Source organism: Vicia villosa, linkage group LG1, assembly GCF_029867415.1.
Source record: "Vicia villosa cultivar HV-30 ecotype Madison, WI linkage group LG1, Vvil1.0, whole genome shotgun sequence".
NCBI lineage: Eukaryota > Viridiplantae > Streptophyta > Magnoliopsida > Fabales > Fabaceae > Vicia > Vicia villosa.
The window spans coordinates 45,886,912-45,959,000 of record NC_081180.1 but is presented as its reverse complement, the minus strand read 5'-3'; the positions used below and the strand labels follow the sequence as shown (position 1 = coordinate 45,959,000).

The 72,089-nt window shown below is 36.5% G+C and overlaps 5 protein-coding genes and 1 long non-coding RNA gene across 6 annotated transcripts; 1 reads left to right on the top strand and 5 right to left on the bottom strand.

Moving 5' to 3' along the window:
- Window positions 1-3,092: 3,092 nt before the first annotated feature.
- LOC131636490 (plant intracellular Ras-group-related LRR protein 1-like) lies at window positions 3,093-5,887 on the bottom strand. Its single transcript, XM_058907108.1, has 3 exons — window positions 5,086-5,887; window positions 4,459-4,625; window positions 3,093-4,340 (listed from the first exon to the last, which is right to left on the bottom strand). The coding sequence occupies exons 1-3, from the start codon at window positions 5,818-5,820 to the stop codon at window positions 3,680-3,682; spliced, it is 1,563 nt and encodes a 520-aa protein (XP_058763091.1). The 5' UTR covers window positions 5,821-5,887; the 3' UTR covers window positions 3,093-3,679.
- Window positions 5,888-29,327: 23,440 nt separating this feature from the next.
- On the bottom strand, window positions 29,328-30,235 carry LOC131605361 (protein PAL OF QUIRKY-like). Its single transcript, XM_058877729.1, has 2 exons — window positions 30,006-30,235; window positions 29,328-29,880 (listed from the first exon to the last, which is right to left on the bottom strand). The coding sequence occupies exons 1-2, from the start codon at window positions 30,145-30,147 to the stop codon at window positions 29,441-29,443; spliced, it is 582 nt and encodes a 193-aa protein (XP_058733712.1). The 5' UTR covers window positions 30,148-30,235; the 3' UTR covers window positions 29,328-29,440.
- A 1,683-nt stretch (window positions 30,236-31,918) lies between these two features.
- LOC131605357 (uncharacterized) lies at window positions 31,919-32,942 on the bottom strand. Its single transcript, XM_058877726.1, has 2 exons — window positions 32,696-32,942; window positions 31,919-32,560 (listed from the first exon to the last, which is right to left on the bottom strand). The coding sequence occupies exons 1-2, from the start codon at window positions 32,835-32,837 to the stop codon at window positions 32,121-32,123; spliced, it is 582 nt and encodes a 193-aa protein (XP_058733709.1). The 5' UTR covers window positions 32,838-32,942; the 3' UTR covers window positions 31,919-32,120.
- A 13,268-nt stretch (window positions 32,943-46,210) lies between these two features.
- On the bottom strand, window positions 46,211-47,252 carry LOC131605348 (protein PAL OF QUIRKY-like). Its single transcript, XM_058877721.1, has 2 exons — window positions 46,991-47,252; window positions 46,211-46,893 (listed from the first exon to the last, which is right to left on the bottom strand). Exons 1-2 carry the CDS (start codon window positions 47,130-47,132, stop codon window positions 46,472-46,474), a joined length of 564 nt encoding a protein of 187 aa, XP_058733704.1. The 5' UTR covers window positions 47,133-47,252; the 3' UTR covers window positions 46,211-46,471.
- Window positions 47,253-51,615: 4,363 nt separating this feature from the next.
- On the top strand, window positions 51,616-53,448 carry LOC131626580 (uncharacterized). Its single transcript, XM_058897431.1, has 4 exons — window positions 51,616-51,654; window positions 51,735-51,881; window positions 51,960-53,168; window positions 53,248-53,448. The coding sequence occupies exons 1-4, from the start codon at window positions 51,616-51,618 to the stop codon at window positions 53,446-53,448; spliced, it is 1,596 nt and encodes a 531-aa protein (XP_058753414.1).
- Window positions 53,449-71,107: 17,659 nt separating this feature from the next.
- Window positions 71,108-71,712, bottom strand: LOC131605345 (uncharacterized). Its single transcript, XR_009284669.1, has 2 exons — window positions 71,489-71,712; window positions 71,108-71,424 (listed from the first exon to the last, which is right to left on the bottom strand). It is a non-coding gene; the product is annotated as an uncharacterized LOC131605345 (long non-coding RNA).
- Window positions 71,713-72,089: the final 377 nt, after the last annotated feature.

Here is a 72,089-nt window from a genome sequence, read left to right as displayed (position 1 = left end):
TTTTTCATCTATTATAATAAAATATTTAATTTTTATAAAATTGAAGGACGTTCCAAATAAAATATTAATTCCTTACCAAATAAGCTAAGGAAGTATTTATGTGTAATTTTTATTTATTGAAAATAATACTGAATTTTAATTTTTTGAGGCATAACATATCTTTAAAAAAATAATAATTTTTTTGAGGGGCCTAGCCCGCATTACCTTCGGCACTGACATATCTCCGGTTTTCCTCGAGACCAGAGGTCAGTGCTGCCTTCTTCCTGTATGGCAGGATGGATCCATTCAGCTACGGCTTCCATCATGTAAACCATAGCAGGCACTGATCTTTTCTGTGACTTATTTGGGTTCTTCTGACGATCTGAACATGACGACTTGGGTTCGGGCATCAACACATCACTGCTTCAATCATGGTTTTAAATTGCAGTCCACAACCGCAATTGCATCCGCAATATTGTTGATGCGGTAGCCTCCGCATCCGCATCAAGCCGCAATTACAGTGTGATTTATAATCATACGTCCGACAACACTATAATTTGCATCAAACACCTTAACCGATGTTTCTCCACCTATTTTCATTATAACTCACCATTTGAGAACCTAAAAACTCAACTTACATGTGATTTGTAATGTAAAATATTAACTTTAAGAATTTTTTTAATGTTGTTTTTCAAATATCTTTAGATCAAAATTCACGCCGCATAGGGCGTAATACGCATTGCAACAAGCGCATTGGCCGCAATTGTATCACCTGCAACCGCAATTTAAAACCATAGCTTCAATGACGCCCTTTGATCTTCTGGTGATTTTGAGATCATCGATAAAATCAACCAACTGATGTCGTTTGTTGAAAGAAAAGATAATTGATCTCTGTCTTTGAGGAATTTCGTTACAGTAAAGTAAATGTTGTTTTTCTTTCTCATTAGAAACAACTTATAAAGTAATAGATTGTCTTGGGTTGATTTTGCTCTCATCCGGACATCTATTTTGACATTTGAGCATATCATTCATATCTCATATTACTCTCTCACGCACCAGTGTTGGTGTTTAGAGACGGGATTTGCAAGTAGGATTGAGGAACTTTGGTCGGACTTGAGACCCAGATTAGTTTTACTGAAGCCCCACGGTAGGTGCCAAATGTTCTGACAAAATACATTTGGATAACCTCTCAAAAGTTAATCTAATGAGGTTGCAACAATTACGTGTTTAAGGGACTTTGGGGAGAAGGATGGAGGGCCACCATTGTTGGTGGCCTCCTAGCTTCCATTCCTTTATGTGTTATTCATGCGATTTGTCGCCCCCCACTTTTAGAATAGCTTTAAGCCCCCTTTTATAGTAAGACTTCTTCCTCCTCTTCAATAATCATGATTAATAGATTTTGTGGCCATAATAAGCATAACCGCCTATTAAATTACTTGTAACCTCCTTACTTAATGGACTTTGTAAATGATCCGTCCATTGGCTTTGTATAACAAGTTTGGCCACTCAATTGATCATAACGGCTCCCTTTTGGACAATCCTTCAAGAACCCGACCACTTGAACTAGACATGAGCTCAAAAGTCATCATATGACCATATAGAAATTATGGGATGTACAACTATAATCAAATAAGGGTACAAGAGAATCATAAAGAAATTCACAAACTAGTTCTGATAACTGCAAAATTACAAAGAAAACTAGCTTTTAAATAAGAATAAAAAAGTTGAAATAATTACCCGAATTCGCAGCTTCAGTGCGAAGCAATTATCTCTCATATCAAACTTCATTTTGAAGATCCCAACGGTTAACGAATTCAAAATCGTCGATTTAGTGAGATTGGTTGTAAAAAACAAGAATAACTTTCGCTCCTTTTTTCTCTCTTTTAAATTTTTATTTTCTTTCTATCTCCCTCAACCCTAAATTGACCATCTCCATTTAAATAAGGGAGTTAAATGTGTTAATCATATTTGGGTCTTTCTCCACATAAGAAGGGAGCCAAAACCCAACAAGAATTTCATGATACAGTCTTAGGTGGAAAATCTGATTTTTTAGAACGTATAAGAGAATTTTAGGTTTAATGCATTGTGATGACATGAGAAAAGACATTTGGAGTTATGTGTAGGCTTGTGAAACTTGTCAAAGGAACAAGTACCAAACCTTGAGCCTGGGAGGTTTGTTTTAACCTCTACCAATTCCTGATAAAACCAAGAAAGACATTTCCATTTTTATTGGAAGGTTACTTAAAGTTGCAGGCTTAGATACTATCATGGTTATAGTAGATAGATTATTTAAAATGGTCATTTTATCCCTTTGAAACATCCTTATAGAGCAAAGAATATTGCTGACGTGTTAATCTAGGACATAATGTAACTACATGTATTTCTGAGCTCCATAGTTTCTAACAGGGATAAGATATCTTTGAGCTCTTTATGGTCCGAGCTATTCAAGCGGGCAGGGACTAACTTCATGTATAGAAATGCCTATCATCCGCAAAGAAATGCTCAAACTTAGGTGGTGAATAGGTGCCTCAAAATATACCTTCAAAATGCTTGACTTGAATGAAGCCAAAATAGTGGCCTAAATGATTGATTTGGGCAGAGTTTTAGGATAACACCAATTATCATTCATCATTGAAAACCATGCCTTTTTTAGGCTTTGCATAATAGGGAATCCCAAACCTTGAAAAGGGAGATATGAACCACTCTATAGTAAAAGAAGTAAATAGACTCACAGCTGAAAAAATAACGTGTTAAAAGAAATGCAAGAGCAGTTGCGGAGGGCTCAAGACATTATGAGATTCCAAACTAACAAACACATTAGAGATGTGGACCATGTGGACTATATGGTTCCTGGCTTGCTTAGCTTTGTTACTGCATTTTTTTAATCGTGTTTAACACACTGTAATTCACAAGAAAATTACCTAGATTCTACTATTTTCTTCAATATAACAGTGTTTGTCATCAATTTCATCCATTATTCTTCTGCAATTCTCTACATGCTAAATTGAATTTTATAAAAAAACATGAAATCTTCAATTGAGAGAGAGGAAATCTATGTTTTTTTTATAGGAAAATTTTCAAAAATAGCCAATATAACCGGAAAGAAATATGTATTAATCCTAAAAGTTATGGCAAGTACTAGCATTTGGGAGAGAAGGGACTAGTATTTTACGTAGATAGTCCACCATTAAACTTCTGAACTCTGCTTGAAAATAACTGTGTATCATACATAGTATTTTTACATTAGAAACCACCACTATAGATGTTCAAATTGTTTGTATACACATTAAATATTAAAACTATAAGTCTATAAATAACCCAAGAAAAAAAGTGGAAACCACAAATCTTTTTAGTTTTAAAGGGGAAATGTGGAGCTATAAGCATCAGGATGGTTTGACTATTGGAGTAAAAAACTCACATAAAAAGAAAAAAAAATTCACACTTGTCTATAAGATGGTTTTGGATAGAACATTCTACCGAAATTGAAAGTTGATTCATATAGCCGATTCCACTTATTAGGATAACACTTAGTTGTTGTTATTGTTGTTGATATTGTAGCCTATCACATGTAAACAAAACTGTTATTATGCCAGATAGCTAAAAGGAAATTATGCTACCATCCATTCTCCTTAGGTAAATATGATATGCAGCATAGTGAGTCCTAGTCCAGAATGTTTGTTGGACTACGTACCACTTGAACTCATAGTTCCTGATTAAGAAAATTATCTCTGGGAGATCTCGGAGATCTCGCTTTCGGGGACATGGTACTTCCAATATACTCAGTTACATTTCCAGAAACATTTTTCAACCAAGAGGCACTTCGGGTTAACCAAGCACTCTGTCCTTGATCTTGCATCTCATTCGTCTTATTCCTCTCTTCCTCAGCCGCCAATAACTCAATCCACCTCTTAGCCATGTAAGACTTAATGACTTGGACACCTTCATTTACAATCTCCATAGGTGGCAATTCAAGAGGGTTCTGCTCCAAGTTTAGCTTGATTAAACTATGAAGGCGACCAAACGTATCTGGAAGTGTGTGAATTTGATTGTTGCTAAGATCCAGTTCCTTGAGGTTACTCAGATCGCCGAAAGTCTCTGGTAATTCTTGAAGGTCACTGAAGTTACTACTCAGATTGAGAATTTCAAGACTAGTCAATTTCCCGATTGCGTTAGGGAGGCCGTGGAGTTCGTTAAAGTGAGCATCTAGATGGCGCAATGACTTCATTTCACAAACAGACGAGGGAAGGGATCGTATCTTGTTTAAACTAATCAGGAGCTTCTGTAATTTCTGTAATTCGAATCCGATGTTTGTTGGCAAATATGATAGGCTATTAAAGCTTGCATCCAGCTCCACCAACGATCTGATCATTTAATGAACAAGTAAATCAATCAATTATATATAAATTCATAGTTAAGATGCATATAAAGAAAGAAATATAACGTATTTTCGAGGATTTCGTTGCATAACATATCTTTTACCTGCACTGGCTGATGGAATCAGGAAGGGATGTCAACTTATTTCCAGAGACATTGAGGATTTTCAACTTATGTAAGAAGCCAATTGAATCTGGAAGTGACTTCAAGAGATTGGTAGAGACATTAAGCTCCTCAAGATTTTGCAATCCAGATATTGTGTCAGGAATCACCTATCATATCATATGCAGCCAAAATAGATAAACTACATAAAAATTCTCCTCATGGAAATCTAGCTCAAGGAATGTAACTTGGTGCAGTAGAAATTCATATTTCTGAGTTCACTTGAGACTCACTAGAAATTTTTGCAAAAAGTTAAAGCGTGGGGATTTTACTAACGAATTCAACAAACAACCAAACGTTATTCCTTTAAGTGGGATCGGTTACATAGATTAAATGACATCGTAATGTTCGATCAAATATTATATTTTTATTTCATTCGTTAATCTCAAGATCTTTCTTAATAATTACTATTATAGTTTTTTTTTTTTGTCCTCTTCTATATTGAGTTGTTTGACAACACTGCTCTTCATTTGATCTAATCAAACTCATTATATTTAAAACACAAATTGAATTTACCCATGAATAAAAAGACAGAGAAAAATGTAACGCGGAAAATGTAAGAGCTATTACCACAAGCTGATTAGTGGAGAGATTGAGCACCACCAAGGAAGAAATCTGGCAAAAGGCCTCAGGCAAGGCTTTCAAGCGTTGTCCCTTAAGATCCACTCGCTCGACATTTTTCTCACGTGCCTCCTGCAACATCCTCTTAACATGCTCTCCACCTTCATCCTCGCCCGCATCACCGTCATTACCATTACCACCATCATCCTCCTCATAAATCTTCACAAGCCTTGTCTCCGCATCCTTCAGAAGCTTCTCATAAGCATCATGCATCTCATCTCTTTGCAACAGCGACTTATAAACACGCTTCTCCTTTTCAGCAGAGTCTCTACATTGCGTCTCTCTTTCCGTAATATGAGCCCGCCAATGTTGTTCGTCGATCTCAGGCGGCCTAGGGAGGCTCACGATCTCCTCCAATTGGCGCAATAAATGTGCCTCGAGGTCGATCAGTTTGGCCTTCGCGGTGTCGACTTCCTCGTGTGTGGGCCGGTCGCCGATGAGTTTGAGGACTGATCGGGCCTGGGAGACGTCTGAGATGGCTTGGGTCATGGAGGCCAATAATTTCGGGTCGGTGAGATTCGGCATTTGGCCTACGATTGATGAAGGAGAAGATGAATGATCTGAAGATTGTGGTTGTTCGGGATTGAATTCGGATTTGGAATCATGATGGGTTGGAGATCTGAAAGATTGGAGACGGGACATGACGTAGGAGAGAATGGGGAATGTCCCCGGGTTGGGATCCATGGCTGTGTCTGAGAATGAAATGAAACAAGAGGAAGTTACACCTGAAATTTATATAACGATCATTTAAATTTGAGATTTGGAATAAATAGTTGATTGGTTAATGGATTGTTAGGTAGTTAGTTCGTTGAGGAGTTGAGATTTTTCTATTTTTGTATTTATTATAATTATAATGGAATGAATTTTTTTAAGAGCAAAAAAAAATATTAATAATGCCCAGCCATAAGTCATGCCATAATATAAAACTATACTACAATCCAATATAAGTACCAAATATAGCACCACTAATATAAGCACCAACTGCATAACAATTTTTCCTAACATACAGAAGTATCTATTTCAACCACAAAATGACATACAACTCAATTCATGTCATGTTCAAAACTCCAAATAAACAGATAGTGGAATCACCCGGGCCACTGTGATAAATAATATGCAGCCTGCTAAATTTCATGTTATATCACAGAAATCTCAATCAAACTCGTTGCATCAAATATGAAATCAAAACTGAAACACAACTTACTGCATGCTATATTTCATATTACATCACAAAATTCTCACTTCATTCAAAGTACAGTTGGCGACACGACTACTACCGACATCACAACCCCCTTATAACGACAAACCAACATATTGCTCTCCTGCAACACCCAAAATTAACCGTCCGAAATACCGAGGCACGCTCTAGGATATGTGAACCACTGAACAATGTTATCCTCAATCCTATTTGATTCGAACCGCAACCAATTCCAAGATAAAGTTTTTGTCTCCTCAACCATTCTTGTGACGATAAATTCCTTGTTTTGAAAAATCTTTTCATTCCTAGCCTTCCAAATTGTCCACACGCAAGCGAACCATATCCCCACCATCTTTGAAGATGTCTGACTCCCTTTATACACCAGCTCTTCAAATTGTACTAAGTACCGACAACAATCATTTTGCAGTATAATGACCACTCCAAGCCAATGACATATGCTATTCCACACACCTGCGAAAACCGATCATTCAAAAAAAGTTGAGATATTGACTCTTCACTATCATACTCTCCAGCACACCGACTCACGCCTTGCTCGACTACTTCCCTTCTACCAAGGTTTTCTTTGGTTAGAATCCTATTTTGAACCATTCTGCATACCATCCCCGTCACTTTTGACGAAATTTCCTTATCCCACACCCTATGCCACGAGATTGAAGAAAGGCTTTGAGACTCTAAGATTAACCTCTTGTATGTCTCTTTCACTTAATACTCTTATGCATTTCTTTGAGATTAGCTTCCTAATGTTAATTGATTGATATCCTTCCACCAAGCTGATATAACACTACCCCTCTAAATTAAATTCTCATTTGAAATCTTGTATCAGTTGAGAAACGCCCTATACCACAAACCCGACTTTCCTATTTCAGATTTCCATACTCATTTTCCTAACAAAGCATCATTAAACACCCTCAAAATTCTAATACACAAACCGCCTTCTTCTAGAAGCCTGAACACATTCTCCTTGCTAACCCAGCTTATTTTTCTCTCACCAATCACTCACAAAAACTGTTTTAGACTAGGAATGAGAATAACATTTGTTGGTGGTTTTTGAGAGATAACATTCTCCTAGGATAACATTTGAGGATAACATTTCTTCAATCTATTGGCCAATATTGAGTTTACGAAGCTTTCTTGTTAAATAAAAATGAGACAGTAGAATAATTTGAAAAAATAAAAGAGACAATTGACCATCTTTTCCTTTCTTATTTTCCCCTTATCGTACACTTTTTTGGCCATTTCTTCTTTGAATTCAAAATTAGAAATTAGGGAATGACATTGTTGTTTCACCATTTATTAAGACTCTTATATCGAATAATATATAATTTGAACATATTTTTATAAAAGGGAAAATCTATATCTAACATGTTGGTTTAGTAGGCCAAATCGCATTTCTTAACATGGTATAAAAAGTCTTGTTTTAAGATCCAGAATCTGGTTGTTGGATGTGAAGTAATCTACATTGAAGTTTGTTTGATGTTAATTAATCTACATTGAGGTAATATGATTGAATTTATTTGAAAAAAAGAAAATAAATGAAGATATAATAAAAAAAAATAACTCTCACAATTTATTAGGTGTTGCACCCCAAAATTTGTCCTCTTAATTTGAGCTATAAGTTAATAATGACGTTTATTTCGTCATTCAAAAATTGAAGAAATATAATAAAGAGTTTTCATGGGTTTAAGAAGATACGGTGTGAAAAATGGTTTAAATAGTGGAAGCACGAGAAAATTCGCAAGTCATATTTGGAATGTGATATGAGCTAAGTTCACGCGTAGCCTTGACTGTTTCGACGATATCTACAACTTTCGTGTTCGGCTCGGAAGCCAATTCTTTGAGGAAGGTCGCCAGATTTGCAAATTATTTGAGATTTCACGGTGAAAAACAGTGCTGAATGTAGGGTTTCGGGCCTTAGAAAATTCATATCTCCCAATCCGCTCGTCGGATTCGCTTGAAAATTTAACTGGAGCTCCGTACCATCATTACCAAGATTTCATATGTTCGGACCAAAGGCCAATTATGCACGTAAAATTCCCAGAATTTTAAGGATCGTCGTATTGTTTCGGTAAAAAGTGTGTTTTCGAGTATGTCGCGCCGAGTTCGAAAATTCATAACTCCTTCGATTTTTATCGTATGAAGTCCATTCCGGCGGCATTCTCTCGGAAATTTCGTTAGTTTCGTTTCTTCGTCACACATGCTTGTTCAGATTTTGAGCCGAAGGTAGGGTTTTATCGAGTTCTTTGAGCGGTACTCACAAAATTTTGCACAGTCGTATCAGATGAATCGGCGTTTCTCGTCATTCAAACGGGCGTATTTTCTTCACCGCTTATCGGATTGAGGTGATTCTCGCGGTGACGAGTCACAAATTTGGTCATCTTCATAGTGGCATTGGTTTCGTTCCGGAATTGAGAGCCGAACCGAGTTTCCTTAAAAACGAGCCAAAATAAGACGCACCGAGGGCAATTTGGACATTTCGCGTTGACAATATATAAATATTTTGCTCTTCACAAATCAAGGGAGGACTCTCATAACTTCAATTTCACCCAAAAGATCAAAAACACTTTCTCTCAATTCTCTCTCGATTTTCTTGGATCAAAACCACAAAAACTCACAAAAACTTCATCAATTCAAGATCAAATCGCAAGAACAAATGAAGATCAAAGCAAGAGTAAAGAATCTCCTCTCTCATTGATCGTCAAATTCGAATCTCCCTCTCTCTCTCTCCCAAGGCTTGGGCGCGCCATTTCCCCCCTCACATCTCTTGGATCTCGTTCGTGTTCGCGTCGTGTTCGCGTTCGTGTTCATCCGATCTCATTCTCTTCGTTCGATCCGGTAAATTCACTACAAACCTTGCTAGATCATTGATTTTGTTGCTTAATTCGACATTGATCATGATGATTTTTGATTGTGGATGATGGATCTATGATAATTGATGATGATAATTGTTTATTGATTGAAAGATTCGTGTTGATCTTGATTATTTGATTGAATTTGAAATTTATCGTTGAATTGTTGATGATGCCACATACATGTTTCTTATGATCCAAGAAATTGCATGCTAAGTGTTCGATGATTTGAATGTGTGAAGCATTTGTGCTTACTTTTGAGTTCTAGCATATGATGATTGATTGTGGAATAATAGTTCATGATGCCTACGCTAAATTGATGCCATTTGAGGTTTGATAACGATTACTCTTGATGATATGATCACGATGCTTACGATTCAATGCTTGTGTGCTAATTGTTCGATGGAATGTTTAATTTTGCTCTTAAAGACCAATCAATTTGCTGAATAATGTGTTTGCTCTTGACTCTTAGCATTGCATGTTTGATATTTGCTTGTATGCTGAACATTCATGAAGAATAGCATCATGTTTCCTTGCGAGAAAATTCAATTGTTGGCATTCAGCACTGTTAGGTCGACCCAGGATGAGTTTAGGTCGACCTAAAACCTTCATTTTCGATCCTGGCACTGTTAGGTCGACCCAGGGTGAGTTTAGGTCGACCTAAAACCTTCATTTTCGATCCTGGCACTGTTAGGTCGACCTAGGGTGAGTTTAGGTCGACCTAAAACCTTCATTTTTGATTCTGGCACTGTTAGGTCGACCCAGGGTGAGTTTAGGTCGACCTGGAGCTGTTTCTTTCGTTTCTGGACCTGTTAGGTCGACCTAGGTCGAAGGTAGGTCGACCTATTTTTGCTTCCTTTGCTTCCTAACTTCAATCTTTCATATCTTTTGACTCGTAACTCCGATTTGCGCGTTCTTTATATCGTTGGAAAGCTTGTGAAACGTGCTATCTTGTGAGCTAATTGCCATTGATTGATTGTGGTTTATTCATCTTTGTTTTCCCCTTGACATTTTGTTGTTCATTTCATGTTTGCATTAGTTATTCATTTTCTCTTAGATTAGAATGTAATAACGCAATTCTGATTGCGATGTTTTGTTATCTCTAACTTGTGTGCTAGTGTGCAAGGCTTTTGGATAGTCACCGGTCGCCGCTTGTTACGTGAGTGTTCCGCTCTATTCGCGGGACACGATCTCATTCACTCCTTTCGTGTTCTCGTCTTGGAGACACGCTTCTATTACTTTATCTGCTTGTTTGGTTTGCTTGTTCCTCTTGCAGGTGTATTGTGATTAGGCTCGACGCGCGTGTCGACCTTTGTGTGCTTTCATGGCTAATCGGTGTGCTGACTATTTGCTTTTGCTTTGCTAGCTCGCCCGCGGGATCCTAGTTTCTTTGCTTTGCTTCGCTTTAGTTTACGGATCATCATCCGTTTGGTATTGATTCCGTTTCATTTTACTTATTCTTGCACTTTATCGCTTTCTAGCATCATCCTTTAACATGAGAAGTAGGACTTAGACATGCATCTGGCCAAGCCCTCGAAAGAGGCTCTGTTTTTGTTGGTGTGTTTATATTTGTGCTTTGCGGCAGAGAGTCATGGTGTAATAAGTCCTCTATGGCACTCCGTTAAGTCCTCATGGAAGGCACGCAGAAAGGGTTAGCAATCAACCCCCGCCTAGTCTCATCGAGTCTGTTCATTATGCGCATGCTACGCGTGGCTCGCTTTTGAACCTGCACAAGATCTTGTTATCGAGTATGTCAGGAAAAGGGTTCATGCAGCCAGACCCCCGCCTTTCTTATAGCTCGCGTCGCTCGACGTTGATGCTCGGTGTACGCACGCACCGTTTTCCTTTACGATCCGTGACGGCTTGGTTGCTGAGAGGGGTCTGCCCTCTTGTCTATGGCCCGATCATTTTCACGAGGTCTAATGCTTGGTTGACTTGGGTTGATCTGCTCCCCTTGGCTATGGCGGGACCGCTTTTCTACCATTCGGTCAGTACCGTTGGTTTTGTTTGCTGCACGAGCGGATGCTCGTTTGTGTGCTCATTGCGTGCTTCCCTTTTCCCTCGTAGGTTGATAGTTTAGCTTAGACTTGTACCATTTGTATGATAACATTAGGTAGCAAGCTTTCCCCTTAGCTTAGGTCTTCCTCATGCATTCTTTAAAACACAAACCCGACTCTTTGATTTTCTTTTCTTAAGAGCTTGTTATTTTTGCTCCATTCCCAAGCATAAGTCTCCAAAGGTCGAGCAGCGGAGTGTGAATGTAACTCGTTCACCTAAAAAACACAAAACAAACAGAAATTAGTTAGCCGAGCTACGGTACCTCTGATTCCGCAAAACGGATACGTAGGCAGCGGGGTAGGGCCCGTGCGAGTATAATTCTTTCTTTTCCCTACATTATGCATTCATTTTAGTCCAGATTAGCGCATTTTGCTTACACACCCATAGGTTTAGACATAAGCGTGGATACCATCGAGTACGATGGGCGCGAGGGGTGCTAACACCTTCCCCTCGCGAAACCGACTCCCTTACCCTTTTTCTCTGGTCGTGAGACCGTTGTTTTGTTTGGTGGTTTGCTGGCATTTCCTTCCTTTTCAGGATAAATATGTTAGTGGCGACTCTGTTAATTTTCGCGGTAGCGACAGCTGGCGACTCTGCTGGGGACGTCTCGACCTGTTGCTGGTCCAGACTCGGCGAGTCGATCCTACCGCTTGTGTGTTTATATTTGGGTGTTTTTACTGCTTTGCATATTTACCTGTTTGCATTGCATTCTATGTGCGCTTTTACTTTTCTGCATCATATTCTGGACTGTCTGGATTTCTATCTGTGGGTGGGTGTTTCAAGAGGTAAAAGACCCAATACCCAGGCTATGAGTGATACCATAGGAACTAGGACTAAAGTGGCCGTGACGGACAGAAGGCGTATGCCTGATTGATCTGATCACGTATCCACGAGCAGAGCTTGGTGGAATGAGGCAATATCGTATGATAACGCCTACATTCGATCCTCTGTTGGCTTTTTTGACCTACCTTGGCCTAGATTTACCCGTGAGTGGGGCGGGAATCAATCATTTCTTAACAGTTACATTGTTGGTGACCGCTGTTCTTGTTCGTGGGTTACCGCTGTTCTTGTTCGTGGGTTACCGTTGTTCTCGTTCGAGTGTACTATTGGTTCCTGTTCGTGGGGTACTATGGTTCTTGTTCGAGTGGTAATCTATGTTCTATTCCAGGGTGTAGGTGACTACATGTTCTAGTTCTGATGGTAACTTGTTCCGTTGGTGACTTGTGGTTTGTGTGGTGGTCTGAAGCTGCGCCGAACCTTTGAACTTGTGCCGTGTGATCTCTCGGCATCATCAGATATATCCAGTATTTGTGGCTCCCACCACTTTGCATCATTGCATATTTACTTTTCAAAAAAATGAAGTACAAAAAATAACTAGCATACATGTTCCTTCCATTTCCAAGGAATCATATCTTTAAGCCTCGTGTCGAGCTTTTCCATCTCTTGCTTGCCAAAAATCAAAATACGAGGATTCCTTGGAAATCGAATGAACATGGCATTGCATTTATATCATGCATCTCATAACATTTCATGCATAACAGGTATTCAAGACCGAGGATCTCTCATCCAGACTTGGTACTCTCACCAGACTCAGAGACTTGACTTGTTCTTATTGTGTGTTCAAAGATTAGTCATGGAACGACTTTGTGAGGTGACCAAGATGAAAGCTCAGTTGGGGTTATTTTTGAAGACATGCAAGTTATGACTCATGCTCAAGGACTCTTAGTAAGAAAAACTCAAGGAGTATTTCATGGATCTCTTCCACAACCTTGCGGTTTATGAAACTCTTCGTCAGTGGTTACCCTTTTTCTCTCATAAATTCAAGGGGTATGTTCTTATCAAAGACAAAAGAGGACCGAAAGACAAATCAATATGATTCTCATGCCTTATGCTCATTTGCTTCCATGCTTGCTTTATTTGCAACTGGTTAAGCTCCATACTGTGTGGATGTCTACAAATTTTATGCTTGATAAAGATGACACTAGGTGTGAGTTCTATTCTGGGCACCTGGTCGTGATGTTAGTATCTACAAGTCTTTGAAGTTGCTTGGGGCTCCCGCACGAGGGATAAGCAAGACATTGTCTATCTTGAGCATTGCACCATTTGCATTGCTCGAATCCCTAAAGCACTTACAAAATTCCATGTGACTTCGCCAGAATTCCCCGACTCAGAATGGGGCACCTGATAGTGCTGTATCTTCCAAGGATGTGGAAGAATTGTTGAGAATCATCAGGAAGTCTGATTACAAGGTTGTTGAGCAGTTGGGTCAGACCCAGTCAAAGATTTCCATCTTGCAACTGTTGATGTGTTCAGAAGGTCATAGGGATGTTCTCTTGAGAATCCTGAATGGTGCTTATGTCCCGCATGAAATATCTGTGAATCAGTTAGAGGCGGTAGCCAATAACATCTCCGCTGGGAATGGTTTGGGATTCACTGATCGTGATCTTCCTCCAGAAGGGAGAAACCATAACAAGGCTTTGCATATTTCGATTGAGTGTAAGGGGACGACTTTGTCCCGTGTTTTGGTTGATACTGAGTCTTCTTTGAACGTGCTTCCCAAATCTGCTCTCATGCGAATTGACTATGCTGGTGTGGAGTTAAGGCCTAGTGAGTTGGTAGTGCGCGCCTTTGATGGTTCAAAGAGGTCTGTATTCGGAGAGGTAGATCTACCAATCCAGATTGGTCCTCAGATCTTTACTACAACCTTTTATGTGATGGATGTTCAACCTGCTTACTGTTGTTTGTTGGGACGACCGTGGATTCACAAGGCTGGTGCTGTGACATCCACTCTTCATCAGAAGTTGAAGTATCCGGTTGACGGTAAAGTGGTGACAGTTTGTGGTGAAGAAGATTATATCGTGAGTCACTTGTCCTCTTTCCGATATGTAGAGATCGAGGGTGAGATACATGAGACGCCTTTCCAAGCGTTTGAGGTTGTGAACGCTGTGAGAACTCCTCCTTATGAGATGACGAAGCCAGAAACGGTTATGTCCTCTTTAAAAGATGCTCAGGTTATCGTTGAGACCGGAAAGGTGAAAGGCTGGGGGCAAGTAATTGATGTGCGTCCCAAATTTGACAAGAATGGTCTTGGTTTCAATCCTGGAAGGCAGAATGCATCGCCCAAGTCTGGTGTCCTTAGCCCGATCAAGTTCGTGAGTGGCGGTGTCATTCAAGATGGTCAGGTCCACGCCATTGTCAATGGTGAGGAGGTGGATAGTGATTGTGACTTTGATAACTGGATTCGTCCAAGTATTCCTGGGGAGACGCCTAGCAACTGGACAATTGAGGATGTCATCCAAGTTACACAAGCTCAGGAGTAAATTCCTTGTTTTTACTTTTCTTATCATGACATAATTCCTGCGCTCTGCCCAAGGCGTAGTGAATCATTTGTAGGGCCATGCAATTCGCATTTTCAAAGTTCATCATGAAATAAAAGGACGTTTTTGCATTCAAATGTTTCGCTCTTTGTCTTTCTTTTAACTTTTTCCTTTAAATGGCAATGTTTTTGCACACACTTGCACATATCTTAATAAAAATAAAACTAAAATAAAAACATCAATCATGCAGATGTTCCACTACCACGGATTCCATTGGTAACAGTTCCGCTATTGCTCATTACGATTTTGACGATCCGATCTACCAAGCCGAGGAGGAAGCTTATGAAGATTGTGATCTCCCCGATGAGTTAGCTAGATTGTTGAAACAGGAAAAGAAAGCGATTCAGCTGCATCAAGAGGTAATCGAGATGGTAAATGTTGGTACTAAAGAGCAGGTCCGAGAAGTCAAGATAGGGGCTGCGCTTGAGAATAGTGTGAAGCACAGGCTTATTGATATGTTGAAAGAGTATGCGGATATCTTTGCTTGGTCCTACGAGGATATGCCTGGTCTTGATACAGATATTGTGGTACACCGTCTACCTCTCAAGGAAGATAGTCCTCCTGTCAAACAGAAGCTTCGAAAGACTCGCCCAGATATGTCTGAGAAGATTAAGAAAGAGATAGAGAAACAGTTTGATGCTGGCTTTCTGCAAGTTGTGAATTACCCGCCATGGGTTGCGAATATTGTTCCTGTACCTAAGAAGGACGAAAAGGTCAGGATGTGTGTTGATTACAGAGATCTGAACAGGGCGAGTCCGAAAGATGATTTTCCTCTTCCCCACATTGATGTGTTGGTGGATAATACTGCTCCTTTCAAAGTGTTTTCCTTCATGGATGGCTTCTCTGGGTACAATCAGATCAAGATGGCACCAGAAGACATGGAGAAAACAACGTTTATCACACCGTGGGGAACTTTCTGCTATAAAGTCATGCCTTTTGGGTTGAAAAACGCAGGGGCAACGTATCAGCGCGCCATGGTGACTCTTTTTCATGACATGATTCACAAAGAGATTGAAGTGTATGTTGACGACATGATTGCAAAGTCTCACACTGAAGAAGAGCACTTGGTTCATTTGCAGAAATTGTTTGAAAGGCTTCGGGAATTCAGACTGAGGTTGAATCCAAACAAATGCACTTTCGGAGTGCGATCCGGAAAACTGTTGGGTTTTGTTGTTAGTGGGAAAGGTATTGAGGTCGATCCTGCCAAAATAAAAGCCATACAAGAGATGCCTGAGCCGGGAACATAAAAAGAAGTTCGTGGTTTCCTAGGGAGGCTGAACTACATTGCTAGATTCATCTCTCATCTTACGACCACTTGTGAACCAATATTCAAATTGCTAAGAAAAGATCAAACGGCCAGGTGGAATAATGATTGTCAAAAAGCATTTGAAAAAGTGAAAGAGTATCTTCAAGAACCTCCGATACTAATGCCTCCAGTTCCATGAAGGCCTTTGAATATGTACCTCACTGTTCTTGAAAATTCAATGGGATGTGTGCTGGGTCAGCATGACGAGTCTGGCCGAAAAGAGCACGCAATATACTACCTTAGCAAAAAGTTTACCGACTGTGAATCCCGATACTCACTGCTCGAGAAAACTTGCTGTGCTTTGGTGTGGGCTGCTCGCCGGCTGAGGCAGTATATGTTGGTTCACACCACCTTATTGATTTCCAAGATGGATCCTATCAAGTATGTTTTTGAGAAGCCCGCTCTTTCTGGAAGAGTAGCTAGGTGGCAAATGATCTTGACTTAATATGATATCCAGTATACTACCCAGAAAGCCATCAAAGGTAGTGTGTTGGCGGATTATCTCGCGCATCAGCCGGTCGAAGATTATGAACCGATGAAGTTTGAATTCCCCGATGAGGATGTTTTTGTACATCAGAGATTGTAACATTCCCGGACCAAAGGAAGGACCTGAACCAGGATCGCGGTGGACGCTCGTGTTCGATGGTGCCTCTAATGCACTTGGGAATGGTGTTGGAGCTGTGATTACTTCTCCACCAGGTTTTCATATTCCGTTTACAGCCAGAATCTGTTTTGATTGTACTAATAACATGGCTGAATATGAAGCTTGCATCTATGGTATCGAAGCTGCGATTGATTTGCGAATCAAGTACTTGAAAGTTTATGGGGATTCCAATCTTGTCATTAGCCAGATCAAGGGAGATTGGGAAACTCGCCATCAGAATCTGATTCCATACAGGGAGCATGTGATGAGACTCATTCCGTACTTTGATGAGATCACATTCGAGCATATTTCTAGAGAAGAGAACAATCTTGCTGATGCTCTCGCTACTTTGGCTTCCATGTTCAAAGTGAAATGGGCCAATGAGGCGCCTAACATCACCATCAACAGGTTGGATGAACCAGCATTTTGCTTTGAGGCTGATGTTGAATTGGATGGTAATCCATGGTATCATGATATCAAAAAGTTCCTCGAAACTCAAGAGTATCCTCCCGAAGCGTCGGTGACTGATAAGAAGTTTCTGAGAAGGTTTGCAGCTAAGTTTTACCTCAACGGTGGGTTTTTGTACAAGAGGCATCATGACGGTGTGTTACTCCGATGTGTTGTGAAGGAAGAAGCTTCGAAAATCATCGAAGAGATGCACGAAGGTGAGTTTGGTACCCATTCTAGTGGGCATACAATGGCTAAGAAGATCTTGAGGGCTGGTTATTATTGGTCCACTATGGAAACTGATTGTCATAACCATGTCAGAATTTGTCACAAGTGCCAGATCTATGCTGACAAAGTCCATGTGCCGCCTGTGCCTATGAATGTTTTGACTTCTCCGTGGCCTTTTGCAATGTGGGGAATTGACATGATTGGAGAGATTAAGCCTATTGCTTCCAATGGACATCGCTTCATTTTGGTTGCCATCGATTATTTCACCAAGTGGGTTGAAGCCGCATCTTATGCGAATGTAACGAAGCAGGTGATTACTCGTTTTATCAAGCACAATATAATCTGTCGTTACGGGATTCCTGAAAAGATCATTACTGATAATGGATCAAATCTCAATAACAAGTTGATGAAGGAGCTTTGTGAGTCCTTCAAGATCAAGCATCACAATTCTTCTCCGTATCGTCCAAAGATGAATGGCGCTGTCGAAGCGGCTAATAAGAATATTAAGAAGATTGTGCAGAAGATGGTAGTGACCTACCGAGATTGGCACGAGATGTTACCTTTTGCTTTGCATGGTTATCGTACCTCTGTGTGTACATCGACTGGGGCAACTCCTTTCTCGCTTGTTTATGGTATGGAAGCAGTATTACCAGTTGAAGTTGAGATTCCTTCCCTGAGGATTATGAAAGACGTCGAGCTTGACGAGTCAGAATGGGTATAAAATCGGATGGATCAGTTGAACCTCATTGATGAGAAACGCTTAGCGGCTATTGGACATGGTCAGGTGTATCAAAAGAAGATGAGAAAAGCTTTTGACAAGCGGGTGCGACCCCAAAGCTATAAACCAGGTGATCTGATGCTCAAAAGAATCATTCTTCCTCAAGGTGATCCTCGAGGCAAGTGGACTCCGACGTATGAAGGCCCCTTTGTTGTGCAGAAAGTATTCTCTGGCGGTGCCATGATGCTTGCAACGATGGATGGCGAGAACTTTCCGCATCCTGTGAACGCAGATGTAGTCAAAAAATACTTCGCATAGACCTGAAAAAAAAAAGAAAAAAAGAAAAAAAAGAAAAAAGAAAGGAAAATAAATCAGGCAAAAGAATGAAAAAGAAACAAATATACCCGCTAAGTTGAAAACCCGAAAGGGCGGCTTAGGCAAAAAAGGGACAAAAGCGAACGACTACATCTCGCATGCTACCTTGGCAATCACTCTTCATACATGCTTAGGGCTCCCGACTGAGGGATAAGCAAGACTCCGTGTTCTTGAGTTTGCACCTGACAGCTCAAATCCCTAAAGCATTCACAACATCCAATTACTTTGTTTAGGGCTCCCGACCGAGGGATAAGCAAGACTCCGTGTTCTTGAGTTTGCACCTGGCAGCTCAAATCCCTAAAGGCTCTCACAAACCCCGTCGGGTCCACAAGTTCGGTGATGTCACACCAATCCGTTGTTAGATCGGGAAGTGATCAGTCCTAATGAGTACGGTCTTCCAAAGCAAGGAGATGAGAACGTCGGAGTTATAAAAGTGATAGCGGGATCGAAACCAATGGATATCCGCTTCACATTGCCATTTCTCTTGTACTCAATAAATGCGTGGTTACCTCTTACTAGGAACTACTTCTGAAATGTGTTCGCTCTTTTACGAGCATTCTGTTCGCAATTAATAGAAACCTTTTTATCTTAAAAAGCCGTTTTCTTTACTGTTTTGTCTGCATAAAGCGTCCTGAATTTATGTTAAACTTTGCATATGAAAACTGCATTGCTTTTACAATACATGGTTAGAAATGATAAGGCCTTTTAATGTACTTCGAAGTCTTGTGTAACCAGGATGGCAGGCCAAGATGCCATGCTATATCCTGGGGCATTTTTCATTTGTTTGTCTCGCAGGTACGTCCTTGCAAGCGCTTCGCATCAGCATATTGACAGACATAGCTATGAGAGATTCTCATTCCCCAGTCGAGTGCATCCTAACGAGAGATTCTCATTCCCCAGCTGAGTATATCTGGATGAGACTTTCTTTGTTCCAAGATTCTCATATCCTCATCAAAGCACATCTTGATGCATTCTCTATGCTCTAGAATCCTTATTCCCCAGCGGAATGTCTTCTCCCTAGTTGAGTCATGGTTGGATGGTATCTGATTCCCCGACAAGTTCTTAATGTGGTTCCTTGCCTGAAACTCCTCGTTCTCCCCAGTAAAGCGTTTCTCTCCCAACAGATTGACCTGTTCTCCCCAGGAGAGTCATCTTGTTCCCCAGTGGAGTTGCCTTAACAAAAGGTTCTTATGCTAAGTTCCTTATCCCCAGCGGATCTCTCATATCCCTAAGCAGATTGCTGTGCAGAAGCGTCCATCTTCCCCACTGAATTTCTTTCCTCAGCAGAGATTCACATGCATCCTCAGCAGGATCTGTTCTCATCTAGGACTTCCCCAGCGGAATGCGTCCTACACGAGCAAGTTGGTCACTCCCCATCAGAGTTGTCTCCATGACTTGCTCTTATCTCCTCATCCCTAGTGTGTTGAGGATTTGCTTCTCCAATGAAGTTGCCCGGGTATCCCCAAGCAGAATTTATTCCCCATCCAGAGCTCGCATCCAGATTTGATCGTCTCCAGCAGATTTCTGATCCATCTTTGCCAGCTCGCAGTTTGTGACCCTTGGTCACTCATCTTGTCCTCCCCGCAGAGTTATATACTCTCTCCAGGACTGCTTCAGCAATTCAGTGCTCATCCGTTGCATTGCATTGCATTCTCTTGCATCATTTGCATTGCATTCTCTAAAGCGTATAGCGTCTTCCTTCTCGAAAACGTTATTCCATATACATTCATACATGCATCATGCATAAACCATATCATATCTGTCTCTTTCTGCAGGAAAGTTATCCAGATTCAAATGCTCCCCAGAGAGCAATATTCGCCTAATCATTGCAGGCGCTTATCCTAATGTTTTGAATCAGAAGAGGATTGTTCTACTTATTTTCTGGCGTAGCTCAGATCAATTCAAAGACATTCCTATTCCCGATGCCCCCAGATCGGTGGAAGATATTTGTTCCTATCCTGATACCCAGCTCAGTTGAAGGAACCGCCTCCGGATCTCTATAGATCTTCCGAAGGAGCAAGCCCTCTGATACATTAGATCAGTTGGAAATATCTACTCCCTGACGATTTAGTTCGTTCAGAAGAAGAAACTCGTCTGCCCAGTCTTGACGCCTAACCATCAGTTGAAGACGCTTTCTTTACCCGGCGTACACAGTTCGGAAGAGATATCTGTTCCTATCCTAATATTCAGATTCAGATTAGTTGAAGGAACCGCCTCCGGATCTCCCAAGATCTTACGAAGGAGCAAGCCACTGATATCATCAGATCAGATGGAGATGTCTACCTGATCGACTTTGTCTTTCAGATGAAGATTGTCCTACTTATTTTCTGGCATCATGTCCAGATCAGTTTAAAGGCATTCTTTCCCCGGCGTACACAGTTCGGAAGAAATATTGTTCCTATCCTGATTTCCACCTCAGTTGAAGGAACCGCCTCCGGATCCCCGTGGTCTTACGAAGGAGCTAGCCACTAATTCCCAGATTAGTAGGAATATCTACCTGATGATTTAATTGCATCAGAAGAGATGTTTGCCCAGATTCCCAGATCAGAGATACCTATTACCCGTTGATGCCCAGATCAACCGGCGTATCTCCTTCGATTCCCAGATCGATTTAAGACATCTATCCTGATGCAAGTTCGGAGACATTTGCTACGTCTGATACTCAGATCAGTCGAGATGTTCCTTCTCTTGATACCCAGATCATTTGAAGTGTTTCCCCTGCCTGTGGGTGCCAGTTCCTTCTTATCGCAAGTTGGAACATATTTATTATCCAGATCAATTGAAGTTTTTTCTCCTCGTCTGCGGGGTGGTACATTCCTTCTTGTTATAAGATGGAATCTTCTATTGATCAAGAGCGCAAATTTTCGAGTTCATTCTGGTATTCAATCTCCTTCCCCCTCAACGGTTCGAAACTTTCGTTTCTCACTCGTCAGGTTCAAGAAGTTTGAATAGGGGCAGCTGTTGCACCCCAAAATTTTCCCTCTTAATTTGAGTTATAAGTTAATAATGACGTTTATTTCGTCATTCAAAAATTGAAGAAATATAATAAAGAATTTTCATGGGTTTAAGAAGATACGGTGTGAAAAATGGTTTAAATAGTGGAAGCACGAGAAAATTCGCAAGTCATATTTTGAATGTGATATGAGCTAAGTTCCCGCTCAGCCTTGACTGTTTCGACGATATATACAACTTTCGTGTTCGGCTCGGAAGCCAATTCTTTGAGGAAGGTCGCCAGATTTGCAAATTATTTGAGATTTCACAGTGAAAAACAGTGCTGAATGTAGGGTTTCGGGCCTCAGAAAATTCATATCTCCCAATCCGCTAGTCGGATTCGCTTGAAAATTTAACTGGAGCTCCGTACCATCATTACCAAGATTTCATATGTTCGGACCGAAGGCCAATTATGCACGGAAAATTCCCAGAATTTTAAGGATCGCCGTATTGTTTCGGTAAAAAGTCTGTTTTCGAGTATGTCGCGCCGAGTTCGAAAATTCATAACTCCTTCGATTTTTATCGTATGAAGTCCATTCCGGCGGCATTCTCTCGGAAATTTCGTTAGTTTCTTTTCTTCGTCACACATGCTTGTTCAGATTTTGAGCCGAAGGTAGGGTTTTATCGAGTTCTTTGAGCGGTACTCACAAAATTTTGCACAGTCGTATCAGATGAATCAGCGTTTCTCGTCATTCAAACGTGCGTATTTTCTTCACCGCTTATCGGATTGAGGTGATTCTCGCGGTGACGAGTCACACATTTGGTCATCTTCATAGTGGCATTGGTTTCGTTCCGGAATTGAGAGCCGAACCAAGTTTCCTTAAAAACGAGCCAAAATAAGACGCACCGAGGGCAATTTGGACATTTCGCGTTGACAATATATAAACATTTTTCTCTTCACAAATCAAGGGAGGACTCTCATAACTTCAATTTCACCCAAAAGATCAAAAACACTTTCTCTCAATTCTCTCTCGATTTTCTTGGATCAAAACCACAAAAACTCACAAAAACTTCATCAATTCAAGATCAAATCGCAAGAACAAATGAAGATCAAAGCAAGAGTAAAGAATCTCCTCTCTCATTGATTGTCAAATTCGAATCTCCCTCTCTCTCTCTCTCCCAAGGCTTGGGCGCGCCATTTCCCCCCTCACATCTCTTGGATCTCGTTCGTGTTCGCGTCGTGTTCGCGTTCGTGTTCATCCGATCTCATTCTCTTCGTTCGATCCGGTAAATTCACTACAAACCTTGCTAGATCATTGATTTTGTTGCTTAATTCGACATTGATCATGATGATTTTTGATTGTGGATGATGGATCTATGATAATTGATGATGATAATTGTTTATTGATTGAAAGATTCGTGTTGATCTTGATTATTTGATTGAATTTGAAATTTATCGTTGAATTGTTGATGATGCCACATACATGTTTCTTATGATCCAAGAAATTGCATGCTAAGTGTTCGATGATTTGAATGTGTGAAGCATTTGTGCTTACTTTTGAGTTCTAGCATATGATGATTGATTGTGGAATAATGGTTCATGATGCCTACGCTAAATTGATGCCATTTGAGGTTTGATAACGATTACTCTTGATGATATGATCACGATGCTTACGATTCAATGCTTGTGTGCTAATTGTTCGATGGAATGTTTAATTTTGCTCTTAAAGACCAATCAATTTGCTGAATAATGTGTTTGCTCTTGACTCTTAGCATTGCATGTTTGATATTTGCTTGTATGCTGAACATTCATGAAGAATGGCATCATGTTTCCTTGCGAGAAAATTCAATTGTTGGCATTCGGCACTGTTAGGTCGACCCAGGATGAGTTTAGGTCGACCTAAAACCTTCATTTTTGATCCTGGCACTGTTAGGTCGACCCAGGATGAGTTTAGGTCGACCTAAAACCTTCATTTTCGATCCTGGCACTGTTAGGTCGACCTAGGGTGAGTTTAGGTCGACCTAAAACCTTCATTTTTGATTCTGGCACTGTTAGGTCGACCCAGGGTGAGTTTAGGTCGACCTGGAGCTGTTTCTTTCGTTTCTGGACCTGTTAGGTCGACCTAGGTCGAAGGTAGGTCGACCTATTTTTGCTTCATTTGCTTCCTAACTTCAATCTTTCATATCTTTTGACTCGTAACTCCGATTTGCGCGTTCTTTATATCGTTGGAAAGCTTGTGAAACGTGCTATCTTGTGAGCTAATTGCCATTGATTGATTGTGGTTTATTCATCTTTGTTTTCCCCTTGACATTTTGTTGTTCATTTCATGTTTGCATTAGTTATTCATTTTCTCTTAGATTAGAATGTAATAACACAATTCTGATTGCGATGTTTTGTTATCTCTAACTTGTGTGCTAGTGTGCAAGGCTTTTGGATAGTCACCGGTCGCCGCTTGTTACGTGAGTGTTCCGCTCTATTCGCGGGACACGATCTCATTCACTCCTTTCGTGTTCTCGTCTTGGAGACACGCTTCTATTACTTTATCTGCTTGTTTGGTTTGCTTGTTCCTCTTGCAGGTGTATTGTGATTAGGCTCGACGCGCGTGTCGACCTTTGTGTGCTTTCATGGCTAATCGGTGTGCTGACTATTTGCTTTTGCTTTGCTAGCTCGCTCGCGGGATCCTAGTTTCTTCGCTTTGCTTCGCTTTAGTTTACGGATCATCATCCGTTTGGTATTGATTCCGTTTCATTTTAATTATTCTTGCACTTTATCGCTTTCTAGCATCATCCTTTAACATGAGAAGTAGGACTTAGACATGCATCTGGCCAAGCCCTCGAAAGAGGCTCTGTTTTTGTTGGTGTGTTTATATTTGTGCTTTGCGGCAGGGAGTCACGGTGTAATAAGTCCTCTATGGCACTCCGTTAAGTCCTCATGGAAGACACGCGGAAAGGGTTAGCAATCAACCCCCGCCTAGTCTCATTGAGTCCGTTCATTATGCGCATGCTACGCGTGGCTCGCTTTTGAACCTGCACAAGATCTTGTTATCGAGTATGTCAGGAAAAGGGTTCATGCAGCCGGACCCCCGCCTTTCTTATAGCTCGCGTCGCTCGACGTTGATGCTCGGTGTACGCACGCACCGTTTTCCTTTACGATCCGTGACGACTTGGTTGCTGAGAGGGGTCCGCCCTCTTGTCTATGGCCCGATCATTTTCACGAGGTCTAATGCTTGGTTGACTTGGGTTGAGCTGCTCCCCTTGGCTATGGCGGGACCGCTTTTCTACCATTCGGTCAGTACCGTTGGTTTTGTTTGCTGCACGAGCGGATGCTCGTTTGTGTGCTCATTGTGTGCTTCCCTTTTTCCTCGTAGGTTGATAGTTTAGCTTAGACTTGTACCCTTTGTATGATAACATTAGGTAGCAAGCTTTCCCCTTAGCTTAGGTCTTCCTCATGCATTCTTTAAAACACAAACCAGACTCTTTGATTTTCTTTTCTTAAGAGCTTGTTATTTCCGCTCCATTCCCAAGCATAAGTCTCCAAAGGTCGAGCAGCGGAGTGTGAATGTAACTCGTTCACCTAAAAAACACAAAACAAACAGAAATTAGTTAGCCGAGCTACGGTACCTCTGATTCCGCAAAACGGATACGTAGGCAGCGGGGTAGGGCCCGTGCGAGTATAATTCTTTCTTTTCCCTACATTATGCATTCATTTTAGTCCAGATTAGCGCATTTTGCTTACACACTCATAGGTTTAGACATAAGCGTGGATACCATCGAGTACGATGGGCGCGAGGGGTGCTAACACCTTCCCCTCGCGTAACCGACTCCCTTACCCTTTTTCTCTTGTCGTGAGACCGTTGTTTTGTTTGGTGGTTTGCTGGCATTCCCTTCCTTTTCAGGATAAATATGTTAGTGGCGACTCTGTTAATTTTCGCGGTAGCGACACTAGGTTGAAAAGTTTTATATTAAAATGATACTTAAAAAAGAAGAGAGGAGTATTAAAAGAAGAAGCTTTGCTATGTTTACACCAACTTTCTACACCGTAGGCAAATTACACCGTAAGAATACAGATATTTTAGTGTTGCACATATATTAAAGTATGATAAAAGAATGATTAAAATAATTAGTAGTATGTATTCGTTGTATAAAGTAAGGTGTGGGTATATAATATAGTGTCATAGTAGCATTTCTCTAAAAGAAGAGAGGAGTATTATTTCTGACATTGACTCTAATCTACTAAATGATTTTGATTCATCTCCTCTTCATGACTATATGGAATATCAATTCCCTCTTTTTGGATTTTCAAAGAACAATAATTTATTCTACTTCCATAGAATGTTGGTTTGTTGTCATCCTCATAAATGTTAGTTTGTTGTCATTCTCATAGAACTTTAGCACCTCTTCCAAATAATTCTCTACACAAATTTGTAGACTTTTTCAATACTCAGTCTAATTTATCTTGCAAAATGGTTTTGTACAGTAGTAAATAATGTCACTCTTTAAAATAAAAGCAAACCAATTCTCCCCCAACAAATTACATGAACGAGTGGCACACGTAAAACAGGTTATTCATGTATAAAACCAGTAATTGCAATTAGTCCATTATGAATAGATGGATAACAACTCTATTCAAAATACAATGCACTTTATTAACGAAAAAATTGATGAATTATTATTTATCCAACACAACAATAAAAATTAGTAGAGCTACTTTTATAGTACGTAAAATACTTTGAAAACATAAAAGAAAAAATAGCTCCGGCATCGGTCTTTTAGTTTTTGCGGTTATTACTCTGGATAGTGTTAGTTATTTTATTGAGTTAGATAAGAAGTGAATTTTTTTTTCGGACTTCGGCCTTCTTTATAACCTTAAAAAAAAACTTTAAATATATAAACAAATTATTTAATAAATAATTAAATATGATAAAATAAAATGCTACTACTCATTTTATTTCAATCATTTTTAAAATGCTTAAGGGAATAAAAAAATTAATATTTTATAAATTTGTTTTTGTGACCGTACAAAAATAACTTTTTTTTTGTGTATTTTAATCAATATTATCCCTTTTTATTGTAAGTTTTGCATTTTTTTATGAGTTTAATGGATATGTACTGACAGTGTAAAATAATTTTACACTGTTATCCAATAGAAAACGAATAATTTGTCATGTCATTAAACTTTTAAAAAAAAAGTGTGATGTAATTGAATACGTGGTTTTGATTGAGTGACAATGTAAAACTATTTTACCCAGTCAACTAGGGGTGGCCCTAAGCACGGGCTCGCGGGGCGGGAGCCCAGGGCCCCATAATTTTAGGGGCACCACAATTTTTTTTATTGCTATATATTAAAAGAGAATTTATATTTGCTAAAATTTATTATTTTGAAAAATACTGGCTAACAAATATATAGGGGCACTACAAAGTCAAAATTAATAAAAGAATATAGAGAACCCGGATTGTAAATGCTAAGGCTAGTGCTGAAAGTATTGGGAATGAAATGCAGATTGAATGTGTGTTTATTCAAAAACGTTAAATTTGTATAAAACAACACTATGATGAAAATTTATCTCAACCCACATAGCTGAATCTTGAGTCTGCTGAAGAGTCTTTTCGAAATCACTATTTCTTATATATTGTACATCAAACAATTGGCTCACTTGATAGAAGATTTGAGCAATATAGCACATATGAAAATATTTTTGGATTCTTATTTAGTATTGAAAGGCTAAGATCATTATCTGATAGGGACTTGAAAACATGTTATAAACATCTTGAAACTTGTTTAAAAGATGAAGATTCTCTTGATCTTTATAGTGAAATTTTGTTTGAAGATTTAAAAGTTACTAGAAACGTTTTAACAGTTGAATCAAAATCAAGATCTATGATATCGAGTACTTTAAAGGTTTTAAATAGTTTTCCTAATGCATGCATAGCTTTATAGAATAATATTGACTATTCCTATCAGTGTTGCATCTGGTGACAGATGTTTTTCTAAATAAAAATTATTAAAATCTTATTTGAGATCTACTATGTCACAAGATAGATTAAATAGTCTTGCGTTGATTTCAATTGAAAATAATTTTTTGAAGAACCTTGATTATGAACAAATTATTAATGATTTTTCAACAAAAAATGCTACGAAGAAGAAGAATAAGAAGTCTCTTTATAGTGGTTTATATTTTGATGTAGTATAAACATTGATTTAAAGATCCATACTTGTATTCTTTTTTCACAATGTCAAATGAAAATGTGTTTTTTATCCAATTATTTCTTTAATCATTATGTATTTACTGTTAAAAAAACATAGGGGCACCACTCTTTTCATTCGCCCAAGGCCTCCAAATTCCAAGGACCGGCCCTGCAGTCAATGCATCACTTTTTTCTTTTTTTATCACCTTAATTAGTATCAATATTTCTATCAATGTTTTTAAAATATATTAAATTTTTGCTATTTATTACTTGTTTTTTCTTTTAATTTTTAGAATTATCATTTATTTAAATTTAAATTATTAATTTCTTTTTCAATCTTTTCCTTCGATAAATTTTAATTTGTCAAATTAAAATTGAACTTTTAAATAATAGTAAATCGATGGATACATTTTTTTATTAATTATTTAATTAAATTATTTTTTAAATAATATTATATACTAATACGGAAATCATTTTTATTTTAGATGTATTCATTCTAAACATGAACTCTTGATTTCTATTTCAAAAGTGGCTTATTTTATACATGTTATATTCTTATTATATTATTTTTTAATATATGAGCTTTAATAAATATTTTTTTCTCATTTTTTATAATACTTTTAATAATTTATTAAATTTTATCTATTTACTCTCATATGTAAGTGTTAGTGATGACTCATTAATTCCAACTCGCTTTCATCCAGCTTGTATTAATAATTAAAATTATTTATGCTAGAAAATTGAAATCTCCATTAGCATCAATTCCAATTTTTTTTCCTTTTATTTATCAACACCGATATTAGGGGTGTTCGCGGTGATGTTTGAACGGTTTTGACAAAAACGAAATCATCCAAACGGCAAAAGAAAAAATTGTGCGGTTTGGTTTGGTTCGGTTGGCTTTTAAAAAAATTCGAACCAAACCAAACCAAACTAATGTGGTTTGGTTCGGTTCGATTTTTTACAAATATTTTATTGAGTCATACATACACATATAGATGATAATATAATTTTGTATTAAGACATTCGTACACTATCAAATAACAACAAAATTCGTCATAATATTTTGAGAACAATTTTCCATTTAATATGTAAAAATTAAATTAGAAAAAAGTGAAATATTAAACATAAAATAATAGCATAAAGTAATATAAAAATTATTATAATAAAACAAAAAAATAGAAGAGACGAGAGATTAGTGGAGGTGAAAAAAAAATGTTGAGAGATTAGAGAAGAAGATGTGCGATAAAAACGAAAGTGCAATACGGAACATTTACATAAAAATGAGAAGGCGAAAAAGAAAGAGTATAAGAGAGTAAAGATTATAGAAGAAGAAGAAGGAGGAGGAAGGTGTATGTGGCAAAGGAGGTGCGATAATGTTATTAGAGATTTGAGAAGATCGAGACTGAAATTATATGTGTAAGGATGAGAAAATTGTTGGTAATCATAAGGCTAAGGTATAATAGGTTTAAGTTTGATATGGATGTGAGTTTATAAGGCTAAGGTATAATAGGTTTAAGTTTGATATGGATGTGAGTTAAGTAAAATTTAGGTCGTAATATAATGCGGTTTGATTCGGTTTACAAAATACAAACCGCAAACCGAATCAAACCGTGCAGTTTTGTTAAAAGATGATCTAAACTAATCCGTACCAAATACGGTTTTTTGCGGTTTCGATTTGATTTGGTTTGGTTTAGTTTGCGTTTTCCTATTGAATTGGTTTGATTTTTAACACCCCTAACCGATATAGTCCTCCGAATGGGAGATCAATTCCAATATTTTTACCTTGGAAGTAAAGAGCAGAGAAAACAGAGCAAGACTCTGATTCGTTTGTTTTTTTAAGCTCAAGCAGAAAAAAAGTAGAAGCTCAAGCAATCTTTATTATAAATCACTTTTCACTATTTTTCATCATCATCAACTAATATCTAATAGTACTTCTGTATATCCTTTGTATTCCCTATTATAACCCTGCCTCATTGACAATAATTATTACCGCAGCGATAAAGGAATCTAGGGCTTTCATGTAATTGCCCTGTGTAACAGCCACCTTTCACAGCCCCGTTTCGAATACCAATCGGAAACCCTAGAGGAACCGGCGAACAATTCAGCCGATTAACAGCCGCATACGGCGGTGATTCCGCAGACCCGTAAAGCGAACCAGAGGGAGAGTATGTTGCGCTGGACGAAGAAGAATGTTGAGGACATACTTTCTTGAGAGATTTGGGAGGTGAAAGAATGGCTCTTATCTTCAATGGATGACGTAACGACGAAGAAGCTCGATCGTATTCTTCGATTATATTTTCCAGATCTTCGTCGCTGGTGATTGAAATCAATGTCTCTAAATCTCCGTTTGGTAAAGGACACTTCAGTGTCACTGATAAACAGCATAATTCCACAAACTTCACCATCAACTCTGAAAAAGATAAAGTAATCGAACGAATAAACAAGACGAAAGTGGAATAGAATATTAGCTTTTTTAATTTATATAATCAGCGCGTCACTTATAAAGTCAAGAAATTAACTCAATAAGAAAAGAACCTGAGAAAGAAATGGGGAGAGAAAGCGCGAGGACTCTAGTGTGGCCACCGGTGTAGCGGAGCTTGCCGTCGGTGTGGCGGGGGAGGATTTTACCGCCGTAGCTAAAGAGGAACTTGGTTGTGTTTTTGGAATTTGATTCCATGGCTATCTTTAATTTGGAACAAAGAGAGAGGAGTGAAAAGTTTTTTTGGTAGTTTGTGTGTTGTGGCTTGAAAATATTTGTATTGGGTTTGGAGGGTATTTATAGAAGAAAACTTAAAGCATGCTATGGTAAAGCTCACACGGATAATATAGCAAATCACAAAACACGACAACACGACATCATGGAGGTATCATTCAATGAACAACAATAAAATTAAGGATAAAATTTTGTAATGAAGTCATATTATTGTTTAAAAAAAGTGATGTTTTTTTTAATAAGGTCCAAATATATTGAAAAAGAAAAGATTAAAAAATAGGGGTGTATATGGATTGGATAAATTTAATAAATTTAGTAAAATTCATCCAAATCAATCCAAAAAATAGATTGAGTTGAGTATTAGGTGAATACGGTTTTCAAAAATAAAAAGTCATTCAAAATAATTGAGTTAGGGGATTTTTTATTCCACCCTATAAGGTGAATAATACTCTATGAAGAAATCAAAAATGCATTTTCTGTACATACCATTCATAATATAATACAAGACCAAAAGTCTATTCACCATATTTTAAAGAGAAAACAAAACTGGAGATGTATCTATGGTTGCTCACGGAAATGCATCTCTGATAAATTAATACGGGAAGATTGAAATTTATGTCACCTCACTATTCACTATCTAACTGGAAGAGTATATCTGGTATATTTAAAAGGCACTATACTTAAACCAGTAACCAACGTGATCATCTCATTCCATCAACTTTCCATAAATTTCTCCAAAAATCCTTTCATTCTCAATCAAGTTTTTCACTCTAAAACTTCATTCTTATGGTTCATCATATCAAAAGGAGGTCAAGGAAGTTAAATTTAAGGTAACCTTTATTCATTTCAATTCTAATTGTTCACATTAATATGCATTTTCAACTGAAAAAAGTCGCGTAAATATCGAAAATGTATTTCCGATTGTTTGGTGTACGTTATCGAAAATATATTTCTGGTTTTGTCTTTGTTGATTTCTAGAACTTAATTCTTGTTGTGTATACTAGTTACTTTAGTGTTTATTTTTCACATTACGTATGATGCATCTCGATGTCATTCCCAATTCTAATGTATCTCAAGTTGTTTCAGCTATCGTAACTAAGGTTGTAGATGTTCAGGTCAATTTTCAAAATAAAGAAGAGTAGGAATTTTGTGATGACATGATGCACTGGACTCGTACAAAGGCCAACAAACTAGGTTTTGGTGTTTTGATTGGAAGATGTCGAAATAATTCGGATAGAAGATGGGCATTTGTGACTTTGACATGCAAAAGGTGGGAAATATTTACCTCGTGTCCGAAAATTCATATGAGATGACATTGGTTCAAGAAATGTGAATGTCAATTTAAATTGCAGGGTTATCGGTTGACAAATAATAAATGAAAGTTTAATATGATGTGTTTTACACAATCCCGATTTATGTGAAAAATTAGTCGGTCATTAATTATTAGATATATAGTTTTTATAAATATTATTTTTAATATGATATTTTTCTTATTTTTTATAATGATTTTAATAATTTATTAATTTATATCTATTTATTCTCAATATATTAAATAATTAATCTGCGAGTAAATAATTTTATTTGATCTATTATGTAAGTGCACCGGATGAATCATGAACTTCAACTCCATGACATTCAGCTTATATAAATAACTAAAATTATTTATGCTAGAAAATCGGAATCTCCATTAGTATCAATTCCAAGCTTTATATTTTTATATTGAAAGTAAAGAGCAGAGAAAACAGAGCAAGACTCTGATTTGTGTTTTTTAAAGCTCAAGCAGATAAAAAATAGAAACTCAAGCTCTATTACAAATCTCTTTTTACTATTTACACCCACAACAGATCGAAACCGATCTTTCATATTTTTCATCATCATCACCTAATATCTAGTAGTACTTCTGTATATCTTCTTGTATTCCCCAATATAACCCTGCATCATTGACAATAATTATTACCACATCCATAGAGGAATCTAGGGCTTCCATGTAATTGCCGCGTGTAACAACCACCTTTCACCGCCCCATTTCGAATACCAATCGGAAACCCTAGAGAAACCGGCGAGCAACACCGCCGATTCACGGCCACATACGGTGGTGATTCCACAGAATTATAAAGCGAACCAGATGGAGAGTACGTCGCGCTTGATGAAGAAGATTGTGGAGGAGATACTTTCTTGAGAGATTTGGGAGATGAAAGAATAGCTCTAATCTTCAATGGATGAGGTAACGATGAAGAAGCTCGTTCGTATTCTTCAATTATATTTTTCAGATCTTCATCGCTAGTGATTGAAACCAATGTCTCTAAATCTCCGTTTGGTAATGGACACTTGAGTGTAACAGATGAACCACATAATTCTACAAACTTCACCATCAACTCTACAAAAGATAAAGGAATGGAACAAATAAATCAACTGATAGAAATTAAGTTTACAGTATTTTTATTAGTTGAAGGATGAAATAAAATAAAAAAAAAAGCCATTAAATTAAATGTTTATTGAATTAGAAAAGAACCCGAGAAAGAAATGGGGAGAGAGAGGGCGAGGACTCTGGTGTGGCCGCCGGCATAGCGGAGCTTGCCGTCGGTGTGGCGGGGAAGGATTTTACCGCCGTAGCTAAAGAGGAACTTGGTTGTATTTGTGGGGTTTGATTCCATGGCTAGCTCCAATTTGGAACAAGTGATTGAGGAGTGAGGAGTTTTTTGGAGTTGGTGTGTTGTGGTTTGAAAACCTTTGTTGTGGGTTTCGAGGGTATTTATAGGAGAAAGGCTACATCGCGCTATGGTAAAGCTCACACGGATAATATAGTAAATCACACAACACGACATCACGGAGGTGTCATTCAAAGAACAAGAATGAAATCAAGGATAAGATTTAATAATGAAGTCATACTTTTATTTTTTTTTAAATGATGTTATGTTATCTTAAGACTAAAATTCAACACTAACATTTCGATATACTAATTTATAAGGTAAAAATATCTTTTTCAAACTCTTTTTAAAATATAAAAAATTATTTATAAATAATATATATTTTTAATCATTTTGTAATATATAAATACAAATTTTTGTTATTAATCAATTTTATTGTTGTTTGATTGTTTGGTTTCGACATTCTTCTCTCTGTCACAATGTCGAATATGGATTTTTTATTGCTTTTTCAATTATCAGATTTTCCATATCTGTTACCATTGTTTTCATATTCGTCGATATCAAACTCAATTTTTGTTAAACTAGTTATACAACTCGGTTGTTGTCTTAGTCTTGTTTTGGTAATGAGTTTCTTTTTCATTTTCTAATTTAGTGACTCGGTCTAATTGCTTAGAAATGATCGTGATTGTTTGTTACATCTTGCAGTAAATTTCTATTTAAGGAATATATTATTTGTGTTGGCGGTCGATTTCATTCACCATTCTTAAAATTTGGATGGTGCTTGTCAATTCACATATCATTTTTTTTTATAATTTGGTTTCATGTTCGTATGCGAGTTTGTTGGATTGTGCACATGTTGTTTATATGTGAATTTAGATTTGTTTTATAATATTAATATCCTTATTACTTGGAAATTGAATTTGTATTTATTACCTTTTTGGGTTGTTCATTTTTTGGTTCCACTAGTTTAGACTCTGTCCTCCAGTTTTTAAGTATAGTTTCTTTTCATTTTGATTACTTAAGATGATTTAAAATAACTTCTGTTGTAACGAGCGTCGTCAAGAATAATTTAAAACTATGAGAAAGATTGAGTTTCTTGAACAAACACAAGCAAATCCTTTAGTTTTACGAAAGATAGAGAGAGAGAGAGAGAGAGAGAGAGAGAGAGAGAGAGAGAGAGAGAGAGAGAGAGAGAGAGAGAGAGAGAGAGAGAGAGAGAGAGAGAGAAGAAATCATGATTGGTTGGTTTGTTTAACTATTTATTTTCTCAATTAAGGTTAAAAGATTACAAGTGAATAACAACAACCAATACTCTCTCAACAACCTGAGAGAACTAGTCTATTTATAGACTACTAAAAAGCTAACTTAAGTAACAAGCTAACTTAAACAATTGGACTAATAGACTGACCCAATTCGATATAGCATATTTCGGCAAGTGCTTGCTTGAACGAAATTCAATTACAGTATGTAAGAATTAGATTATTGTTGAACCAACCCTTGTTAAGACTAGAGTTTGATCCAATTACCACAAATCTCCACCTTGGAACAAACTCTAAACATCAATGAAACAAACTAGTTTTCTTCATGCAGCTTTATCAATTGCATACAATGAAAAAATTTGCAACTTGACAATAACTTGGTGATCATATCAGCCACATTGTCTTCAGTCGAAACCTTCAACACTTGGACTTTACGTCGCTTGATTATCTTTGACAAAATGCAGCCTCACATCGATGTGCTTGGTTCGCTCATGATAAGGCCGAATTCTTCTACATGTATATTGCACTTTGACTATTACATTTAACAGTGATTGCTTGACCTTGAAGTTTCAGGTCCTTAGCAAAACCTTCCAGGCACGTTGCTTCTTTCACAGCTTCATTGAGGGCAATATATTCTTCTTCAATGGTTGATAAGGCAACAACAACCTTTTAAAGTGTTGCTTTCCAATTGATTGTTGTGCCAAACATAGTGAACACATATCCAGAAATAGTTTTTCTAAAATCCATACAACCTGCATAATCAGAGTTGACAAATCCTTTGATTGGTACATATACAACCACATAACACAAATGAGTCATATTGCAAGACATTTTCCTTAGATTCAAGCACCAAAGTGTTGTGTTGTAATTCATGTTATTTGATTTAATTTTCAGCCAATTTCACGCGTACAATTTTCCCATCCTCACCCGAATTTTTACCATCAATATCTTTGTTTTGGAATATTTTTTCGTTCCTTGGTTTCCAAATACACTACACACACAAACTAAATCACTTCAATCTATTTTGAAACAGTCTTACCTCTATCTAACACCCCTACAAAGTAGTCTAGCTACAAGAGACTATCATTGACAAAATCAAAGAAAAAATTTAGCCAACAATAAAAACATACCATACCCCTGCAAAAACTGGACACTAAAAAAATAAATGATAGGGAAAGCTGAAACACAATTAAAATAGAAACAGAAAACTGCAAGTTATGGTGATAACCGGTTATCGTAAATAAGGATGAGAATAGGCCAGGCCGACCTACAGGGGTGTAATACGGTAGGAGAACTGACTTTTTTGGTTTTTATCCTAATGTGCGGATAGTTAGAGTCGTCACCGACTTTTCTTTTATAATAAGGAAAGGCTGAAAAAACAAGAAAGACCTTGATAGATTTTGAGTTTAGGGGGTAAGTTATACAAAGGGGAGGTATTAGCATCCTTTGTATCCATGGTTATCCATGGGCTCTTAAATGCTTAGCTTACTTTACTTGCCTTTTTTAAAAAGTGGTGTGTGTATAGAAAATATTTCGTAAAAGTTTAACTTTGTAATAATTCTCGTATGAATGTATACAGAGTGTTTATTTTTTGAAAATATTTTGAAGGTGTGAGGTGTGAAAAGTAATTGATTTGTGAGCAATCACTTAAGAGTATCTCACCCACTCAATGTCGTTCTTGTTATTTTTCTTCTCCCTTTGGGATAGGACTGTCCTTACCATTAGTTGGTAAGTAGTATTTTCTTTTGGATGTGAAGCGACAGGCATAGAGTCATCGAATGGTCATCAAAGGAAACATTTGTAAGGATACCTTAGCAATTTCGAAGGGACTATCATCATTTTTCGTAGAGTCATCGAGGGACAAGACCGTCTTTTTCGAAGGCAACTCGAAGGTTCATCGGGGGACTGTGATCTTTTGTACCGAAGGAACTGGACCATTTGTAAGGCAATGAAGAGAGGGTTAACCTAGAGGTGCAAATTTGAAGAGTGTTTGCTGTCAGTTATTTAATTTTGGATTCAGGTTTTCTAGAATTCGTTTTAGTCTTGACATACAAACCCTAGTTACTAACGGTTAATATTTACAGGAATTTAAAGTGCGGAAAAATAAAATTCCTACGCTATTATAACCTGTGAGCAATTACATAATTATAAAAATTGCGGAATTTGAATCTACGCAATTACAATTGGTGAATAGTTACAATTAAAAATAACAAGAAAATAAATAATCATGAAAAAGAAGGCTAATGTTTGAAAAAAGTTTTAGGGGTAATAGAAACCTAATTCTAATTAATTGAAATTTCTAAGTTAATTTTAATTAAAATAAACCCTAAAGTCCAAATTAATTTTAATGAATTAAAACTCTAATATTAATTAAATAAAAAAAGAAAAATAATGTGCCAAAAATTAATGAATTAAAATCCTAATTCTAATTGCTAATTTAATCCTAATTACTAGGGTTAATGGTTTGCTAGAAAAAGTTTATGGTTATGTCAAAAAAAAAAGCTTTATGGTTGGTGGTTAATGAAAATAAGGGTTAGTGGCCAAAAGGGCAAACAATAGAAAAAAATATAGAGTAAAAATAAAATTTCAAAACAAATGTGTGTGGTGGGATTTGAATCCACCCCCTTGAAATCACATGATAAAGCTCCATCCATTTGGCCAATCACGTTGGTGTTCATAGGAAACCTGTTCATAAGCCCACGGTTGCCCAAAATCACGAAGAACAGACCTTAGCCACTGCAATTCACGATACTTGTACTAATTCTCAAAACAAATAATCCAGAAACATTCTATGCATTCAACAATAAGATATGATCAAAATATTTTGATCCTTAACTGCAATGTCCCGGTTGAGAAAACAATTGGAAAAATAGAAAAGCGATTAAAATAAAATAAAAAACAAAAAAAAAACTGACTACAAATCAAATAAAATAAGATCATGAACCTACAATTTTTTTTGGCATTTTTTGAAAATATGAAAATAGAAATTAAATCAAATAAAATAGAAAAAACAGGAATTTGCGATTTTGAGGTTCGAAATCTTTAGAATTACATTTTTTTTGAACTTCTATAAAAAAAATCGGAGAAAATCATAACAGTTGCTTCAGAACTCAACTGATAGGCCAAAAAATTTATCATTGTACTACAACCGGAATTGCAACCCTGAAAATCAACAAACACGATACAAAAAAAAACAAGAAAAATCCTATCAATAACACTATACCTATGACTCTAATATTAGTTAATAGTAACAAGAATTCTCAACAACTCTGTTTTTGAAGTTTTTTGCGAATTAGAATAGTGTTGTTGGAGCAAGAATTCGTCCTTATTGGAGCAAGAATTTCTCGTCCTCCTCCCTCCTTTTTAAGCAAGAAATTTTGTCCCTCTTCTTGCTCTCTTTGGTCTGGAATTGTTGTTGATGATGGCTATTGGAAGATTATGGAGTATAGTATTGTGGAAGGTTGGATAATTGGTGTGTGGAATTTTTGTATGTGAGAAAGTTAAAAAAGGGAGAGATTATTAGTTGTTCCTGAGTGTTAGAAATAACATCTATTTATACTAGAAAATTAGGTTAATAGATATAGTAAGAAAATCAACCATTAAGATTGAAATCAAATCAAATATTAAAAATGAAAAGAGAACTAAATCAAATAAAATCAAAGATTAAAAGCTATAATAAAAATCAGATCAAAATATTTATTCCGTGAAAAATCACACAAATAATATCTTGATTTGTTTCTTAAAATAATTTAATCTATATTTTACACTTTTTATTTATTTTATTTTTTGTGATTTTTTTACTAATTAAAACATAAAATGATGATTTTAACCCAAAAAAAAGTAATAATAAAGCTATAAAAATACAATTTTTTCTAATGAATTTTTTTTTGAAAATAATGCAAATAAAATAGTAATAAAGTTAGAAACAGAAAATAAAGAAAATAAAAAGGAAAAGTGCAAAAGATGTAAAATGCAAGATTCGAACCCGGAATTTGGTACTTGCTAGCCTTACACTCAACTTCACTATTCGCTTGGCCATCGCGCTCATTCAAATTTGAATGGCATTTGGAAAGATAAGAAGCATGATGACAAATTTTTTGGTGCAACAAGGGGCCTATAGCCTAGCCTATTTAAAGTCAGGTCAGACCAGACCTATTTGATAAAAAAAGGTTAGGCTTAAGCTTTTTTTAAAAGTCTATTTAATTAAATAGGCCAGACTTATGCTATTAAAAAGCCTACAAAGCCTTATATATATATATTATATATATATATATATATATATATATATATATATATATATATATATATATATATATATATATATATATATATATATATATATATATATATATAAAAGAAAAAAAGGTTAAACACGTTGGTCTATATATGTACATATATTAGTAAAAATGCTAAATAGGTCGGTCTAAATATTCATATATAGGCCGACCTATAAGGCTTTTTAAGTAATAAGAATTAATTGAAAACTTTAATAAATAATATTTTCAATATTATATTTTTCTCAATTTTTTATAATACTTTCAATAATTTGAAAAAAAAATTTAAATAACCAGGTTTAATAAAAAAAATACAGAAAAAACCATGTTTTCGGTGTATTTACCAAACTGTCTAGGTTTGGGATTTCTGTTAACTGAATGCGCCAAATGAAATGGCGTATAGGTGTTAATTAGGGATGCATGCGCCAAATGAAATGGCTAACCCTAAAATTCCTAAAGCATGCGCCAAATGGAATGGCTCATAAGTCTAGGGTTTTGCCCTAGATGCCAAACCATTTGGCGCCTAAGTGCAATCCTTTTTTTTTTTCATTTTTTTTAATTTATTTTAGTTAAGATTTTTGAAAATATTTACTTTTAAAAATCCTATTTTATTTTTATTTGTTAAGATATATACGTAAATAAATTTGGAAAATATTTTTTCGTCCTAAAAATGTAAAGCAGAAAACGAAAATCGAACTTGTAACATTGATTACAATATAATTTAAAAACTAAACATCGGTTACAATTAATTTCAGAAACGATAGCAAAGATTAATGAAAAATACAACAAAATGATCAGTGACGTCCATCACCAAGATAGCCATCTGTTCCGCAACCTGGTCTTGTAATGACACGTTTACCGCGATCGTTGATTCCGCCGCGAATATTGACACCGCCTCTTGCCCTAGCTCTACCCCCACCCCTTCCCCTTTGTGCTTCTTGTTGGGTTTGTGTCACGGGGGCTGGTACTGGGATGTCGCGTGGATCGCTGTCTATGAATTCGTCGACGCCCCCATAATTATCCGAAAAACCGCTGTTGTAAAGTCGGCTACCCATTCCCTCAAATGTGCTTATTCGTGGTGGTGGAGTGGGGTGGGAAAAGACTTCCGGCGCATAGCATCCCGCAGCACTAGAACTACCTTGGTTAAAGCCGAATTGGTTTGTAGGTGTTGCGTAGCCGGAGGGGGCGCCACAGTAAGAGGATTCACCATGAGGACCATCGTCGGGACTAAGATGAAGGCTAGATGAACCGGGAGTTAGGTTTTGGCCGAATCCCCTTGAGGACCCAGCAAATGTTGTAAATCCGAATGGTTGTGAGTGGGTCTGATATTGGTCTGAGGAAGGATGGTGGTCTTCATACCCTTGTAATGGTTGAGATTGGGATTGGAACATATTTGATTGGCGGATGTTGCGTGCGGAACGGGAAGGAGTACTGAAAATATTTTGTTGTTGTTGCTGGAGTTGTTGTTGTTCCTGGAGTTGTTGTTGTTGTTGCTGTTGTATGTGCTGTTGTTGGCGTTGTTGTAGGCGTTGTTGTTGTCGTTGTTGTTGTCGTTGTTGTTGCCGGAGTTGTTGTTGTTGTTCGTGTTGTTGTTGTTGTTCCTCTTCCGGTTGTTGTTGTTGTGGCAAGATGTAGTTCTGTGCACGGGGATCAATTAAATAGAACGGAGCTGCAAGAAATAAGTTAGGGGATGTGGCTGTACGATACCAACTCATGTATTCAGGAGAAGGTTTCATTTCATGGTCACTAACGGGGAAGTTTAGGACATACTGGCGACGGTTCTTCCACATCTGGCGCTGATCGGGTGCAAAATCCTTCAGTGTTGGTGTGTCCATTGATGGTTAACTCTTTTTAGGTGCCACACTCCCAAGTCAACAGGAGGGTCGGGTATCCGTTGACGCATCCCAAACTGAAGCATCACCCGGTCACTTTGATGCATTTCTATTATGTTGTACCGGATTAAGCAGCATTTTGTCGTCCAAATTTTTGCATCCTGAGCTCTAGGCTCATACTCGCACTCGAGATACGGTCGCCATATGAACTGCATGCATGAGAGTTATACATTACTTCGGGAAAAAATATTTAAGGAAAATACTTAAAATAAAAGAAGAAAAGAATTAGAGATAATACCTGATGTTGTCCAAGGTGATCAATTAGCATGCGGTACATTGTGATATTTGACCGCGGATTAAGTGTGAAGTCCATTTTTTTCACACAAAATCTACAACGAAAATATAATGATTTAGTTAGAATGGAGTAGAATGTGTAAGGAGAAAATGGTATACTAAAAACTTACCTCAAGGCATACGGAAAGTCCCAACTTCCGTTGTTAACCGGGGCCAGTATGGGCATCCTCCACCACCCCCACACCTGCACCAACAGGGCGCATCCATAGAATGTGCAGGACTTAGCAACCGCGTTTTTGCATAGTGACTGGTACAGGGTAGCCAGAACCGCAGACCCCCAGCTGTACAGACCAACTCTACTAAAATCCATTAGCAAACGAAGATACATAAAGTTAACCGTGTTACCAGTGCTATCTGGGAACAAAACGTTTCCAATAAGCAACAGTATGTAACACCTAGTTTTCTGCAGTATGGTCTCTTGGGGAGACGCATCATTCAAGTGAAAATTTTTATAATAATCCTTTAACCTCTTGAGGTTAACACCTTGCCCCCTAGCACCAACGGCTCCTTCTATCAAGTCTATTCCAATTGCCTCTTGGCATAAGCTATTCGCCTGCATAACACAACCATTAATTGCCTTACCATCAACAGGAAGGCCGAGTAGCATATGAACGTCTTCAAGGGTGATGGTGCACTCCCCTGTTGGAAGATGGAAGGTGTGTGTCTCGGGCCTCCAGCGTTCTAGCAAAGCAAGAACAAACTTGTGGTCAATAGAAGACTCGGCGATCCTGCTAATCGGACCGAAACCAGCAATGTTCAGGTATGGTATAATGCGGTCGTCCGGAGCGATGGTATGTTTACTACGAGTGCGAAAACGTTGAACGTTCTGAAAAGAGTAAGCATGCCCAAAAAAATCAGTTAGTTTATCAGGGACAGTTGCATGATTTTAAAGTAATACTGATACACTTACGAAGGTTGCGATGTTCTGGGGGGTTCCTCTGTGTGTTTCGCCCATGGTTAGGAGAGACATGGTTGAAGGCTGAAAATTCGTAAGCTGATTGCAAAAGGATTGTTCTAAGAGTAGATGAGTGTTAATGGTGATGTATTTCCAGAATCCCAAGTGCTTTATATATTGATGAGGAAAAAAACGGTAACATCATGCATGCTTGACATGTCAACACAGCCATAAGTGTTTGGTGTTGCTTCTGCAGGATGTGTTGGCATGCATGCAGTCAAACTATCGGTGACAAGGCATGGTGGGATGCATGCAGCTCAGGTCTAGGTGACAGCTCGGGTAGCATGCATGCAGGAGTAGGAGGAATCCTGGCAGGAAGCTGGTCAGGAATCTTATCAGAAATTTTTGCAGTCGCATGCTTGTTAACAGTAACTCCATGCTGGTTTACAGTAACTCCTGGAATCGTTTCAGAACATGCAGGTGGGGACCATGTGGGACCAGGTGGGACCCTGGGGTCCACACATAATACATATGCGCCAAATGATTTGGCTTATTCTCCTAAAATTCCTTCTTATGCGCCAAACCATTTGGCGACTTGCAGTTGAATTTTTTAACTAATGCGCCATTCCATTTGGCGCATTAGAAGGCCCTATTTTTTTTTTTCAAAATTAGGGTTTACGTGTATGCCTTGTATACGAAACCCTAATTGTGATCCAGACCTAAGGCAAGACTTCAGACCCTCTATAAATTAGGGTTTACTGTGTGCATTAGTACACACAAACAAAAAATGAGATCTCGAATAAGGCCAGATAGCTCGCACCGGACTACAGAGCCTCCACCCCCTGTGAGGCGTTTCGACTATCGTCGAAGGACTGGATACGTCATTTTCTCTGCCGTCAAACCTCCTATGCAGGTGTTGTTTTGGAACATTCAAACCATGGACCAGCTTAAGAGAACCCTCTTAAGGTTTTTGGACGGAGAGTGGAGTCCAGGCGAACAAATCAGATCTATCAAGAGACTTAGAATAAGGGGCGGTGTTTTACTTGAAAGACAGCGTTGGTGGGAGACTATGGAGGACGACATTCAATGCACTCGAATGATGGAGGACAGAGAAGACATTGTCCTAACCGTTGTAATTTCCTAGATGTCGCAATTTCTTTACCCTTTAAATTACTTCTGTACCGTCCAATTAAATGCTCTGAGCATATATTAATGAAATGTTTTTTTAACATTACCAAGTTTCCTATTAGTGTTTAAGTTATTAATAATTAACAAAGTTATTTTCCTCTGTATTTCACCCCCTATAAATATAGGTATGAGTGTGTGGAGTTGAAGTACCAACTCTTTCTTCATTCTTACTGCAAACACTAAAAAATGAACTCAGTTTGGGCTGTCGTTTTTTTTGAGGAAGGTAGGCACATGCGTGTCTGCCTTAACCCCCACTGGAATTTCCAGAGAATTGTTAGAGCCATCAACACTGGGTTTCGTCAACTAGATGGTCCAACCAGAAAAGTTAAACAGATAGATTACCGTTGTCCATACATTACGTTGACGGATAATAATCCAGAAGGCACCTACATGTATTATTGGGACCGTGTGAAAGACGATGTGGACGTGGATCTAATGTTTTGGACATACTGTGGAGAGGTTAACCGAGGCGTTGAAGATCCACTTGTTCTTGCAGTGATACTTGAGTAGTTTAGATTAAGTGTTGTTTTCTTTGTTGCAACGATCGAGCGTGTACTACAAGTTTTTATTTGTTATTTTGCAATGTAATATTGTGATATACCGGTTGTTTTGGGTTGCCAAAACCGGATCGTTCAATTAAAATTAATGTGGTCGTTGTGTTAATTATGGTTTTTTGAAGATTAATTACGCTATATAAATAAATAAATAAATAAATAAACATATATATATATATATATATATATATATAAATATTTATTTCAGAACTAGCTGCTAGATGTAGGGCTGCATGCATGCTTTGTCTAGGGGGAATTGTTGCAGGAATCTTATCAGGAATCGTTGCAGGAATCTTATCAGGAATCGTTTCAGGACACATGCAGACGCATGCTAGGGTACATGACATATATAAATAAATAAATATATATATATACATAAATAAATATTTATATATATACATAAATAATTATATAAATATAAATAAATATTGATATATATATATATATATAAATATATATATAATTATAAATAAATATTGATATATATATATATATATATATATATATATACATAAATAAATAAATATATAAATATAAATAAATATTTATATATATATATATATATATATATATATATATATATATATATATATATATATATAATATTTATTTCAGAACTAGCTGCTTATAGAAAGAGAAGTAATGCATGGAAAATAATGCATGGAAAATAGGGTCGATTACGCAGAAACACACGTGTGTCAACCCTAACAATTCCCAGGATCATACAAAACTCAGTGCCGATCTTATATGTCAGGAGATCTTGCCTCTCGTAAGCTCTGATCCGTCTCTGAAGGTTAAAAATATAATATCACACATCGTTACAACCTTCAACTACACTCCATCTTACAGAAAGGCGTGGGGTGCAAAAACAAAGGCAATTGAGACAGTCTACGGCAACTGGGAGGAGTCATACAAAATTCTTCCCCGATACCTCAATGCGCTACACAGTTACGCACCTGGCACTGTTACTATTCTAGAGACACTGCCCGCGCATGCACCGGATGGAAACCCTGTCCAAGGAAACGGAATATTCCATCGGCTTTTTTGGGCGTTCAAACCTTGCGTCCGAGGTTTTGCACACTGTAAACCCATACTTCAAATTGATGGGACATGGTTATACGGCAAATACAAAGGAACAATGCTCATGGCGGTTGCACAAGACGGGAACAGCAACATATTTCCAGTGGCGTTTGCTATCGTCGAAGGTGAAACTGCGGGGGCTTGGAGTTTCTTTCTAAGGAACCTCCGAGAACATGTTGCTCCCCAGCCTGACATATGTTTAATCTCTGATAGGCACGCTTCCATAGAGAGTGCTTACAATAATCCAGCGAACGGATGGCATGACCCCCCTTCAAAACACGTCTATTGTATTCGCCACATCGCCCAAAACTTCATGCGGGAGATCAAGGACAGACATCTAAGAAAGGCCCTAGTCAATGCTGGTTATGCATTGACCCAACCCACGTTCCAGCATTATAGGAGTGAGATTGTAATGACAAATCCAGAGGCAGGTACTTGGGTAGATAATCTTTCCAGGGACAAATGGACAAGGGCATACGACAATGGCGTGCGATGGGGCCATATGACAACTAATCTTGTGGAATCCATGAATGGCGTTTTCAAAGGCATCCGTAACCTTCCAATCACAGCACTTGTGGAGGCCACATACTTTAGGATGGCTTCACTCTTCTCAACAAGAGGCAGGAGATGGGGTGATGTTAGGCAAGCTGGTCAACTATTAAGCGATAGTTGCATGAAATTTATGCAACAGCAATCGGCAAAAGCGAACACTCATCAGGTGACTTCTTTCGACCGATTCAATCGCACGTTCAGTGTGCGCGAGACAATTGACCACAATGAGGGACTGCCAAGGCAACAATATAGGGTTCTTCTTGACGAAGATTGGTGCGACTGTGGAAGGTTTCAAGCTTTTCGTATGCCTTGCTCACACGTCATAGCTGCATGTGCGTATGCCCACCGCGACGTTATATCACTACTGTCTTCGATTTACAAGACTCAGACATTGCTCAGAGTTTACAGTGTTGCGTTTCCTGTGGTGGCCAAGGAGGATTACTGGCCTGAGTATGAAGGAGAGGTAGTTTGGCACAACGACGCAATGCGGCGAAAGAAAAAAGGGCGTCCCAATAGTACACGGATTAGAACCGAAATGGACGTCCGCGACAAAATGGAACGAAAATGCAGCATTTGCCGTCAGGTGGGGCACAATATCAAAAGATGCCCTAATCGTGGCTCGACAGCGTCGCAAGTTTAGTATAATCTGTATTTTTTTTAATGCAATGTATCAGTTTCGCTTACCAACTCTTGTAACCGTTCATCGGTCTTTCATCAATAAATTGAGCTTTAGTAAAAAACTGATATCGATAACGCAACCATTATTTAGGGTAAGAGAAACTTTAACGAACTCGATTTATCATACGTTTTTACGAATATACAAGGCCGGAATAAAAAACGGTCCGCGAATATAAGGCCGGAATAGAAAACGGTACGCGAAAATACCCGAATAGGGTTAATTTTGAAAAAAAAAAGGGAGAACACATAGGAGCCAAACCATTTGGCGCCTATGTGTTGAGGAATGGCCTAATGCGCCAAACCATATGGCTAGCAATTCCTTGCCCTAATTTTTGGCCTAATGCGCCAAATGGTATGGCTTGTGTGACATGCATGCGCCATTTCATTTGGCGTATTCACTTGTCTGGGGTCCCAAACCTAGACTGTTTGGTATTTATCCCGAAAACTTGGTTTTTTCTGTATTATTTTTATTAAACATGGTTATTTTAATTTTTTTTCCAATAATTTATTCAATTTTAACAATTTATTTTCATTATAATAAATAATTAATCATTACATAATTATATAAGTGGTCATCTCCCTCATGAATTCCTGCTCGGTTTCATTCAGCTTGTATTAAACTATTAATAACTAAAATTATGTATGCTTGAAAACCTGAATCTCCATTAGCAAACATTTCAAGCGTTACATTTTTACTAAAATACTTCTGGATATATCATTAAGAAGAAAGTTGATAAATGTAATCCAACTACTTAATGGGATAAGGCTCGGTTATTGGCTGATCATTGTCCAGAGAAAACAGAACAACACTCAAGCAAATGAAAAATAGAAGCCGAAGCTCAATTACAAATCACTTTTCTCTATCTACACCCTACCCTACCAGATCTCGGGACCGATCTTTCATATTTTTTATCATCAACTAATATACAGTATTTTGTATATCCTTGTATTCTATTCTCCAGCATAACTCTGTATCATTGACAATAATTATTACCGAAGCGATATACCAATCTAGGGCTTCCATGTAGTTGCCCTGTGTAACAACCACCTTTCACAGCCCCATTTCGAATACCAAAAAACCCTAGAGAAACCGGTGAGTAATTAGACCGGTTCAGTGATTCCGAGGATCCGTAAATCGAACCGGACGGAGAGTATGTTGCGCTGGACGAAGAAGATTGTGGAGGAGTTACTTTCTTGAGAGATATGGGAGGTGAAAGAATGGCTCTAATCTTCAAAGGATGTGGTAAAGACGAAGAAGCTCGATCGTATTCTTCGATTATATTTTCTAGATCTTCGTCGCTGGTGATTGAAATCAATGTCTCTAAATCTCCGTTCGGTAAAGGACACTTGAGTGTAACAGATGAACCGCATAATTCCACAAACTTCACCATCAACTCTACATAAGATAAAGGAATGGAACAAATAAATCAACTGATAAAATTAAAATATAATAAAAGCAATAAATATAAAGGTTTATTGAATGAGAAATGAACCTGAGAAAGAAATGGGGAGAGAGAGCGCGAGGACTCTGGTGTGGCCGCCGGTGTAGCGGAGCTTGCCGTCGGTGTGGCGGGGGAGGATTTTACCGCCGTAGCTAAAGAGGACCTTTGTTGTTTTCTTGGGATTTGATTTCATGGCCAGGTTTAATTTGGAGTGAAGAGTTATTTGGGAATTAGTTTGTTGTGGTTTGAAAACTCTTATTGTGATTTACTATATTATCCGTGTGAGATTAAATTTGGAAGAAGAGACAGAGGGTTTGGAGGTTATATATAGGAGAAAGGCTACGTCACGCTATGGGAAAACTCATAGGATAATTTAGAAAATTACACAACGCGACAACACACGACAACACGGAGGTATCAATCGAAGAAGAAGAATAAAGTCAAGGATAAAATTTAATAATGAAGTCATATTTACTATTAAAAAAGTGATGTTTTTTTTTTCTTTCTATAATAACTAATTTGTTACTAGTAATGTTTAGTTCAACGGTTATATAATTAAGTTGAATATTTTCATTTATATTTGAATTTTTAAAAATTTACAATTGTATATGTGAGTTTAAGTAACTATTACACCATCCGATTTTATTATACTTTCGCTAGGTAGAATTTATACTAAATTATGAGTCATTTTTTAATAATAGTAATAAATTATTAATATTATTTTTTAAATAGTTAAAATATTTATTATTTTCACTTTTTAATTTTTTTAATTTAAATATTATTAAAATAATAATTTTGTAAAAATTATTTTAATGTTTCTTTCTTTATAGAATAATGATCATTGTTTTTGAAAAAAAACATAAATTAGTTAATTCTCCTGATGCTGGTTAAGGAAAACCTCGAATATTTAGGGAAATAGTGAGAATCAGTGTATTTGTAGGGGGTAGAAATAGGCTGGGCCGAGCTAGGCTTTGCCAAGTCTGAGTCAGGCCTGTCAAAAGTTTCAAAGCCTAAGTCTGACCTGTGGCCTATCAAAGGCTTATTTTTAGGCCTAAGTCTGGCCTTTTTGGAGGTCTGTTTGGCCTAAGAGCCTACATAAAAGTCTATTTTATTTGAGTATTGGTAAATAAAAAATACTAATGTTTAAATAGACTAACAAATTAAAAGATCAACAAGACACATTGCTTATTTGCGTTGACTTATTCAAGTTTACCAATTAACATAAATTTTTTGATACTATTTGTTTGAGAGAACTTATGACTTATGACATTATTCATAAAGTTTTTGCAGTTAATTTTCATCTGTTCATCAAAGTGACTAAGCTTGATTTTTGTATTTTAATTCAAAGTATGAATACAATATTATAATAATAATAATAATAATAATAATAATAATAATAATAAATTATATATATATATATATATATAAATAGGTCAGCCTACTAGGCTTAAAAGGCTTTTTGTATGCCCTTTGGACTAGCATTTTTAGCTAAATAGGCTCTTTAAAAATCCTAGGCCTTTTCTAATTGAAAAAAAAAGTCTGGCCTGACCTGGGCCCGAGCCTAGGTAGGCTAGGTCGTAGACCCCCGTTAGTCGGTCTGGCATATTCGCACCCCTATGTATTTGGAAGAGAAAGGAGTCACCATCATTTTTTAGTTCCTTTAGGCTTTCACGTTACCATCCTCTTTTATAGCACGGACGTGCTTAGGGGCCATTAAAAAATATAACGGCCTTATTAACCATTTGTAACCGATCTTATTAAAGATTTGTAACGGTTTCATGACCATTGACTGACCCTTGAGGTATTGTAACGAAAGCGCGTTATCAGGTGTTATTTCTCAGAGTTCGAGATGGGGAGTTAATCCTAGAAAGGAGTAAATCCGGATTATACATGGGTTATGGAAATGGCATCGTGCTAGCCAAAAATTATTGGTGTGCAACCCAGCCTTATTAGGGCTATATATCAAAATTTCGGGATGTACATAAGCCCCTAAAGCACAAGGCCTGTAAGGGTGAAGTATTTTGAGTTTATCCCAGATCATATAAACTTGACATAAACGTATTTTAATCGAGCCAGCTCCCCGTAAATTCGTGGTCTTAATGATTGATCAATTTTTGAGAGATTCACCCTGGCGTATATTGGAAAGATTTATGAATTTAATGGAGAAACCTGAGATCCCTGATGGGTTCACGATGTAGAGAAATCAGAGAGCTCATGCGAGATCTTGATACGTTGACATTGTAGAAATCGAATAGTTCTAGACCTAGTGAAGTCAGAGAGCCCCGATGGGATCTCAATCTATTAATGTTTAGACTCCGATAGGTTCTAGACATAGAGAAGTCGAAAAGCCACGATGGGATCTCGACCTCTAGGTATCGTAGAACTCGAAAGGTTCTAGATATAGAGAAGTCAGAGAATCCCCGTGGGATCTCGACCTATTGAAGTCGTAGAACCTTATAGGTTCTAGATATAGAGAAGTTAGAGAGTCCCAGTGGGATCTCGACATGTTTAAGTCATTTTAATTACGCCAATGCTTGGCCTTATTATTAGAATCACAATATCCCATGTAGGTTTTTGAATATCAGTAGTAACCAAATCATGAAAGACTTAGACGTACATTGAATGGCAAATCCCGAGTAGATCTTGTTTCATTCTTTTTTGACATTTTAATGCTTTGATAAATAATTGACTTGTTCGAATGGAAATCAAAATAGAACGGCCATCCCTAGACGGAACTTAGCTTAGCCTTAGTTGAGTTTTATATCGTATAGATTCACACTGCCCCAGTGGGCTGAGCCCTACTGCTAGGAGATCTTGATGGATCTCATCGTATGAAACACAGACCGACAACCCCAGGTGAATCATGATGGATCTCAGAGAATCGCATAAAGTCTAGTAAGCCCCTAGTTGGTTAAGGTGGACCCCGACATATGGACGAGAATAAGTAAACAACATAAGGTCAGAGGTATCTTGACTGAGATGCCGGAGGTTTAATAACCTAACAGTTTTTACTTATCGGTCAAAAGTGTATTCACCTAATTGGGCCAGAGGTATATTAACATAACATTTTTTACTTTATGAATCAAGAAGTAAGAAGATTTATCTCTTTATTAGTTGCATGAGCAATTACTGATGCTTCAATAATTTCATTGCGATACGAAAGAAAAGAGATAAGCTTCCAAATCATTGAACCTGAACCGTTGCCATTGTTGTTCGATCCTTGACTCCAGATACCCCCGAACAAGATTGTGTTTCTTTTTGGGGGCAATGATCCGAAAAGTCCGACCATGACAACAAATCCGAGATGAGAGCTTCATGACTTTATTGTCGGCGATACTGTGTAGCGTGGGATTCATTGACCCGTATTTTCTATTAACCGATCATGAATCATAGGCGATGGCGTGGTCATTATTAGAATTATATCGAAAAATATGGAAAGAGGATCGGAGGCACCGACAGAAAAGACAACAACTCAGGCTTATTGTGGGATGCAGGTGTTCTCCATTTACAAATGGATTATTTCCATGGAGAAAGGGAATTTGCATCCCTTGACAAATTATTGAATGTGTAATTGAACTTGTGTTTGGACGGGATTGGCCTAAACTTCGCGGAGACAAGTTCTGATAAGGATGAAGTAGAACTAGTTGTCAATGTTGTGGTTTCCCTCCTGGTGATGCGACTAAATTTTTTTATAATAAGGTTATTGATCAGAAAAGCATTGTAGTGTTAAAGCTTTCACATTAGAATTGGAATGAATCTTGAGGTCCAGGAAAGTTTCACCGAGCCCCACGATGGACACCAAATATTCTTATAAAAAACATCAACTAGCTAATTCCTCTGATACTGCTTAGGAAGAACCTCAAATGTTTAGGGAAATGGTGAGAATAAGTGTTTTTGGAGAGAAAGGAGTCACCATCATTTTTTTGGGTTCCTCTAGGTTTTCACGTGGGTATATAGACTCCCTCATCCAATAACCCAAACCACCCAATTTTATAGCCCGGGCATGCTTAATGGCCATTAAAAAATGTAACATTCTTATTTAACCATTTATAACATATTTTATTAAAGACTAAATCTCGACAAGGAGTAAATCTGGAATATACACAAGTTACGACATCGTCATCACGCCAACCATAAATTATTGATGTGCAACCCAGCCTTATCCGGGCTATATATACCAAAATTTCGGGATGCACAATTATATTTTTTAATGCGCGTGAAGATGTCAAAACGATTTATAATAAAAAATTGTGATAATATCATTTTACTTATTGATAAATATGTGATGTGTTTATTTTTTTGTATAAATATTATTGAAAAGTATTTTTTGAGTTGAACTTAGGAATATTATTTTGTGAAGAAAATAGGGTTAAATTATTAAGCCCCCTGCCATTATAGCGAGTTTTATTTTAGGCCCCCTGAAGTTTTTTTTTATTAAAGGCCCCTTATAATTTATAAATCATGGATTTACCTAACCCTTTTACCACATTTGCTGACTGGGCTTTGAAGTATTGGCCACGGTGGCAATTGTTTGCTGTCTGGGCTTATATGAAGTCTGGAAATGTGTATGTTGGTTGTTTACCCCCTCCCCCAAAACAAGTGAACACAGAATTAGGGTTTTCAAAATTTGGAAAGTGCGAAGCTCTGAAGTGGAAAACGAAGAAGACGAAGCTGCGATGGCTGGAAACAGTGATGAACCGGTCGAATCGGCTGAGGTAACTGGTCATCTCTTTCTTTCGTACTTGGGGATAGCATTTATGTTTGTTATTTTGCTTACATTTCGTTTTTGTTTTAGTTGAATGTCAGGTTTAATACTGTGTTTCACCATGGAGGAGAGTTCGTAAAGCTTCAAGATGGTGAGACGATTTACAGAGGCGGAGTATCCACACTTATTACTGGGGAACACATTGAAACATGGACTCAGCAGCACAATCAAAACATAGTAAGTGGGTGGGGTTACGTAGCTGGGTCGTTTAGGTTATGGACAAAAATCGTAGAAATAGATCCTAACTATTTCTAGATTAAGAATGACGGTGATGCTTATGATTTTGCTGCGTATGCGTGTTCGATGGAAGCAGACGGGGTTTTGTTTGTTGAACACGATGCAGTTAGTCATGGTAACAGTTCTAGGTGTGTGAATCATAATGGTAACTTAGAGGTTAATGATGAAGAGCTTGTTGAAGGGTTGAACGACAGTGAGGATGAAAGGACCACAACTCTTGCTGATGGTTTTGAAGAGATTGATGTGTCTTTACCAGTCAATGAGGGGCCTGATATAGCAGGTTATTTGACTTTTCCTAGTAAGACTAAAGGTGATAATGATGAGTATGTTAGTGAAGATTTATTGAGCTATGATCCTGATAACTCAGAGGATGAAAAAGGCCCTGGGTTTGAGCAGTTTAAGAAGGAGGAGCTTAATAAGGATTTTAAGTTTAAGTGGGGTATGGAGTTCAACACCCTAGATTACTTTAGAGAGGCCATCCGTGAGTGGAAAGTATTAAATGGGAGGGAAATTACTTTTGTAAAAAATGAGGGGTATAAAGTGAGGGTTGAATGTAATGCCAAATGTGGGTTTTTAATGCTTTGTTCTAAGGTGGGCCATAAGCACATTTTTGCCATCAAGACTATAAAATACAACCACACATGTGCTAGGGTTTTAGACAATAAAAGTGCAAGTTCAAAGTGGGTGGCTAAGGTTGTGGTTAAAAATATGCAAACCTCTGATAAGGTAAGGATCCGTGACATAATCCAAGACATGAGGCAAAATTATTCTGTTGGCATAACTGTGTGTAGGGCATGGAAAGCTAAGTTGATTGCAAAGAAAATCATTGAAGGAGATGTGGACAAGGAATATGCAAACTTGTGGAGGTATGCACCTGAGTTGCATAGGGTTAATCTTGGAAATACTGTGAAGATCAACATAGATAGGCCTTTAACTTCAATCCAACCAAGGTTTGGATCATTTTATTTCTGTTTTGATGGGTGTAAAAAAGGGTTTATAAATGGTTGTAGACTTTTCATTGGGGTAGATGGTTGCCATTTGAAAACCAAGTATGGAGGTCAACTTTTGATTGCTATTGGAAGAGACCCAAATGACCAATACTTCCCCTTTGCATTTGGAGTGGTGGAAACAGAAACAAAGGAATCATGGAGGTGGTTCATACAATTGTTAATGGAAGATATTAGACAAGATAAAAGATATGTGTTTATTTCATATCAACAAAAGCTAGTAGGTTATTTTAATTAGCCATGTATGCAATTTTATTTCAATGCCTATTTCTAATGTCAAATTTTATCATTTCTTTTAGGGTCTGGTTGCAGTGTTTGAAGAAATGTTTGAAACAATTGAACATAGGTTATGCTTGAGGCACTTGTATGCAAATTTTAAGAAAAAGTTTGGTGGTGGGGCATTGATAAGAGACTTGATGATGGGAGCAGCCAAGACAACTTACCAACAAGCATGGACATTAAAGATGAATGATTTGAAGGCTGTAGATCCAAAGGCTTAGACTTGGCTAATGGCAGTTCCTACTAAATCTTGGTGTAAGCATACCTTTAGTTTCTATCCTAGGTGTGATGTACTTATGCATAACATAGCTGAGTCTTTCAATGCCATTATTTTAATTGCTAGAGATAAACGTATTTTGACTATTTGTGAATGAATTAGAAAATATCTGATGAATAGGTGTACTCCTAAGGAGGCAGGGAAGGGTACTAAAGGTACCCCTAAGAAGGCAGGGAAGGGTACTCCTAAGAAGGCTACTCCAAAAAAGAAGTGATTTTAGCATCTGTTTTTCTACTTTTGTTTGTAATGCACACTTTTGGTGCAATGTTGTTTTGTAATCAACACTTTTGGTGCATGTTGTTTTGTGCACACTTTTTTTTTGGAGTGAAATATATAATTTTATTACCAAAAACAAATCAAGTACAACTGCCGATCAAATAAGATCCAGGCAACCAAACAAAACCAAACATACTACAAGACAAGAAAATTATCTAATCTCCAAGGAATCTAGCTGAACATGATTCTTTAAGCAATTTATGGTCTGAGCCTTCAAGAACACTACAGATTGGATATGATGCACGATATCCGGACTCGGAGCAATTTGCTCAAAACAGAGGGCATTTCTAGCTTGCCACAGGTGGTATATAGATTCTGTAGCTGCCATTCTCAGTAAGACCCTCCTCCAACCCTTCTTTTTCAATTCCATGTTGAGCCAAAGGCTTTCCTGTGTCCAATCTCCACTATTTATTTGATACCCTAGCCAAGTAAGGATTCTTTGCCAAATCTGGGCAATGTACCTACAATTGAAAAACAAGTGTTTAATACTCTCCTGCTTACCACAGAAGTTACACATTCCATTTGAATCTTGGCTAATTTATCCTTGGTAGGAAGGCGTCCCCACAGAGCCAACCACATAATGAAGCATGCTCGAGGCCGGGCATAGTTATGGTAAAAAATTGTTTTCCAGTTTCTATCAATGTCATTGCCATGAATCTCAGTATACATATCATTAGTCTTGAAATATTGCCTTTGAAGACTCTTTGCCCAGTAATCACTAGTCAAAGCAACATCTCTCAGCTTGATGATACTCTTGATCATCCAAGAATGTGTATCTTTCACCTGCCAATGCATGATATCACCTCCTTTCAGATAGTAGGCACTGAACCATCGAATCCACAACTTATCAGATTTCATCTGCAAGTTCCATAGCATTTTAAGAATTGTGGCTTTGTTTCAGTCAGCTAGGTAAGTAAGATTCAGCCCTCCAGCATTTTTTGGTTGACATACAGCCTCCCAAGACACTAAAGCTTTTCTGCCAGTAGCTTTTCCAGACCACAGAAAATTCTTACAAATGCTATCAACTCTTTTGATCACACTTTTGGGAAGTGGGAAAACCTGCATCCAATATCCAGTTATTGTCATTAGTGTGCTTCTAATCAGTTGCTGTCTGCCAGCATAGCTCAGAAGATTTGAAGACTAGTGATTAATCTTTTCCATCATTCTATTTATTAGAGGCTGGCATTGGTTGATGGTAATTTTCCTTGCTGCAAGAGGTACACCCAAGTATTTGAAGGGGAGCTTCCCAATACCATAACTGATGCCTTCAACTATTTAGTTCTGGATCTGAGTATATATACCACCAAAGTAGATTTTACACTTAGCTGGGTTTGCTTTCAAGTCAGTAGAATCAGCAAATTGGTCAAATCTTTTCATAAGTGCTTGCACAGAATTCTCATCTCCTCTGGAAAACAACAATAAATCATCAGCAAAGCAGAGATTTGTGATGCCTAATTTAGCACACTTAGGGTGAAAATGATAGTCCTTATCAGTTTTCAACTCTCCAAGGGTTCTATGCAAGTATTCCATAGTTAAGACAAACAGCAGGGGTGATATAGGATCACCCTGCCTTAACCCTCTTTTGGCTTGAAGAATTCTGATCATATTACCATTAATCATATATCTATAAGACACAGTCCTGACAGCTATCATGATCCACTTTGTGAACTGAGCTGGGAAATTCATTTCAATCATAATCTGCTCAAGAGCATCCCATTCAACAGTATCATATGCTTTTTGGATATCAATTTGTAAGGTACATCTGGGTGATATATGCTTCCTATTATAGCCCCTCAAGATTTCATTAGCCAGCAAGATATTGTCATGGATAGTTTTTCCTGGCAAGAATGCAGTTTGGCTATCATCAACAACATGGTTGATGACTGTACTCAATCTCTTGGTGAGAATCTTAGAGATTATTTTGTAGAATTTTGTGCAGCAAGCAATTGGTCTCATCTCCCTCATAGATTTAGCCTCTTTGGTATTGGGTATCAAAGTCACAACAGCACAATTTACTGCTCTATGTAGTCTGTTGTTAGTGAAGAAATCCTGCACTGCCTTGACAATGTCAGATTTGATCATATTCCAGCTAGCTTTGAAGAATTTTGTAGTGTATCCATCAGCACCAGGTGCTTTGTTATCCCACAGGATCTTAACAGCATTCCATATTTCCTCTTCAGTAACAGGGCTGGTGAGAATCTCTTAGTGTTCTCGAGTTAATTGAGCACCACTCCTCAGAATAGGAATATTCACATGTATTCTACTAGGTGCTTACTGCCCAATGAGCTTAGTATAAAAGTCCAAAACCTCTTCTTCCAAATCTTCAGGTTCAGTAAGAATAATCCCATTGACAGTCTGCAACTGTTTAATATGAGTTTGAGAGTTTTTTGCCTTAAGCTTAGCATAAAAGTAATTGTTATTACCATCTCCAAGTTTAATACAATCTTCTTTTGCTCTTTGCTGTAAAACTTTTTCCTCCAGATCACTATGTTTAATCACCTCTTCAGTCCAGTTCTTAACATTTTGGCACAACTCAGGGTTAAAAGGATCAGACCTAAGAAGGGATTGGGCTTTATCTAATTGCATCCGGCTATCTTTGAGTTTTCTGATACCCTCAGTAGTCTGCCTAGATAGTCCTTTGATGTGAAATTGAAGCCTCTGCAAATTCTTCCATAAATGGTACATAGGGTTCCCAGCCTCATGGTGAATCCAATAAGTATTCATAATCCTTTGAAATTCAGGAGACTCAGCCACACAGTTTAAGAATTTGAATCTAGCCTTCCTTTTACCTAAGCCTTGAGTAGATTCCATCTTGATCCTGAGAGGAGAATGGTCAGAGATATGTGGGTTTAGCACCTCCACATGACTGTTTGGGAAACTATGGCACCAAGCAGTGTTGATCAAAACTCTATCTATTTTTGAGGATATGGGATTAACAGTTTGTTGATTAGACCAAGTAAAGAAAGCTCCTGACGTCTCATGTTCAAAAAGACCACTACTAGACATCATCTGCTCCATATCCACATACTCAGCAATATGAACATCATTCCCACCAACCCTATCTCCAGTTTTCAACACATTGTTGAAGTCACCTGCACAGATCCAGGGCCCATTAATAGTCTTACTAATTCTATCTATATCATCCTAGAGCTTTTGTCTATTGACAAGCTGGTTTTAGGCATACACATAACACAATGGTTAAGTAATGAGAGAACACCCCTGTATGAGACAAAACTTCAGCATGAACCAATTGATCAGATTTATCTATAGCCTTGATATTCCAGATTTTAGGATTCCAAATAAGCGAAATTCTACCATTGCTATGTTGATCATAATTATCAATGAAATCCCAGTCAAAACCAAGTCTCCTTCTAACATGACTACTATTATTCAGTCTAACTTGAGTTTCCAATAAAGCTATACAGGTTACCTGATGTTTTCTGAGGTGGGCTCCAACCTTAAGGCACCTAGCAATTTTATTCAGCCCTCGAATATTCCAACAAATCATGTAATATCAAGGGGTTGAGAGCATTCACCTAGCAGGCTCTCAAAACCATTGTAGCAGTCCACTTCAATCACCTTTGGTTCTTTACCTTTCCTCTTTATGTTTGACACAACTATCCAGGGAGGCTCAACCGGGGGTTCAGTAGAAACATTCTCAATAACCTCAGACTTCTTACTCTCAGCACTCTTACTCTGTACCACAGTGGTTTCTTTCTTTTGTTCCCAATTTTTTTTAGTTTCCTTTGATTTCCGGGGCATTTTCTCTTTTGTCTTGCACATATGACCAACTTTATTGCAGCTCTTACAAAATGGAGGTTTCACTCATAATCAACCTGTTGTGTCATTCTTTCACCTTGGGGATCTCTGATCATAATTTGATGCCGCAACTCTTGTGTAACATCCACTTCAATCAGGACCCGAGCATACGATACCCTCAATTTTCTCGCCGTACATTCATCTGTCATTATTGGTTTCCCTATATCATTGGCTATTTTTCCAATACTTTAGGGTCCCCAATAGTATAGAGGAAGTTGCGGGAAAATTACCCAAATCGGTAAAACCCTTAGCACATCATCTTGCAAGGTGAATTTTGGGCTCCATTCATGCAGTAGGATTTGTTTCTTGAAGATAGTATACGGTCCTCTCATGAGCACTGCATCCCTATCTATGCGGGTTTTGAATCTGATAAGGAAATATCCTTCCTCATTGTAGTAAATCTCTGGAAGAGATACGAAATTCCACGTTGTAGCCATGAATTTCTTGACAGCGTTCATCAAGAGGTCATTCCCAATTGCGTACATGATTAACGCATTCCTCCAAAACTCTTTTTCCGATACCACATCCTTTTCCTCAATCTGAATTTCCACTTCACCATCAACAATCACCGGTGCTGTGTAGGAGAGTTCAGCTCCATTAGATGGTAGTCTGTTTCCCTGAATGATATCTATCCATAGCTTTGGTGTTGCTTCATCCAAAATACTCTTTGTTTCTAATTTTCCTTCTATCGTCGGTTCCTTAACAATGGTCTCCAAGGTTTGAGTTCCTGTTGCCACTTTCCCCGTTGTACCAGAAGTTTCTTTACCAATCGATGTCAGAGTTGACGAGAAAACTCTCACACTCGCCGGTGGAGTCGTTGCCGCCTTTTTCTTTGGCCGGCCACGCCCCATCTCCGATTCACAGAGCACCCAGAGAACCCTAAATCCCCTTTGTCGTGGTCCCTAACCCTAAGGCTAGGAGTTTAAACCAACAACAAAAGTTCTTAGGGTTGCTGCCGTTTACTCAAGCGTTGTAGCAGTTCGCCGGAAATCGTTTTGTGCATACTTTTGTTATGACTGAATTATGTAACACTTTTGGTGCAGTGTTGTTATGCACATTTTTTGTAATGACTGAATTATGCACTTTGTATGTGCTATTAAGAACTTAATATAATCAGTGATATTGAACCAACTTAATGTATTGCTAAAAAAAAGTATTGCTATTGAACACAGTCATTCAATAACATGTTTTCGAATTTTGTACTAATATTGAACCAACTTAATGCTAACTTAAGCTGAATTTTGTTTCACATTATGTTTCAGAATTTTGTACTGACATTGTACTAATATTGAACCAACTTAATGAATTACACATTCAGAATTTTATAATGCTATTGAACCATAATTACAGAAACAAAATTACTTTCATTTAATAACATGTTTCAAAATTACATTGTACTGAACAATTACATGATTCATCATTCCAAATTACATGCCTCAAGCCTAAACAATGGCAATATTGACCCAACTACAAATTACATGAAATTGTAAAACAAACCAACAGCCAAACAACACAACACAATTGCTAACTTAAGCTGCATATTATTCCTTTTCTGAGCTTCAAACTTCATCTTCAATTTCTTCAATTTGCTTGTTGTTGATTCCAATTGCAGTTCTAGTACATCACACTTCTTACAAAATGGATGAATAACAGTTTCCCCTTTGTTGAAGTCTCCAATTTCATCATCCCATAGGAATAATTCACAGCTATTCTCGGTCTATAAAAAACGAGTTGCACATGTGATAGCATTAAGAAAAATCAAAACTTGATTTGAACTTTCTAAAGAAACAAACTCACCCCAGCACCTCGGCATTTCCAGAACTTTCGGTTGGGGTTTCGCACTATGATGGCGACCCACATCTTCATTGCTCTACCACAGCGACATCTGAGCAAACCATAAGACGATGCTGAATCAAGAGTGCTCCCACGAGAACTGCATCCAACCATGCTTCCGATTGATGGACGATGACACGCGATGGACAAAGAAGGAGAATCGGAGACGAAGACAAAGAAGAAGAATCAGAGCTGCAAAATTTTTCCAGAAATGTAAAAAATTAGGGGACACACGAACCCTAGATTCATATATTGAATAAATTGTCCCAGTCAACAAACAATTGCCACCGTGGCTAATACTTCAAAGCCCAGTCAGCAAATGGGATAAAAGGGTTAGGTAAATCCAGGATTTATAAATTATAAGGGGCCTTTAATAAATAAATAAAACTTACGGGGGCCTAAATCAAAATTCGCTATATTGGCACAGGGCTTAATATATTTAACCCAAGAAATATAACAATATTTGGATTTTTTAAAATGTTGGATGAATAAAATTAAAATATACAAATTTTAAAAAATGAGAAATTAAAAAAAAAAATTTAGTGTCTAAATACTAAAAATTGAATTTATTTTTATGAAATAATTTTAAATGTTCTAAATATAATTATAAAATAAATATAATTATATATTAACTTTATATTATTTTAGTAAAGACAAATTATTGAATAAAAAGGAAAAAAAGAAAGACGGAGACATAAAACCTAACCCATCAAACAACTAGAAAATTGATAGTTGGACATGTCCAACTTATCTCTAAAATAACTTTAAAAAGCAAGTAGGAAATGAATTCCACCAAGTGCCATAATCAACAAAAATATCTACATTGCCTAATGTATCTGCACATGCATTTCTCTATTTGATAATGTGAGATATTTTGAATCTAAAGGAACATATAGTGTGTAAAGTATTCTTCCATTTAGTTAAAAGATGTCTAAGAATAAAATTCACATAGAAAATGCACAAATGACCAACATTGAGCCAGTTTCAAGTTAAAGATTTCTTCTATTTTTTCTATTAGCATATTTGATAACAAACATGATTTCATGCAATTCATCTTGAAAGGAGATTGAAACCCAAATCTTAGCTAAGAAAACTTTCATGACTGTTCATAAATTATTCCTAAATATGCGATCAGAGGTTGATATTCCAAAATTTCTTCTTGAATCTCCATATGTGTTACACTTAATCCAATTATGATTAGCAAAACACCAATTAACTTGTATGATTCTTTGTCCGGAAGGATGTCGATATTTGATGTCAAAATAGTTAATAATTTTAAAATTGTGAATTGAAGAATATATGTGTCTCTTGAAAGAAGTAGATGTCATATAGTCCAATTGTTTAACACGAATAATGTCTCTATCAAAGTCAAATTTACCAATTTAAAACCTAATATCATTTCTTATGTACCAAGTTTTCCAATGAACTATTATGATGAAAGTCATGATTACATTATGAATCTAAAAAAAATAAGTGGTCTATAATTTTCACATCATGATTACAGAGAGAGCACCTTCGAATAAGGTTTTTATTTGTTGCAATAACAATATGCATTAGCTTCCAAGTCATTAATAACTTAGCAGGTGGTATGTAGGCATGTCAAAATGATTTTTTCTAAGAAGGCTCATTGTGATTCCTCCTGATACACTCATAAACATCTTTAAAAGATAGATCACCTTTTGCAGATCTTGTCCAAATGAGTTTATTCGCACTAGTATTATAAAATGACAAGTTAATCTTTAAAATCTCTTCAATAATTTGAGGAGGCAAAATGGATAAGCCATGAGAAATGTTCCAATTAATGTCTTGGATAATTGAATTGACTTTAGTAGTTTGCATATTGAATATTCACCAACAATACTATGTGTAAATATTTAATTTTGTATCCCAACTATTTCCTAGATCATAAATAAATATTTTTTTCATTACTAATCTTCCATCTAATATGTTCTTCTAGAAAGGAAAATGAATTATTAATGTCAAACCATATAGAAGAGGAAATATGATGCATGATTTGTTTTTTGTGCCTGAAATATCTACTAATAAGCATAAAAGACTATTGATTATTGATGGTTAATAGATTCTAACAAAGAGATAAACAACCATATTTATTTATTGTCTTAATATCTCTAATACCAAGACCTCCTTTAGACAAAGGTAAACAAATAGTCTTCTAAGATGTAACAATCAATTTTCTATTGTCTATGCCTACCTGTCCATATAAAATTTCGGATGCAAGAATCTAGTTTGTTAAGAATATTGATTGGACATTCATAAATCCTAAGACTATCCAGAAGTATATCTTTTATGACTGACTAAATCAATTGAACCCTACTCATCATAGAAAGAATGCAACCTTTCTAAATAGTTAGTTTGACCACTACTTTATTTGATATGATCTAAAAATGATGAGTTCTAGGTTTGTCTTTGAATATAGGAACTTCAAGATATTTAAATGGTATTTGTTCCACATTGAATATGAGAATGTGTACAATACGTCTTAGCCAGGATCCAGAAGTACCTCAACAATTAAGCTTGCATTTAGAAGGACTAATACGTTGACCAGAATTTTAACCATTTTTCTTGGTAGCTTTGACTTAATGATATTAAATGAAATTGTGTGCAAAATAATTTTGTATTTTTTTTAATGATAGGGAACCTAACCCATCAAATAACTAGCAAAAATGATAGTTAGACATGTTGTTGAAAGTATTTGTGGGTAAATATTTTTGGTAATATATCGTATCCACAGGGATTGGTTAATATCACTGCCGTTCTATAGTTGTTTATTTTGAGTTAGGAAAATTGAGTTGGTTTGTTTTATAATTCTAATAATATCAAAAGTAAACAATAAATTAAAAGCGAGTAATGAACTGTTGTTAACGATTAGAGAAATATGTTGAACCTTAGGGTTCATCAACCTATTCCTATACAATTATCAATTAATTCACAATTGAACAATCTTTTGAATCATTATCTTCACTTATCCTCAAATAAGATTCCATGTCTGCAAATCAAATTAGATAAACTTTTACCGGTATGAGATTCGATCTCTCAGAATATCAATATCGATAATAGTAATTAAGAACGATAATTATGAAAACTCAATCCCAATTCCATCTCTGCAAATTGGTATTGAATCAATATAGTAACCCAGGGCAAAAGTTAAATCCTTTCTTTCGATCAAAGATTCAACGATAATTTAAGAATAAAAACAAGATTTCTTATTGATAATGAATTCAAATAATTGTTCACAGGAATTAATTAATGGTATTGTATATTCATAGGTTAACTACTACCTTAGATTCAACAAGAGGGGTTTAGCTCTCCATAGACATGAAGAACACATAAAGATTAATGGAAGAATTCATCTTCATCAAAGGAATGTCTTCGCTTGATAGAGAATTGGTCTTCAATTGATGCTTGTGGATGCACCTTCAGATTGCTCTCCTAATTTCACTCTTCACAAAAGTTCTTTTTCTCTTGGAAGCTAGGGCTTTTAAATAGAAGTTTTGGGCTTTTAACGCCGAGGCCGCGGCGCGGCATCGGACTGGCGCGGCGCGCTCACAAACAGAAACTTTGGCGCGGCGCTGACTAGAACTCCTGCGGCGCGCCCTTAAACAGAGATATTCTCGCGCCGCCTCACAGGACTTCCGCGGCGCGCCCTTTGCAATTTCCATCTTTTTCTTCTGCCTTTGAGACTTTCAGCTCTCTTTACTCCTCATGTTCTTCTCAAGCTTCAATTCAGCTCTAAACCTGCAACAACAACACCCACAAGTGATTCGATTTGCTTTACGCACGAACTAAACTTGTTCAGTTCAATTCTTAATAAAAACCTATGGATTTATCACAATTTGCATTGATTTGGAGACTAAATTACTTCTATTAACACATGAATTTACCATTAATTTACTCCTAACAAACTCTCCCCAACTTAGAGTTTTGTTTGTCCCTAAACAAAATTACTTACCTCCAGCAAAGTCTACCGACAATCATGCAACAAGTTTTTTCAAAAAGTTTTTCTCAAGTGGTTCAATACAGTAACTAAGTCAAATACTCCTCTTCTACCTGCAAACTCAGAATATACACATGAAACAAACTTTGAAAGCAAATTACCTCCAGAAGTTCAAAACACTACACAATTGGAATTGAATCAGCACTAATCACTCTCATCAAAAAGTATGATGAAAAAGAGGGGTTAAACACTCATCCAATAACTTAAGTCAACAAAGATCCATATCATACGTTCACCAAATTGTTAGCATCAAGTTTTGTGGAATCTGAGAATCAGAAGGTCTTTCTAGGGTTGTAATGCGGTTTAGATTCAAAGAAAAGAAGATAATCAAGGGTTGTTCCTAATCTAGGGAAGCATCCAAATCATAACTCATTCCTTCTTCTCTATACTTTAATTCTCACCCATTCATCTCTTCTCATTCGTAGCTCGTTTTTTTTTTTCTTTTTCTCTTTTTTCAACAACTGTTAGATTCAAACGTTGTTCTTTTTTTTTCATATATATATATATATATATATATATATATATATATATATATATATATATATATATATATATATATATATATATATTTTTGAGCTACGAATTTCTTTTGTCCTTCACCGATTACCACAAGTACTTACTCTTCTTTTGAATGTGACTCTCCCCAACTTGGAGATCAACCTGTACTTAGATTATGTGAATGCTCCCCTACTTTCTAAGAAAGGTCAAAGAGAAAACACATCACCAAATTTTATGGTTGATGGTTCGAAACAAAACTTTTTATTGAGATCAAAACTCACCAGGTATTTTCCTTGGTGCATATTATGATGCTTATCTTGACCTCAGGCTCAAAGAATGGTTAACAAAGGATCACACTCTCATAGAAGAAAATAAGTTTTACGTTAGAATAGGCTAAAAGAACTCTCAGATTCAAACAATGGCCTAAATCACTTTCACAGATTTCCACAAACGATGCAACAACCGGTTTAGCATGATACAAACACGTCAAAATAATTGATGGTCTCCTGCATATAGTAAACAATGGAAAGCTTTCCTCACAATGGTTAAGGCTAAGCTGATCCAATAAACAATGTACCATAAAGAACTTCTGACAGTATTTACTAACACCTTAAGTTTCATGCACACATTAGGAGCTTGAGTTCGAAAATTCATACCTGCCTTGTCACTTATTGAAAAAGAAAGTGAAAACTTAATTTTTGAAAAAAAAAATTTCATAACTCACTACCACTTTCATGCATGTTGCTCCTTTGTCGGTACTTTGCTTGAGATTTTCATTATGCTGTAGAAACTACTCATTCTAAACTGGGGATAAAAGAAACAATAAACAAAAAATTGAAAAATGCAAAAGAGTAAATCCACCCCCAAGCTTGAACTAAACATTGACCTCAATGTTTCAGAACAATCCCGAGAGGGTCGACTCACGGAGGGTATTGCAATATCAATTGCCTCTTCCTAGCTTTCACCAGAAAGGTCCCCTTATTATTTCCTGAAATAAAAATAAACAAAACAAAATAAAACATTAGAAGTGTGGGTTACCTCCCACGAAGTGCCTCGTTTAACGTCGCATGGCTTGACGGTTCATGGTTGAATCATCAACCATTGTCTCGTTTCCTTGGTACTTTTCTTACCAATGTGAAACCCCAAAAGTATTTAAAGTTTGCTTGTTTGATTTCTTCATCCTTAATTCTTACCACTTCAACTCGCGATCTCTCTTCCTTCATTTGTTTTTTCCTCTCCTCAAGAGAGATAACCTCCTTATCTGTTAATTTCTTCGTCGGTGAGAACCTATCCTTGACAAATGTTGGCTTTAACTTTAAACCTTCTAAAAATGGGATGGTGATTTGCAAACGGCTAAACATTTCCATTGGTCGAAAGCAATGACTCTCCTTCCCTTCTTTATTAGGAACTTGTGGAGGAAGTAATTCCAATGAGAGTTTATGCTCATTTGCATTACTACTCTTCTGCAACTCTAAGTCCACCCTATTCTCTTTTGAAAAAGTTTCAACTTTTGAAGTTTCTAACTCATTCATGACTTCTTTGATTAGATCCTCCTTTTTTGTTCCTTCGACTAACACATCATCTACTTTTTTAGGAGGTCTTGGATAAGGTAGCTTCATTGAGAGCTCATACTCAACTTCTATATTTTTCTTGATGTTTACATACTCTATGTTATCCTTTTCAACAACATCTTCTTTGTCATCAACTTCCTCCTCCACTCTCTTCTTTCCAACATCCTCACCAATCACTTTTACACTCCTTATAGAAGTAGCATTGCAAGTTTCTACATAAGTCGTAGGGTTTTGAAAAGTTGAGACTTGACTTACGTTTTGCTCGGTTAAGAATTTGGTAAGTTGAGCATCTTGAGTTTCCCGGTTTTGTTGAATGGTTAAAGAGAATTGCATGAATTGATTCATGGTTTCCTCTAACTCCGAGGGTCCTCTTTGATAATCTTGAGTATAGTGTGAAAACCCTTGTTGTTGGTATTCATGGTTAGCCATCTGATACTCCATCGCATCTTCCGGTATGCCCCATCCGATATCATGAAACTCACTAACTTGAGGTGTGAATTGTGACACACTTTGAAAGAGATACTCCATTTGTTGAAAAAGGATCTCGTTTTGAGCATGAATCGCGTCATTTGTATTTGGGTCAAACATTCTGACAAACAAACATCTACAAGACTAGCAAACAAGTGAAATAACAAGATAAAAAAAAATTTATATAAAAAAATCAAAATTAAAATAAGAAAATAAAAATTAAAACTCAAAATAAGAACTATTGCAATGCGTGCAATATTGACACCAATCCCCGGCAACGGCGCCAATTTGTTGAAAGTATTTGTGGGTAAATATTTTCGGTAATATATCGTATCCACAGGGATTGGTTAATATCACTGCCGTTCTATAGTTGTTTATTTTGAGTTAGGAAAATTGAGTTGGTTTGTTTTATAATTCTAATAATATCAAAAGTAAACAATAAATTAAAAGCGAGTAATGAACTGTTGTTAACGATTAGAGAAATATGTTGAACCTTAGGGTTCATCAACCTATTCCTATACAATTATCAATTAATTCACAATTGAACAATCTTTTGAATCATTATCTTCACTTATCCTCAAATAAGATTCCATGTCTGCAAATCAAATTAGATAAACTTTTACCGGTATGAGATTCGATCTCTCAGAATATCAATATCGATAATAGTAATTAAGAACGATAATTATGAAAACTCAATCCCAATTCCATCTCTGCAAATTGGTATTGAATCAATATAGTAACCTAGGGCAAAAGTTAAATCCTTTCTTTCGATCAAAGATTCAACGATAATTTAAGAATAAAAACAAGATTTCTTATTGATAATGAATTCAAATAATTGTTCACAGGAATTAATTAATGGTATTGTATATTCATAGGTTAACTACTACCTTAGATTCAACAAGAGGGGTTTAGCTCTCCATAGACATGAAGAACACACAAAGATTAATGGAAGAATTCATCTTCATCAAAGGAATGTCTTCGCTTGATAGAGAATTGGTCTTCAATTGATGCTTGTGGCTGCACCTTCAGATTGCTCTCCTAATTTCGCTCTTCACAAAAGTTCTTTTTCTCTTGGAAGATAGGGCATTTAAATAGAAGTTTTGGGCTTTTAACGCCGAGGCCGCGGCGCGGCATCGGACTGGCGCGACGCGCTCACAAACAGAAACTTTGGCGCGGCGCTGACTAGAACTCCTGCGGCGCGCCCTTAAACAGAGATATTCTCGCGCCGCCTCACAGGACTTCCGCGGCGCGCCCTTTGCAATTTCCATCTTTTTCTTCTGCCTTTGAGACTTTCAGCTCTCTTTACTCCTCATGTTCTTCTCAAGCTTCAATTCAGCTCTAAACCTGCAACAACAACACCCACAAGTGATTCGATTTGCTTTACGCACGAACTAAACTTGTTCAGTTCAATTCTTAATAAAAACCTATGGATTTATCACAATTTGCATTGATTTGGAGACTAAATTACTTCTATTAACACATGAATTTACCATTAATTTACTCCTAACACATGTCCAACTTATCTCTGAATTTTTTTTCAAAAACACAAATAAGAAGTGAATCTCACCAAGTGTCATAATCAACAAAGAAACTGCATTGATGAATTTATTACATATGCATTTTCCTCTCTAAAAGTAGGATATATCTTGAATTTAAAGGAATATATAATGTCTAAATTATTATTTCATTTAATTAAAAGATGCCAAGTGATAATACTCACATTAGAAAATACATGAATGATCAACACTGAGTCATTTTAAAGCTAAAGATTTCTTCAATTCCTACTTTTAGCATATTCGATAGCAAGCATGAAATGCAATTTATTTTTATATGAATGAAAAATAAAACTTGATAATTTCTTAAAGATTTTTTAAAAAACTTTTCTAGTTAATATGATTATATTATTATTTCTTTTGCTTAACTTGAAAAAGTATTTTAGGGTTTGTTTGGTAAAAATAGTGGTTGACCGATAAACTAGCTGATAGCTTAAAGGTTATGACTGATGGCTGATGATTGGTAGCTTATAACTTATAGTAAATAGTTGAGACTGATACGCGATAAGCTAATTGAAGTGTTTGGTAGAATTAGGGGTTCAACAAACTTATAAATGAAAAATGACATAAAAGATGTTTAATACATAATTATTACATTTTAAATTAAAATAAATTATACAGGATGAAAGTTGATTTTTGTTAAAATAATAAGGATAAAAAAGGAAAAAAAAATGATAAGCTATAAGATAAAACACTATTTGAAATAGTGTCTGAAAAATAAAGTATAAACTAGCAAAATAAGTTATAAGCTCGTGATTAAAATATCATTACCAAACAATATAAATTGTTATTTGAGTTGATAAACTATAAGCTAAAAACTATTAGCTAAAAATTTGTCTTATAAAACAGGCCCTTAATGTTGAGTACAACTTTGTCATCTTTCTTTCTAAGATATATTGGTTAATTTAATTATATTATTAAAGAATTTTTATTTACTTTCTTCAAATAGAATTTGTACCGATAAGCCTATTTTACACAAGGATACTTGGGGTGTGTTTGGTTCGAGGTAGATGGAGGGGAGGGGAGGGGAGCAAAATCCCTCCAAACCTCACTTTTTGCGTCCCTCCGAATCGGGGGGATTTGGAGGGGAGGGGAGGGAATCTTAATTTTAATACATAAAAAATTACTATATTTACTAAAATATCCTTAGTTTAATTTTAATATTTCAAAATTATTTATTTTCTTTTATATTACTGCTATCTTCTGTGTAATTTTTCTCGATTGCTTCTATCAATTTATTATAATTATTCTCCACTTTCAAATTATTTTGAAATTTTTGTACTTAATATAAATCATAATCATTTCACTTTTTTTATTTTTTTTATAACTCTTTTATGTTTGTTTATATTTTTTTTTCTAATTTTGTTATGTATTCTATCGTATTTTCTTTTATATCAAATTTTAAATTTTCATTTTAATTAATTTATTTATTTTATTAAAAGATTTAAACCATTTATATTTAATAATAAATTATTTTATGTATTTGACGTGTTAAATAATTTTTTACGATTTCAAAGTTGTTATCAACATATAATTTAATTTGTTTTTGAACAATTTATTCGAATTAAGTGAACTCAATTTTTTAATGTTATATAGTAAATTATAACTTTGTAGTCACTCAATATTAGAAATTTTACTAACAAAAAAATATGTGTAAATTTTTCACATTTGAATATCATATTGTATCACTTATATAAGATAATAAGGATAAAAATGTAAATAATTAATAAAATCCCTCCCCTCCCCTCCTGAACCAAACATATTTTTAATTAAAATCCCTCCCTTCCCCTCCCCTCCCCTCGTTTGAACCAAACACCCATTTGATTAAAAAAATTCCCTCACCTCCCCTCCCCTTCCCTCCCCTCTGTTAAAATCCCTCCCCTCCCCTCCCCTCATTTGAACCAAACAGACCCTTAGCCTCGATAAAATCTATTCCTGAAGCAACAGTCTCAACAATACTTGGGAGAATACTCCATAGGTGATGGTCAGGCTCGGAGTGGTCTCAAGATGGTCGGAGTTGCCCTCCATAACGAAATAATGACGGACTCCATTAGCTTCAAGGTCAACACAATCCAAAATTAAGAGACTATGTTGGCTCTTGTGACTCAACACTGACTCGAATAAAACATTTCATTAAAAGACGTATCTTCAATTCAACAAGATGTATCTTCCAAAAGACAAAGTTGTGAGAGTTCTCACACTAAAAACGGACACCCAATTCCTACACCCAATTCTTACACCAAACACTGTTCACCGTATTTATACGGTGAACAGTGTTTTTAAAATAAAATAATAATATTTATAAAAAATATTTTTTATTTTTAAAATTACGGACGACACTGTTCATGTACAAACGTGCATTAACCAAGTTCAATATTGCATTAACCAAATTTTTACACTGTATTAACCAAGTTTGATGACTGCTAAAAATTATTTTTAATACCTGGATTTTGCATTAACCAACTTCACTACTGTATTAACCAAGTTTTTACACTGTATTAACTAAGTTTGGTGACTGCTAAAAATTATTTTTAATACCTGGATGTTGCATTAACCAACTTCATTATTGTATTAACCAAGTTTTTACACTGCATTAACCAAATTTGAATAATGTTATTCTCACACCCATGAACAGTATTTTACAGTAGTCACCAAATTTGGTTAATGCAATGTAAATTGTTGGTTAATGAAGTTATAAAGTTGGTTAATGACACAAATTTAAAAAAATAAAAAATTATTTATTATTATAATAATATTTTACTGTTCATAAAATATATATTTTTATTTAAAAAACACTATTCACCGTATAAATACGGTGAATAGTGTTGGGTGTAAGTATTTGGTGTAGAAAGTGGTGTATGAATAGCATTACTCATTTCTAAATTCAACTAGACTTTTTTTTTTAAAGAACAAAATCGTACTATAAAATAATATTATTAAAAAGTATGTATTAATGTTAAAGGCTTTTTATTTTTTATTAGGAGAAATACGTATGTGTAAGTTCTCATTTCCCCTTGTTTTTTGTAGTCAGTTTTTCGTTGTTGATAAAATTGTTGCTATCTTCCTCAGTGTACACTATCAAAATTTTCATTTTGTTATATAGGATGACTACAAGACAAATAAAATATTATAGAGAAAAGTGGTAACGCAGCATTCCACTTTTGATAACATTAGGGTGGGTTTTAAAGTTTTTTTTATTAAACTTTCTATTATAAAATTTATAAGAACTAGTTCAAAAGTAAATATAAGTTATTTCAATTTTATCTATGATAAACTTTAAAAAATAATTTTAATATTCAGTAAATTAGAAAATTATTGTAAGAGATTTAAATATAATAAAAAATCATACTTTTTCTACAAAAATATTTTTTTAAAATGATTTTTGTGAGAAGATATTCAAAGTATTTTTTAAATTTAAAATAAGTTTTTGTGAAAGTTTATTTAAGCTAATTTTCTATTTTTAGCTTTTAAAGAATATACACTACTATAAATAATATATTATGACAACAATTTCACCTCACGTAACAAAAAATCGATTGTGCTAGTGGAGTAATCTATCACATGATAAAGTGTCGAAGAAAGAGGAATATGTGGTATTCATATGGTCACTTAGTTACAAAAGTTATGGAAAATATTAGATTTGATTTAAAAGAGGAAGAAAGAATCAATAGAAAAATCAATCAAACTATTAATGCACTACCTGGGTCAGATGCAATATGACCACTACAATGGAGTTCTAGTGTAGAAAGGCACCAGAGAAAGGGGAGACTCTCAGTGTCAACATGCTTTACCTCAATAACAAGCACCTTAGTAAGAAGGACCTTTAAATTTGGAGTATTTCAAATACGAGATCCATGAAGTCCACCAAATGAAGCTTTCATCAACACCTTATTCAAGAACCAGTAAGTTCACATCAAAGCCATAAATTGGACAAATACCAAAATTGATTACCTGGATTGCAAGCTTACTGAAATCAGAATGCGTTGGCCTCCTGGACTATTTAGTGATGACGATGACATTAAGTAGTCCTTGTCTGCTTTGCTTGTTTGCTTCATGTTTTCCTTCCTTTTGTGTTTTTATTTTCCCTTCCTGCGACTCTTGATGTTTTTGAATGTTTAATTTTTGTAAATCTTTATTTATGAATTATTAAGTCTTTCGAATTAAAATGTCACATTCTTTACTGTTAAAATGTTCAATCTTTCAAATGTGCACTACATCCTTTTAAAAATGATTTCCTGTCTTTTTGTCGTGATCTATGTGCTTGTAATATTTATTTATTGTCTTGGCTTTTTGATTATTCCAAAGAGAAAGAAGGATACTCTTATGGAGAGGAAAGTTTAATCTCTTTATCTGAGAGGGAATTTAATTTCTCCAAATCTTTACCCGCCATTTTCTTTGTTTACCACCATCCTAAGAGATGTGTTATCATCATAAAAAGGGGTAGAATGAGGATCTACATGCTTGCTGGTATAACCATGTTGGTTTTGATGATGACAATTGATGAAGCCATTTTGAAGATAACAACTCCATAAGTCAACAAATTTTGGATGTT

Bases quoted from the DNA above. Each gene is read 5' to 3' on its own strand.
- LOC131605348 (XM_058877721.1), bottom strand. From the start codon at position 47,132: ATGAAATCAAATCCCAAGAAAACAACAAAGGTCCTCTTTAGCTACGGC. The intron at 46,894-46,990 runs GTTCATTTCTCA...TATCTTATGTAG, and splicing joins TCTCCCCATTTCTTTCTCAG to AGTTGATGGTGAAGTTTGTG.
- LOC131605361 (XM_058877729.1), bottom strand. From the start codon at position 30,147: ATGGAATCAAATTCCAAAAACACAACCAAGTTCCTCTTTAGCTACGGC. The intron at 29,881-30,005 runs GTTCTTTTCTTA...TATCTTTTTCAG, and splicing joins TCTCCCCATTTCTTTCTCAG to AGTTGATGGTGAAGTTTGTG.
- LOC131605357 (XM_058877726.1), bottom strand. From the start codon at position 32,837: ATGGAATCAAACCCCACAAATACAACCAAGTTCCTCTTTAGCTACGGC. The intron at 32,561-32,695 runs GTTCTTTTCTAA...TATCTTTTGTAG, and splicing joins TCTCCCCATTTCTTTCTCGG to AGTTGATGGTGAAGTTTGTA.
- LOC131626580 (XM_058897431.1), top strand. From the start codon at position 51,616: ATGGCTGGAAACAGTGATGAACCGGTCGAATCGGCTGAG. The intron at 51,655-51,734 runs GTAACTGGTCAT...TTTTTGTTTTAG, and splicing joins AACCGGTCGAATCGGCTGAG to TTGAATGTCAGGTTTAATAC. The intron at 53,169-53,247 runs GTAGGTTATTTT...CATTTCTTTTAG, and splicing joins TTTCATATCAACAAAAGCTA to GGTCTGGTTGCAGTGTTTGA.
- LOC131636490 (XM_058907108.1), bottom strand. From the start codon at position 5,820: ATGGATCCCAACCCGGGGACATTCCCCATTCTCTCCTACGTCATGTCC. The intron at 4,626-5,085 runs GTAATAGCTCTT...ATGATATGATAG, and splicing joins TCTCCACTAATCAGCTTGTG to GTGATTCCTGACACAATATC. The intron at 4,341-4,458 runs GTAAAAGATATG...TTAAATGATCAG, and splicing joins GATTCCATCAGCCAGTGCAG to ATCGTTGGTGGAGCTGGATG.